The sequence below is a fragment of the Bubalus kerabau genome, chromosome 15 (genome assembly GCF_029407905.1).
Source record: "Bubalus kerabau isolate K-KA32 ecotype Philippines breed swamp buffalo chromosome 15, PCC_UOA_SB_1v2, whole genome shotgun sequence".
Lineage (NCBI taxonomy): Eukaryota > Metazoa > Chordata > Mammalia > Artiodactyla > Bovidae > Bubalus > Bubalus kerabau.
Window position 1 is genome coordinate 83309923 of NC_073638.1, and position 71917 is coordinate 83381839.

The following is a 71917-nucleotide window of genomic DNA, read 5'->3' on the forward strand; positions in this document are numbered from 1 at the left end:
TGTTTCCATTCCCGCCCTGTAAATAGGCTCATCTGTGGCACTTTTCTAGATTTCACAGGTATGCATTAATATACAATATCTGTTTTTCTCTTTCTGACTTACTTCACTCTGTATGACAGACTCTAACTAGGTCCATCCACCTCACCATAAATGACTCAGTTGTGTCCATTTTTATGGCTGAGTAATATTCTACTGCATACATGTACCCTATTAAAGTTCTGAAAACAAACGCTTACTATACATCCCAACTGGAGGAGGCCATGGCAACCCACTGCAGGATTCTTCCCAGGAAAATCCCATGGACGGAGGAGCCTGGTGGGCTACAGTCCATGAGGTCACAAAGAGTCGGACACGACCGAGCGACTGAGTACGAGCCTGCACTCCAAATGTGGTTTGAAGACGTTTCCAGTGAATCTCTTCTAACCGGCTTACCTCCTCCTAACTCCCCCCACCGATGCTCTGAGTTCCTGGGTCTGCTGGTCCTTACTGCCTGGGGCAACTGATGCTTCCTACCGAAAGCACCTGTCGCTCAGATTAAGGGCTTTCTTTGGTCAGAAGCATATCCAGCTTGTGTAGAGGGCAGGCCAGAGACAGCGGAGGTCGGGTGGGGGATTGGTTGTCATCTCATGTGGTCTAATAAACCCCAGAAGTCGTCGAGAGTTTTGAGCTCCGACTTTCCACCCTAGTAAGCTGTTTGTTAGTGCGTGTTAGTCCTGACTCACTTCCCTACTCTCCTGCCTGTACACCCACAAGGCTTCTAAATAAACTACTGCACACAAATCCTAGGCTCGGGCCCACTTCCAGGAGAACTGAAACTAAGAGGCCCTCCAGGCCGAGTCTGTGTAAGGGATTAGCTGCGTGCCGGGGCCCAGCCCCACTGCTGCCTCTTTTGCCCACAGAGAGTGCTATATGCCACCCTTCTTGTTTCCCCATGTTTCCTGGAAGCACCCCAATTTTCAACTTGTCCAATTCACACATTCACTTATAGAGCCCATAACTCCCTTCCCTTCTTTTTTCCCTTTCTCTTTCAAAAATTTCAGATTATTTTAGGAAAATATCTCTCCCTCTAAGCACCCCTTGCAGGCACACCTTAAGCACACCTTACTTCTGAGCTTCCAACATCTCTGAACTCGTATCTGAAAATGGAAGAGCAACCAGACGGGGAAAGTCATATTTTCCAAGTGTCATTGGACATAATGAAAACGTTCCCCCTCAACCTCCAAAATGTTAAAAAGCGTCCCTACAAGCTCCTCTCAGAATTACTATAAATATCTTCTTTCTCTTCCTCAACTCCTTCTAACCCAATTTTCTTCAAGTACCAGTTTTCAGAATAAAGGTAAATACAACAATTCTCTTACAATTTTCCAAATTGTCCTTCTTTTTTTTGCAAGTAAGACATCAAGTTTTTCGAACATTTTCTCACTACAAATGCACGTATCACAGTGACATTCAGGATTGAGCCACTTTCTACGGAGGCGCACCGGACAAAGCGGCACGTGCAGCAGGAATCGCGACTCGTGTGTTATTGCAGTGTGACTGCTCCAGTGTGTGGTGCGACTCTCTGTTGTACGATGACACCGTTGTGTGCATACATGTTTGGCCTCCCTCTTCGACCTTCCTCGCACCTCCCGAGGCCATCACAGAGCGCCGAGCTGAGCCCCCTGTGCTCTACAGAGGCTGTGTCTATTTCACACGTGGCGCTGTGTATACGTCAGCCCCACTCTCCCAACACATCCCACCCAGCCCTTCGCCCCCTGTGTCCACACGTGTCTGAGTCTCTACTCCTGCCCTGCAGATAGGTTCATCAGTACCATTTTTCTAGAGTGCACCTATATGTGTTAATACATGATATTTGTTTTTCTCCTCTGACTTACCTCACTCTGTATAGATTTGAGAATAGATTCGAGACACTGCTGTCTTCTGGCTAAGTTGTACATCTGTAACAAGCAAAGCTCAAGCTCCAGCACTGGTCTGAGGATTCTTTCCTCCTGATCCAGGGTCTCTCAGCAGATTTCCATTTCCCCTTTCACCTCTAGGTTCTCAGCACGTACAGGCTGCTCTGATGGAGAGTTTTATCTAATAACACTAACCTCACAGCATTTTGAGGGCAAGTAGTCACTTTCTCAGTCTCATATTTTAATGAATGCCACCTCTGTTCTTATTAAGGACCTGCTGACACCTAACGGGCTTCCTTTGTAGCTCAGAGAGTAACAAATCTGCTTGCCATGTAGGAGATCCGGGTTCGATCCCTAGGTTGGGAGGATCCAATTGAAAAGGGCATGGCAACCCTCTCCAAGTGTTCTTGCCTGGAGAATCCCATGGACAGAAGAGCCTGGCAGGCTACAGTCCATGGGGTCACAAAGAGTCAGACACATCTGAGTGACTAACAGACTCAGTATTCTTGCCTGAAAAACTCCCAGGACAGAGGAGACTGGTGAGTTACAGTCCACAGGGTTGCAGAGAGTCGGACAGGACTGAGCGACTGAACACACACACACATACACAGCTGCTACGCTTGCCCCTAAACACGGTCGTCACTGCTTACTTTTTTTTTTTTAATATTTTTATTATTTTTTTTTAATTTTATTTTATTTTTAAACTTTACATAATTGTATTAGTTTTGCCAAATATCAAAATGAATCCGCCACAGGTATACATGTGTTTCAGCTAGAAGATCTCCTTTCTCAGATTCTCAAACTGAAGCTGCTTTGGATATGTCTTAATGCTGTGCCCACCCCCACTTCCCACCCAGGCTCCAGGGAAGGTCAGTATCTGCCACGTGTTTCCGTCACATCCTCACTCCAGGCTCCCCTCCGCTTTTACACTCTGTGACGTTCTCGGGCACGTTCCCCCAGGGCACTGGAAAGATCTGCTTGGCTACCTTCTGTATTATCTTGAAACTCTTTTGCTCTTCAATGTATATACTCATACAGAGTCAAGATTCAGCGACCTCTTTTGGTCAGTCCCCAGAGTTTTTAAGTTTCCACATCTCCTGCACAGGGCCCTTGTGTTTTTAAAAACTTAGTTCTGACCCTAACTCTGGAAATGATCTAGTTTGGTTTAAGGCGGGCTGCATAGTACAATTCCCCCAGCAGAAGTCACTGGTGGGTATGCAGACTTCCCTGGTGGCTCAGACAATAAAGAATCTGAGAGTAACGTAGGAGACACGGGTTCAATCCCTGAGTTGGGAAGACCACCTCCCCCCCCGACCTACCCCCAAGCCCCGGAAAAGGGAAAGGCTACCCACTTGAGTATTCTTGCTTGGGAAATCTCATGGACAGAGGAGCCTGGCGGGCTACAGTCCTTGAGGTTGCAGAGTGGGACATGAGTGAGTGTTTTTTTTTCTTTTTTAATGTGATCCAAGCTAGTGCAGTTAGGATGAATCTCAGGACTTTCGCTTGCAAAGCTAGAGAAAAGCACTCTGTCTCCCTCTACCGCTCACAAACAGGGAGCTTATGCCCAGTAGCCATCCTACAAGGTTACATGCTAGAACTCGTATGGAAAAATGACTGTTGTCTTTGTCTAAGTATCACCATGGAGGACTCTATTCCAAAGGACCATTGGCCAAACTGAGTGATTCCTCCTTGAGAGTAGAGTTCTCAATCAATGGCACATTCTTCTATAAAAATATATATCCTCATGGGCAGGAAGAACTCTGTCTTTTGAGAGTAGGTTTTATTTTTTAAAAGCTATAAGGGGACTTCCTTGGAAGTGTAGTCGCTAAGACTCCATGCTTCCACTGCAGGAGGCACAGGTTCAATCCTTGGCCAGAAAACGAAGATCCTGCATGCTGCATAGCATGGCCAAAAAATAAAAACAAAATTTTGGAGACTTCCCTGGCAGTCTGGTGGTTAAGACTCTGCACTTTCACTGCAGGGGGCCTTGGGTTCTAATCCGTGGTTGGGGAACGAAGGTCCTGCAAGCCACGTGGCACAGCCAAAAAAAATTAATTAATAAAATTAATTAATAAAACCTATAAGTTATTCAGAACCAAGTAAACAGGTATATTATCAGTATGAGAAAAGTATTATTTTTTAAAAAAGGAGAACTTTTAACTTTTCAGTGGTTTCCTTGTTGCTGAAACACTAGTCCAGAAGACAGAATCCCCTTTTGGACAAATATAAAACCACTGTCCTTATGAAAATAAAAATTTTCACTTCTTAATTTTACCTTAGTAAACTGCGGTTTTTCTTTGACATTTTTGAATACATAGGTTCTTCTGAAATCTCAAAATAGCCAATCCTTAAAAAAAAAAAAAAAAAAAGTCACCACCTGAACGTTCTTTCTGGTTAAAACCCCAAGTTTCTTTTGTCAAATCCCAAACCAACCATGAACACCTGCAAACACCATCACAGAGTCATATGCAGTCAAGAGGATGTTTAGAAACGGAATATGTATTTTGCTTAGTCTGGTACTTGGCCAGCGGGATGAAAGGCCAACTGGCTCCCTGTCTCATCAGTCTCCCTCACAGCTCGGGTGCATTTGGAGTTCCTATTTTGTCGAATTTCACTGTTACCACTTCCTTTTAACCCTCAAATCCCCCTTACCATTCACTCCAATAAAGGGGGCCAACAGGATAAAGCTTGGCAAGAGTCATTTCATCCATTCCTGCCCTCCTAGAAGTTCTGTCCCCACACTAATAATCTAAAGACATCAGTCTATTTTAAAAATTCAGTCCTATTTTAAAAAATACCTCCAGGGAAGGGGATTTCCTCAGTGATTTAAAAAATTTTCATAACAAATAATCATATGGTTATTTTTAATATTATGGTAAGAGAGATACGTTACAGAGTATATCAAGATTTCTTTTGAGGAAGCATGACTCCCTTTAAAACTGACTTGAGATAGAACTTGAGAAAGTCAGACTCTTGAATAGTCTGACAAGCTTTTCTACAAGTTTACTCATAATATTTTTCAGAGGAACAAATACTTAGGTGGAGCTTTTTTTAGGAGGGGAGGGGGGTGGATTTCCTAATCCAAACTGGAAAATGGTGAAGTGAGGTTTAAAGCGTCCTTCTTCAGAGATGCTCTAAGAACAGCCATCCTGCATGTTTTCATGCGACCACTGTGAAGTTGAAGGAAAAGGCACATTCCACTTTTTAAAATAGCTTTATTGAGATATAGTTGATATACAAGAAAACTGGAAAAATACATACAACTTTATGAGTTTGGAGATATGCATCCATATGCAAATATGAATTTGCAACTGCCTAGTGGGAATTATTTTCCTCTGAAGGTAAACGAAGCAATGAAAAAATTTTTAAGAAGCTTTGCCATCTTTTAATCAATCACTTAAGTGCAAAAAAATAAAGTGAAAGCTACGGGCCCCAATTAAAAGTCAATGACTAGGAGTCCCTCCTTTTCATTTCTTCTGATGTAAACAAAAGGCCCGTTGTACAGAAGTAAACAAGAGGTATGATACAAACTTAATTGCTTATTGTGCCTAGCATACAACATGGGAAGCAGAAAATTTATTTACCAAACTAATATGACACTGAGTCATTAAAACCACAAGTTCCTTTATTTATCAGTGATGTCAGGAGTCGAAGTTTTCCAGTTATAATCTACGTTCTCTTGAAAAGGAGAAATACAACTGAAGGGAAATACAAGGAACTTAAGAGTGACACCGTGATTCCTAACAGCAAGAATAAAGCCCTGCAGCAGGGACCACCACAGTGCTGTAAAGCAATTATCCTCCTGTTAAAAACAAAACAAAACAAAAAAAAACCCAGGAACAGAGCCCACAGCAGGGATTGTGGGAAAGTCAGTCACAGGGAAATGGGGGTAGCTTAAAAGACCCAGTTCTAAGGCTAAACAGACAAGACCTATCTGTAGGACCATCAATAGAGGTGAAAGTGGAGAAAGCTGAGGAAGGCTGGAGTGGAACGAGTGTGTGCATGTGAAAATACACGTGCAGAGGCACTAGACAGCAGGTCCCAGATCAAAATTCAACTGTATTGTTAAAAAAAAAAAAACAAAAAAAAAAAACGGCTTGAGACCAAAACTTAAAGCCGGAAGCCTTCAGACATCACCTCTAGACGCTCCCTTCTTTGTCCATCACCTTTGCTTTCTCTCTAAGCCTACTGAGCAGAAGAAGGTCAGGAACTAGAAATGTACTCTTCCCTCTCTTGGCTTAAATTTTGCAGCAGATCAGAGGAGGGCACGTGTGGGCTCAGCTGAGGTTACACTGGGAAGAGCTTGTTGAAGCAGGGGTGGCAGTACGTCTTGTCATTCTGCTCCTTGAAGACCCCCTTGGACAGCTGCGTCAGGCAGAAAGTGCACACGAAGTGCTCGGGGTGGAACTTGTAGCCCATGGCGCTGATGCAGCGGCCGGTGATGGGCTGTCCGCACCCGTGGCAGAGGGTTCCTCGGCGCTGATGGTAGTGGAGCTCACAGAAGGGACGCCCGTCCAGTTCAAAGAAGGAGCCGGTAGAAAAACCACTAAAGCACTCCTGGGAGGTGGGGGGAAGAGAAAGACAAGGGGTGCAGATGTCAAGAAGTAAAGTATCAGCAAAATTTCAGCCTGGAAATCCCTGCTGGTTTCCGGCCAGTGGACACACAGAGGTTAGAATATCGCCCCTCTGCAAACCAGACGAGCAAATGCCCACATGGATGATGTGTCTCGTGTTTCTTTTTTTAAAGAAACTTTAAATTTTGTATTGGAGTATAGCCGATGAACAAGATGGTGATAGTGTCAGGTAGACGGCAGAGGAACTCAGCCATACATAAACACGTATCCATTTCCTCCCAAACTCCCCTCCCATCCAGGCTGCCACATAACACTGAGCAGAGTTCCCTGTGCTATTCGGTAGGTCCTTGCTGGTTATCCATTTTCAGCATAGCAGGGTGTACATATCCATCCCAGACTCCCTAACTTTCCCTCCTCCTCAGCCTCCCCGCCTCCTCGGGAAGCATAAATTCACTCTCGAAGTCTGTGAGTTTGCTTCTGCTTTGTAAATAAATTCATTTCTTCTGTTGCTGTTCAGTTGCTGAGTTGTGTCCGACTCTTTGTGACCCATGGACACAGCCTATTTCTTTTTAGATTCCGCATAGAAGGATGTCATACTGTATTTCTCCTTCTCTGTCTGACTTCACTCAGTAAGACAATCTCTAGGTCCACCCATGTGGCTGCAAATGGCATTATTTCATTCCTTCTAATGGCCGAGAAAAACTTGTATTTCTTTTACGAAGCCCATGTCAAATTCTCTTCCCGAGCTGTGAACCCTCTTACCAGCTGCGCCCCAGGAAGAAGAACCCTGCCTTTCCTGAAACCCAAAAGATAAGCGGGGATACCCACCCCGCACACGAAGCACTCTGGGTGCCAGACGGTGCTCATGGCCGAAAGGTAGTTTTCCAGCACTGGCCGGTTGCAGCCCCCACACCTGGGTGCGAACATGCCCAGGAAGTCCTTCCGGCAATACGGCTTCTTGTCCTTCTCATGAAAGCCTGGAGAGAGGGAAAGCAAGGGTTTGCTCTTGCGGTTTGAGACCTTAAACCAAGTTAGAGACGGAGAAGAGGGCAATGGCGTAAACTCTCCCACGTTGAAAATGCGCTAATAGACACCTACGTCGAGGGGCTGTTATAAGAAACGCGTGAGGCGGTGCAGCCACAGTGTTTCTGAATCGGGCCTGAGTCTTGCAATCCATGAGCTGTAGCCCACGAGGCTCCTCTGTCCATGGGATTTTCCAGGCGAGAATCCTGGAATGGGCTGCCATTTCCTTCTCCAGGGGATCTTCCCAACCCAGGGATCAAACCCATGTCTCCTCTTTACCACTCAGCCACCAGGGAAGCCTGTCTGATTTGCGCAAGCATTTAATAAGCGTTAAGGTCTATTCCTCCTCAATGCCTCTGCGCTAAGTATTCCGTCAGCCTCTGCATTCCCAGGCCTTGATATATGGCGAGCCCCGCCTCGTGTTTCAGAAATCAACTCAAATATCCTCTAATCAGAGAGAATCTCTGCAGCCTGTATCTATCTCTTCATCTCTTTTCCATTGCCTTTTCTCTCTCACTGGAATGTTTGCTCTGAAGGAAACTAAGTATTTTGGTCTGGTCACTTTATAATCCCCAGTATCTAAAACAGTGTCGGGGTGGGGCGGGGAGGGGGTTGGGAGAAAAGTGCCTAATATTTAAAAAGAAAGCAATATTAAATAATAATTTCCAAATTGATGCAGAAATCCAAATGTAATCATTCAAACCATACAAACACGTGAATTAGAAATGGATGGGGCTTCCTCGGTGGCTCAGCGGTAAAGACTCCACCTGCCAATGCAGGAGACGCGGTTAGACCCCTGATCTGGGAAGATCCCACGTGTCACAGAGCAACTAAGCCCGTGCTCCACAGCCACTGAGTCTGCGCTCTGGAGCCCGGGGCTGCAGCTCCTGAAGCCTCAGCGCCCTCGAGCCCGGCTTCCACAAGAGAAGCCCCTGCAGGGAGAAGCCCGCGCCCCACGGTTAGAGAGGAGCCCCGCCTGCCAAAGCTGCAGAGACGCCCTCGCAGTGAGGAAGACCCAGCACAGCCCTAAATAAACAAATACTGTGTTTTTTTTTTTAATGGATGGGTTCCTCTTTAACTGGGGAATAGAAAACTGTGATAAAATTGGCTCAAATTTCAAAAGGAAGTTAAAGATGAATAAATTTAGCTACATTAAAAAATATATAGGAATGACTTACGTATGGCCAAAAAAGATCATTAGCAAAGACAAAGACAAACGAGAAACTGAGGAAAATATTTGCTACCTATACATCAGAAAAATATAACTAAATCAAGGAGCTCCAAACCGGATATACGATTTCAATTATTGTTTTATAAAATGTAAAAAAAAAAAAAAATAGAAAAATCAATCTCTAAAATTTTAATCAAGTTTTAGCAAATTAACCATATATCAAATTGACAACATGACTAAAGAAGGCCACAATGCATTCAATGGCTCTAAAACACAGTATTTTGACTGTATAATTTATTTATACATAGGCTGTATTCTAAAAAGAGCTACAAAAATCTTTTAAACTTTTTTCAATAAGGTTATAAAAGCATTTATTCATGGTAAAACCATTTGTTCATAGTAAAACATTTTTTCAGTTTTCCTGTATGAGATGTATTTCAAGATAACTAAATAGTTAATGATGAAATGGTACTGTTTATACAATCCCATCTAATAAACGCTGAACGAGTGATGGGAAAGTCACCATGTCACAGCTGAGATCACTGGCGATAGGCAGTGATCATCAACGGGGAGCTTGCAAATGGGGGCGAGGCTGCCACCAGCGGCCAATCTTGGCACCAACAGAAGCAGGTCAGGCTTCCCTGGTGGCTCAGACGGTAAAGACTCCGCCTGCAATAAAGGAGACTTGGGTTTGATCCCTGGGTAGGGAAGATCCCCTGAAGGGAATGACAACCCACTCCAGTATTCTTGCCTGGAGAATTCCATGGTCAGAGGAGCTTAGCGGGCTACCCGCCATGGGGTAATAAAGAGTCAGACATGACTGAGCAAGTAACACTTTCATTTTTCAAAAGTAGGTCAACCAGTCATTACATACCTCTAGATATGACTCAATAAGAAGTACAAAGCAGCCAGTATCTATGACCTATTCTCCCCTAAATACTAAACCTAGACTGAATCAAGTCTCTAGATCTAAATTAACAATTTACAGAAAATACAGGAGAAGGCGGGGTAAGATGAAGATAGAGCAAATAAGGTAAACTTCATCATGAGGCAGCGGCCAGTCAAATCAAGACTATGGGACATTTTATAGAACATAGGTTCCAGTTTCTTAATGAATCAATGCTACAAAAAAGTGAGGAAGAGAGGATTGTTACAGAATTCAAAAATTTTGAGGGATAAAGCAGTCAAAGGCAGTACATAAAGGATCTTGCTTGGATCCTGATTCAAACAAAGCAACTGAATAACAGCATTTAGAAACTTGAGAAATTGGGATGTGGGTTTTAAATGAAAATAAGGAACTGTTAATTTTGTGAAGTATGAAGGGTGTTTGTTTATCAGTTGGAGATGATGTGTGCTGAAGTATTTAATGGTGAGATGATATGATTTTTAGGATTTGCTTTTAAATTATTCCCTCAAAAGAAAAGGCTAGGTGGTTTAGTAGTGGTTAGAAGAAATTTGTTTGGCAAAATGTTGGTATTTATTGAAATTTCCATAATAAAAAGCTTAAAAATAAACATGTTGAGGTGTAAGTGCTTTCGTTTTAATACTTGAAATGCTCACTGCCAGGTGCAGATTAGAAGACCCCTGGCTCTTAAAGGTCCTGTGTCCCTGTGATGCGAGGTAAGAAGCCCATGGCGCCTGCTTTTAAAAATCCTTGAAATAAGTCTGCTTCACAAACTGACAACTAGCCCAGAAAGAAATACTTTTAGGGGTACTGTGTTCAACATCATGATTAAGAATGAAACATAAAAGAAAGTATTGAAGTTCCAAGTTTTACTGATTAGTAGTTTAATTTCTAATTCGCCAAGTAGTAGAAACAGTGTTAAATAAATATATACGCAATGCTGCAAAACATATGGAGGTATTCATATATTTTTATATTCCTAGTGACAAAGATAAATGTTACTATTCCATTATTCTTTTAGGAAGTCATTTGATAATGTGTATCAATATTTTTAAAATATATAAATATCTTGATCCTAGAAATGAATCTACATAAATAATTCAATAGAAGAAAATTCTATGTTTAAAGATAGTCATTACAGCTCTCCTAAGACAACAGAAGCAATCTAAATATATTGTTACAAATACATTTAGTTGTTTTCAGTATTTGGAACTATAAATAATGCTTTAGTAAACATCTTCAGGCATAGAGTCTTTTAAAATTTGTCTACATGAAGCCCTGATGGAGCAACTGATATTATTAAAATTATTATAAAACTATTAAACAACATGGGAAAATGCTTAAGTGGAAAAAAAGAATTTCAGGTATACTGTAACTTTTATATATACACAAATATTAATAAATGGAGAAAAATATTGGTAGGACAAATTTTTTGTTGCACTAGGTTAAGAAGTTAATAGATTACAAATAAAATTTTATGCAAGGTTTTATTGTCTTCACATCACAAAAAAGAAAAATATAATAAACTGATTCATCCCCAAGCACTTATTCATGTAATATATTCCCTCTGCTTCAAAAATCATTTCCTAAGACACCCAGATGGTTTGGTTCTTCACTTAACTCAGGGGTCTGCTTAAGGGAACAACAGCTAGAGCACTTTATTTCAAGTAGAACCCTGTTACTCTCCCTCATCCCCTCTCCTAAGGTACAGAGTAAGTTAGTTAATCGGTTAGTTGGCTAGTTTGATTACCGTCTGACTTTCTCACTAGGACACACGCACCATGAATGCAGGGACTTTGTTTTTTGTCACTGTCTCCCTAGTTCCTAGAATAGGACCTGATACATATATAGAAGCTGCTCAAAAAACATGCACCGGATTAGCAGACCTGTGAACAGTACTACAACAGCAAGGTTGAGACCATCGGCTTCAGAAGAGGGTCGCCCCGCGTCAAGATTAACTGCAACATGTATAAACAGGTGAACTCTTCTAGAAGAAACTCTCCTTAGAGATTCCACCTAAAACAAAGAGGACCAGCAGCAACCCCGTTTTGGCAACACCTACTGTTTTACTGGTTCCAACTGAGGGCTCTCCCTGAAGGGCTAAATCGAAATTAGATTCTTCACGGCAACCCTCCCATTTTACAAGGGAGAAAAGGGAAGCTCGGCAAAATTACAAATACCCAGCTAGGCGGTGGAGGAACCGATTCAAATCTAGGCCTAGCTTCAAAGTCTAACTCGGACGCCACATCCCTGACCTTAAAGGCATTGTCACCTTGATCTCTCCGTGGGAACTGAGAGTATCAGCTGAGCTTAAATATCATAACCCAATAATTTGGTAAGTAGAAGAGTGCTCTAAATGTGCCCCACTCAAACAGCATGTAAGCAAAACACAAGAAACATTATTTCTAGAATATTATTTCTGCACTTTGACAGTAGCAACCGGATCCAAAAAAGGCAATAGGAGAAGCCAGAGGTTCAAGCCTAAATCGCGCAGCCGCAGTGGTCCATAACCTCAGGTCATTTTGTGATATGCCTTGCCTTGTTCAACTATGCTTTCTTTGAAAAGCAGATGATTTAATAGATTTCTGAGGCCTCTAGATCTAAGAATGTAAACCAATAATTTTTTTAGGCTGTCCTGTGTCCTTCTTTTCTGCCTCTGAGATAAAGAAGAGCTCAGTTGTTCTCTTTGTCAAAGAACGTCTAGAGTCTGATCAAGGACAGCTGAAAGTGGGCATCTAAGTCACTTCAGTCGTGCCCAACTCTTTGGGACCCTTTGGACTGTATCCCACCAGGCTCCTCTGTCCGTGGGATTTTGCAGGCAAGAATTCTGGAGTGGGGTGCCATTTCCTCCTCCAGGAGATCCTCCCGACCCAGGGATTGAACCCGTGTTTCCTGTGTCACCTGCATTGCAGACCGATTCTTTACCTGCTGAGCCATCAGGGGAAGCCAAGCAAACCAACACCCACAGCCATCCTTCTTGCTTCTGTGGCACACAGACTCTAGCACACATCAGTCACCCGGAGAATCGGTCAGCACGCTGACTGCGTGGCCCCACCCCACCCAGCACTTCTGATTCAGTAGGTCTGGGTTGGCGCTCGAAACTATGCATCCTTGACAAGCCCCCAAGCTGATGCTGATGTTTCGTAAAACAAATGGGGTAGAACTGAGCTTGCCTAGAAGTAGGTGTTACTTGAGAAAATTGTGAGACAGGCCGACTGCCCTAGGAATGACCCTCGTGTAGGCATTTACAGGGTAGCTGGTCTCAAGCGTGAGACAGTAGGGAAGTAACAGCCTCTGTTTCAGCTCAGGTGAGCCCCAGGAGAGGACTCAAAAGCAATCAGCCCAACTCGCTGTGATACCCCTGCAGTGAGTAATCCAACAAATTAAGAAAGTTTCGGCACTTAACTTTTTGGAGGCTCTCTCCGGGGCCAATTACTCTGGAGGACAGATAAGAAACACTAACAGTTTGCAAAAGTACCTTCGAGAGAAGAAGGGTGTTTGTACTCTGGTGAGGCTCACAGCCATGGGGGAAATTAGGGGGCACTGGCGTGGCCTGGATAATGAACAATTAAAGAGAAAGACACGGGCACTGGGGACCCGGTCCCTATGGGAGGATGCTAAGGGCTGGTGTGCTTAGCAACGTGAGCCTTAGAGAGGAATCCTCTGAACTGAAACAAAAATGCAGATGAATTTAATTTCCCAGGAGGCTCAGCGGTTGCGCTGTCATTACAGAAACTTCGTGCGTGACTATGTGACCCGGGGCCAGGCAGGATGCCACCTAATTAATGGACTAAGCATATGGCAGGAGGCACGTTTACAGAAAACAATCATGAAAGCAAGCATACAACCCAAGAGGAGCTTCTGCTTAGTAAAGGGCCTTTTTTGTCACTTGTCTCAATAAATATGCTTTAAGCGTGGCTTCATATCGATTATATAAAGTCATAAATGACCAGTTCAGCCTTGTCTAGTTAGAAGGGGGCCAAGCCAAAAACAATACGAACTAGCTACCTTCAAGGCATTTCCTGGTTATCCTATGGATTGGGGTATTTTTCTTTTGTATTTAACTTATGTCTCTTCTTAAAATATGTATGCACTGGTGTCTGCTCTCAGGCACCTTCCACATCATAATTATCCATGGGCAGTATTCACTTGCTGACTCTTTTACCCAACACACCCTCAGACTTCTATGGCAACCAGTGTAATATAAATTGACCATGACTTAGATTAAATCTCAATGAAAAATGCTGTTTAACTACAGTGCAATCTAAACATGAAAGACCTAATGATTTGTGAAAAGCACTGATCAAGCTTGAGTGAGCAAGCAAATTACTACAAAGCACTTTGCTAGTGGATTTTATCAGTCCTACTCTATCCAGGTCTGTCTTCAAATAAACTATCCCATGTCTATGCCAAGAAAGCAAAGAGACCCAACAGCAGAAGACAGATTAAGTCTCCATCAAGGGGCAGTTACAATGGTGCAGAAAAAAACATGGAACATGCAGAAATGAAACCTGAGTCTAAATTCCAGTTCTTTGATTTTCTAGCTGCATGACTTAAAAAAAAAAAGTGACTTTACCTCCCTGATGCTCAGTGCTTCCATCTAATACTTGGTAAAATTATTCTCCCAGAGTTGTGCTGGGGATTAAGTGAATAATAGTCGGGAATGTACATAGGGTTTCCCAGGTGCCACTGGTGGTAAAGAAGCTGCCTGCCAGTGCAGGAGGCATAAGGCGTGTGGCTTTCATCCCTGGGTCGGGTTCCATCCCTAGAAGAGGGCATAGCAACCCACTTCAGTATTCTCGCCTGGAGAATTCCATGAGCAGAGGAGCCTGGAGGGCTGGAGTCCACGGCATCACAAAGAGCTGGACCCGACTGAAGCAACTTAGCACACATACATGTTAACCTGCCTGATATTTAAGACCTGACCTCCAGGAGAACTAGCATAACATGGGGCTTATCTTCATACCCTTTATTTAAAACAGAAAGATTCATGGGAAAAAGGAGAAGAGGGAAGACCATGCCACAGGTGAAATATCAAAATAGTCTAAAATTTAAAGTAGGTGTTAGAGTGGCACCTAGCTGGGCAGAAACAAAACAAACAGCAACAACAAAAAACCTGAAACCTGATAATTAAAGAGGGAGATGCTGGTAAAACTGAAGCCATCCTGGGCTTCCTGGTGGTCCGGTGGTTAACACTCTGTGCTTCCACTGCAGGGGGCACGGGTCTGGGCCCTAGTCAGGGAACGAAAATCCCACATTCCTCATGCTGAGTAACATGGCCAAAAAAACCCTCAACCACCCTGAGCTCCAAAACATCAAAGGGGCTCAAGCTCAGATTATTTTAAATTCATGAAATAGTCTTCAAGGCTGGAAGCAGGATTGGTTGAAAGTCTGAAGAACTGTCAGAAAATCAGATTCCCCATCCAAACCACAGATGCAATGACTATTTCTGTAAATTTCAAGTCAGAGGGTCTCAGTGTTTAGGGATGCTGGACATTTGTTATAAGAAAAGAAGTCAAGCTTTCTACTAGAAGTGTTAGTCACTCAGCCGTGTCCAACTCTGCAACTCTATGGACGATAGCCCATCAGGCTCCTCCGTCCATGGATTTTCTTGGCAAGAACACTGGAGTGGGATGCCGGTCCCTTCTCCAGGGGATCTTCCTGACCCAGGGATCGAACCTGGGTCTCCTGCATTGCAGGCAGAGCCACAACCAGCTCAGAGCCTTTATCGTCTGAGCCGCCAGGGAGGCCTGACGGAATTAAAGTTCTACGTGTTTTAGTAAAAAATGGGAATTAAATAAAAGTTGGCATACTGAATGGTAAAAACCCCATCCCCTAATCCCTTTTACTATTTTTGTAAAGCTGACAGACAGCACAATTCTTTGGTAAAATTTATTCAAGACAGAAGACCTAAAATATTAATATGCAAGGGTCTGCATATTAATACTGCAGCGCCCTACCTGAGTACCAGCCCACCAGTCAGTGCGTTGTGCCTCACCCACAGAGCTTCTGGTTAGCATTAAAGTGTCTCATTCATTCTTAAATAAAGAATGGGCAAGCAAAGCTCAGCAGCACTTGGCAAAGACCAATGCAACAGGATAGAGGGCATCATGATGTGATAGATGTCAAAGTTCAAAGTGGGCGGCAAGACGTCCCTCAGAGTAGATAGTTATGGACTATCTGCACAAATCTTGGACTCTTCACTTACACCTAGGATATAAAACAGGTAAAGAGAAAGGATCTTTTCCCTGATGCTGGGAAAGACTGAAGGCAAGAGGAGAAGGGGAGACGAAGGATGAGATGGTTGGATGGCATCACCAACTCAATGTCCATGAGTCTGAGCAAATTCCAGGAGATGGTGAAGGACAGGGAAGCCTGGTGTGCTGCAGACCATGGGGTTGCGAAGACTGGGACATGACTGAGCCACTGAACAACAACAAAGAGAAAGGGAAGCTGAGACAGGGATTTCTTTGAGAAAGCTGTGCCAAGTGTGCTCCACCACCATCGCCAAGAGGCATGAGGTACGGTCCCGGGAACCTCAGGTCAAGAGAGGGACTGCAACAGGACCACTCTGAGGGCTGGGTATGGGTGCCCTGCCAGGCGTGGGGTACAGTTGATGGTATTTGACTCATCCCCAGAAAAGATCCACAGGTGAGAGTCTGGTTAAAGGGCCTACGGCCGCTGAATAGAGAGAGGCACCTGAAATTAAGTGCAGTCATTCTAGCCAGCTTCCCTGGTGGCTCAGATGATAAAGCGTCTGCCTGCAACGCAGGAGACCCGGGTTCAGTCCCTGGGTCGGGAAGATCCCCTGGAGAAGGAAATGCAACCCACTCCAGTACGCTTGCTTGGAGAATCTCACCGTCAGAGGAGCCTGGCAGGCTACAGTCCACGGGATCACAAAAGAGTCAGACACGACTTGGCAACTAAACAACAACAAAAAGAAAGTCAGAGTGAAATATACACCAAGCCCAGAGAGGTCAAAGCAAATTAGACAACTTAGAACCTTTCTGCCCTCCAGGCTAAACCCTTCCACCCCTGTTTCAACCCTGGAGGGATCAGCTATGGAGATTAGCAGTGGGTGTGAGAATAAAAGCAAGAAAGGACCCGTGACCGGCCACACCCCTCTTCCCTGGCCTCCTGCAGCTTAAAGGCCCCACCAGGGGAGAGAGTAGCTATCACTTTAGATAAGTTGGAGGCTTTAGTTATTATACAGAATGAATTACCTAAGGATTTAGACTTGTGTTTTGTGTCTTACTTTTCTATTTAGAGTAGTTCACTAAGAATAATCAAAAAAGACATAAGACTGCCTCAAATTTTTATTTAGAAGAAAACTTTCCCTGTGAATTAATTCTAAAAGTACAGGAAAAGAAAAAGAAGCTTTCTGATTTCATACATGAGTCATATTGGTTCAAAACAAACATAAAAAGAAGTCAGGAAAGAAAAATCAAGACAATGCAGAAAACAGAAGGGAGTAAAAAGCCTGCAAGGGGGGCAAAACAGGTCACACAGAAAGGGTCAGGAACAAGAACAAAATCTTAATAAAAAAACTTTCAGCCACGGAGGCAGGAAGACAGTGAAGCACTGTCTTCAGAATGATGAGGGAAATAGCTTCTACTTAGAATTCTATGTCCAGGACACTTAAGGCAGACAAGATATTTTCAGATGCTCAAGGTTTCAAAGTTTCTACCAGGAGCTACTGGCGGGTGTGCTCCACCAAAATAAAAGCAATAATACATATTCAAAGATGGAGGAAAGGATTTAGTACAAGGGATTCCCAAGATAAAGTATTGCTTCTCAGCAGGCAGGCTGGAGCAGAAGGATGAAAGTCTCCTGGACAGATATCTCCAAGAAAAAAAAAAAGAAACGAATGGAACTGACGTATTACCAGAAGTGATGACCATTTTGACAAGGATTCCGCAGCTGTGTCAGATAAATTAGTGATAATTACAATGAGAATTAAGCTAATGAAAAAAGGATCCAGATGTTAATTTCAGGAAATAACACATGTGTATGAAAAGGACACCATGATATTAATCGTCATCTTCGTCATCTTCATGTGCCAGGCACTGTTGCAAACGCTACATTGATATTGTCTCTTAAAATCCTCATAATGACCCTATACAGTAAGCATTATCATTTTTTCTTACTTAAAAAAAAATCTTTTTGGTCGTGCCACATGGCATGTGAGAGCTTAGATTCCCAACCAGGAATCAAACCCACGTTACTGCATAGGAAGCGCAGAGTCTTAACCACTGGACCACGAGGGAAGTCCTAAAGTAAGCATTAGTATTAGGTCCATTTTACTCATGAGGAAAGTGAGCTCCAAAGATCCCTTTAACATCGTATGGCTATAAATGCCACAGCCCAGATCTGAACCAGGCAGACGAACCCCAAATCCTCACTGTATATCACCGTGTGTTACATGACTCAGTGGTGAGCAATATTTATGCGACTGTCCACATGTCCACATTGAATACTGACCTGATTTATAATTATGACCTAATTATAACTGAGAGAATAAAGGAGGGGAATTATGTTGGGGGTGGGTGTAGGAGTAATAACATTTCTAAATCCTTATCTCTCTTGGTAGAAAGTTAACACGTAATGGCTAAAATTGGACAAAAAATCAATATAGAGGAATATACTGTCTAAAATATACAAGTAAATAATGTGCTGTGCTGTGCTTATTCGCTCAGTCATGTCCGGCTCTTTGCAACCCCACGGACTGTAGCCCGCCAGGCTCCTCTGTCCATGGGATTCTCCAGGCAAGAATACTGGAGTGGGGTGCCACGCCCTCCTCCAGGGGGTCTTCCCGATCCAGGGATGGAACCTTCATCTCGTTTACCACTAGTGCCACCTGGAAAGCCCCACAAGTAAATAATAGAAGAAGCTAAAATATTTAGAGAGGAGAACTGGCCTTGGGGGTGGAAAAAGGAAAAGCAGGGGAGTGTTCTTTTTTAATATTACTCTTGGCGTAGTATTTGCATTTTAAACTATGCATTTGTATGACTTTGATTTAAAATTTTCATTTAAGCAAAAGGTATCAATGTCAGATCAGGTAGGAAGGGATGGCGTTTGGTACCGAAATGGGCACCTGGGTGGTCGGGGCAGGAACCAAGACCAGCAGAGAAGATCAAGGAAAAGCCCTGCTGGTCCTCTTGTAACCACCCAGGCCGTACCTTCTTCACCGAACACCTCTCCACAGTGAGCGCAGAAGAAGTGCTCGGGGTGCCAGGTTTGGTTCATGGCCGTCAGCACTTTCTGGAAAAGCAACGGAGAACGATTAGGAAGCTGCAGAGCTGTAAAACACGAGCCGGGCTCTAACAAAAACTGTGCGAAGGCAGGGGCAGCAGGGCTCACTTACGTCCAGGATGGGGGCGGCACAGTACGCACAGCGCGGAGAGAAGAGATGGTGGTAGTCCTCAGCACAGTAGGCCAGGCCACTCCGCTCGAAGAAGGGACTGGAGCCAATCTCCCCTTTGCAGTGGGCGCACACGAAGTGCTCGGGATGCCACGCCTGCCCCAGAGCGTGGATCACCTGCAGGGTGAAGCAAAACTTGGCGTGGGGGCCCGGGCACTCGGGGGTCCGCAGTGTGCACGACTCTGGGGCGTGCTCTTTCAACAGCATCCATGGAAACGACATCCCCTGCAGTTACACCACACTGAGGCCAAGACCTTGGGTGCACTCACGCGGCCTGTGGTCCATGGGTATGTGTGTATGTATGAGTCGCTCAGTCGTGTCTGACTCTCTGTGATCCCATGGACTGCAGCCCGCCAGGCTCCTCTGTCCCTGGGATTCTCCAGGCAAGAGTACTGGAGTGGGCTGCCATTCCCTTCTCCACCTGTGGTCCATACTTCAAAGATAATGGCATGGTGTCCGCATTCCCAACTTAATAAATGCTCATTCTGCTATACTGCCCCAGAAAATTACAGACACGAAATAGAGCACAGTGGTGACAGACGACATGCTTGGCCTGGAAGGGATCCCGGAAACAGGAGACCAATGACAGTTTTTATTCCTCTGATCTGGACACCTCATCTCACACCCTGTGAAAAGTCAGGTCTTGATGCCCTTTATAATGCCTTAGATGAAGGATGGTGCCCAAGCAGGAATTTGTGGTCATGCTATGATGCTGGGAGCGGCTGAAAGTCATAATCAGTCCCTTTGCGCTGGAAAGATTTGAACCAAGGGAGCAGAGGGACAATTATTCTCCATAAGGCAGTAGAGGAAAACGGTTATGAGCTTGAACTCTCAAGCCAGAGTCTCCTGAATTTGGATCTTACATCCACCTCTTACTAGACCTTGGACATGTCAGTTAATGACCCTGGGCCCTCAGTTTCCTCATCTTTACAAAGAGCTTGCAACCATTGAAGGGCTGGGTGTATGCGTGTGTGCGCTCAGTCACTCAGTCGTGTCTGACTCTCTGTGACCCGTCCACGGGATTCTTCAGGCAAGAACACTGGAGTGGGCTGCCATGCCCTCCTCCAGGGGCTCTTCCCGATTCAGGATTGAAGGGATAATGCAACCATTAGATAAAAGAAGACTTGTACGGTGCTTAGTCCCACACCCGGAGCACTGTGAAGGATTTGTAAGTATTACTACATTGTCTTAGGTCATAAGAAGAAAGAGCAGTCTTTGGAGGGTAGAGACCGACACACACAGACGTGGATGGCCGTAGCATCAGTGTCTTGGCCCGCCCCACCTTTCCAGCGATCGGTTTCTGGCAGGAGGCACAGTGCCCCTTGGGTACTGTGGCAATTCCCAGGTTCTGCAAGTCCTGCTCCAAGCCCCCCAGCATGGAGTCCAGGGAGGCCTTGTGATCCTGCTTGTCGGATACGGGTTTCTTGCTGGCATCTGCTTTCGCTGTAACCTGTACCAAGAAGAGAACCACAAAGAGAGTCATCCTCATTGGCATTTTCTGCACTATCTCTTAGTCTTTCCCTGAACTTCCTCCAAGGCGCTGGAAGAATCTAACATTGCAACACCAAAAAAAAAAAAAAAGCTTTCATCTCCCTTTCACTCTAAGTTCCTCAGGCTGAATGAACTCTGACTAGTCTTCCTGTTTGCAAATCTCTTCTGGCAGTAGGAAATTGAACGTACTAAGAGGATACCTTATCTCTTGTGATGACTGCAAGTCAACAATTCATCTCTTTATGCATTTATGTTGCAGTGTTGATTGGGCAGCTAGTTTCTGCCACTCACTGTTCTAGGCTCGTGGTGCAGAGCAATTCTCAAGACTAACCAAGTGTCTGCCCTCATGGAATTTATTTTCTCTGAGTAACAGACAGTAAGCAATTAAAGAAATAACAGATGATATGATGTCAGGTTAGAAATATGAATTATATATTGAGACAAAAGAGAGTGGGATGGTGAAGAAGAATGGATTCAGATGAGGGCAATCGGAGAAGGCTAAGGAGCTGATACCTGAGCAGATATTTGAGTGATTTACTGAGACACAGAAATATTGATAATTGTGAGAACAGCATTCTAGAGGGAAGGAAGGCCCAGAGGGATGAGATAGTCTGATACATAAAAAGTAAAAAGAGGTCAGGAGAGCTAGAACAGAGGAAGTGAGGATGAGTGAGGCAGGAGAAAACAATGGAAAAAGAGGCAATGATCACACAGAGCCCGCAGGACAAAGCTTCGGTTTTATTAATAAAAATAAATAATTGTTATTACTTAATAAAGCTCCGGTTTTATTCCAAGGGTGATGGAACCATTAGGGCACTTCAAGCATGAGAGGGAAAGAATCTGATTCACAAGATCCCTGCCCTAGCTGAGTGAGGAATTAGGTGTGGACAAAGCAAGAGGAATCAGAGGCGCTCATTAGGCAGGAGACTTTCAACACAGCTGGGATCAGAGATGACTTGGGCCAGTGACGGTGGAGAAGGTGGTGAGAGGTGGTCAGATAAAACTTGGTGGCAGGTTGGATTTATTAAAGAGAAACTCCAGTGCAGCTGTGATAAAACATTCAACGGGAAAACTTCAAGTGACAGAACCGTTGCCCAGCTCGTCTCTCTCAACTCCCAGTTTCCACAGGACCGCGCCTTCCGGACCAGGGGGCCGCAGTGCTTCTCCACGGCCCCTGGCGCTGAAGTCGGAGCATCTCCCGCCCACTGCCCCCACTTCACCTTTCCCATTTCATCTTTGATTACTCAGTAAAAAGCCCCCATGTGTAAAGCCAGCCAGGCTCCCAGCAGTCTCCTGAAAGTGATCCGTTACCCTTTGCCTTCAGGCCTCTGCCTGGGACAACCTCCCACTATCTCTCTAAGCCAAAATGCTCATTTCCCTTCGAGAAACTTATCATTTGACACACTTCCTTCCTCTCCTATTATATAATGTTAGTTCATGCTCAAGAGATTCGTGTTCTAAAGGTTAACATCGAAAAGGCCTGAAAATAACTAAGTAAAAACACAGCAGTGTGTCTGTGTCTATATATACAATTACATCTATTTGCTGGTATATTTCAGAGTGCTTCTGAAAGGATTATGTGAAAAATAGAAAATACTGAATACCTCCAGGGGGCAGAACTGGATGGCTGGGAACACTTCACTGTACACTGTTGTACTCTGGATTTTTGTATAGTGTAAAGGTATGGCTATGCCAAAGCCTTTGACTGTGTGGATCACAATAAACTGTGGAATATTCTGAAAGAGATGGGAATACCAGACCACCTGATCCGTCTCTTGAGAAACCTATATGCAGGTCAGGAAGCAACAGTTAGAACTGGACATGGAAGAACAGACTGGTTCCAAATAGGAAAAGGAGTACATCAAGGCTGTATATTGTTACCCTGCTTATTTAACTTATATGCAGAGTACATCGTGAGAAACGCTGAGCTGGAAGAAGCAAAAGCTGGAATCAAGATTGCTAGAAGAAATATCAATAACCTCAGATATGCAGATGACATCACCCTTATGGCAGAAAGTGAAGAGGAACTCAAAAGCCTCTTGATGAAAGTGAAAGTGGAGAGTGAAAAAGTTGGCTTAAACCTCAACATTCAGAAAACGAATATCATGGCATCCGGTCCCATCACTTCATGGGAAATAGATGGGGCAACAGTGGAAACAGTGTCAGACTTTATTTTTTGAGGCCCCAAAATCACTGCAGATGGTGACTGCAGCCATGAAATTAAAAGACGCTTACTCCTTGGAAGGAAATTTATGACCAACCTAGATAGCATATTGAAAAGCAGAGACATTACTTTGCCAAAAAAGGTCTGTCTAGTCAAGGCTATGGTTTTTCCAGTGGTCATGTATGGGTGTGAGAGTTGGACTGTGAAGAAAGCTGAGCACCAAAGAATTGATGCTTTTGAACTGTGGTGTTGGAGAAGACTCTTGAGAGTCCCTTGGACTGCAAGGAGATCCAACTAGTCCATCCTAAAGGAGACCAGTCCTGGGTGTTCTTTGGAAAGAATGATGCTAAAGCTGAAACTCCAGTACTTTGGCCACTTCATGCGAAGAGTTGACTCAATGGAAAAGACTGTGATGCTGGGAGGGAGGGATTGGGGGCAGGAGGAGAAGGGGACACCAGAGGATGAGATGGCTGGATGGCATCACCGACTCAATGGACGTGAGTCTGAGTGAACTCCGGGAGTTGGTGATGGACAGGGAGGCCTGGCGTGCTGCGATTCATGGGGTTGCAAAGAGTCGGACACAACTGAGCAACTGAACTAAACTGAAAGATATGGCTAATTCAAAAAATAAACATAAATTTTTAAATGTAAATAAACTAAGACACACATTAAATCAATTTTAAAACATCACACAATTAAAACTGCTAATGTAGATTTTTTTTTCTAGTATTTTCAGATATGGGGTTCCCTGGTGGCTCAGTGGTAAAGAATCTGCCTGCCACTTCAGGAGATGCAGGTTCCATTCTGGAATCGGAATGATCCTCTGGAGAAGGAAATGGCAACGCACTCCAGTATTCTTGCCTGGGAAATCCCAAGGACAAAGGCTCCTGGTGGGCTATAGTCCATGGGGTTGTAAAATAGTTGGCACGATTTAGCAACTAAACAACAATTTTCAGATATCCAGTGTGATGAGGAATGCACTCAGCTTTATTGTAAATATTAAAAAAAAAAAAAAAACTTGTTTCTAATATTTATTCATTGTCTCTCTAATAATATGCATTAGCCATAATGCATCAGAAACAGCACTGGAAAGCCAAAGGTGAGCCACAGAGATAAGATTCCTGCCCTTCAAACCACACACATTTTTATACACTGCCTTGAAATTACTTCATAGTCACTTCAAGGGTGCATATCAAATACCCCAACCAATTCAGAATGGTTGGATTCTCTACCTTAAGAATTGTAGCTCAATAACCTAAACGGGAAAAGCATTTGAAAAAGGGTCCGTGTGTACGTAAGTGAATCACTTTGCTGGGCACCTGAAATTAGCACACTGCTGGCCAACTGCGGCCGTGGAGCTGGTGTAGTTGCTCCGTCGTGTCCCGCTCTTGTGACCCCGTGGACTGTAGCCTCCAGGCTCCTCTGTCCATGGGATTCTCCAGGCAAGAATACTGGAGTGGGTTGCCATTTCCTTCTCCAGGAGATCTTCTTGATCGAGGGATCAAACCCGGGTCTCCCGCATTGCAGGCATATCTTTACCAACTGAGCCACCAGGGAAGCCCAGAGACTAGACCAAGAGGGGTGGATTTCCTGTCAGTAAGAGTTTAGGACTCATCCTTCCTTTCAAAGCCACGCTTGCACTGCCTTGCTATGCTCCAGCTTGCCATGGGCGTCCTCTATCTAACTCAGGGAGGTCTCTTTAACAGCCCTTCCACACTTTATCCAGCTTTAGTGGCAAACAGTCTGTCTTTTAGTCTAATAAATGTCACCTCGTCTTATGTCTCATTTTATTAAGCACACTCCAAACCCCTTGAAATCAGAACCTGTATCACAGAGTCTTTTATATCCAGATAAGACATCTAAAAAAAACCCAGCACAAATAAACTTATATACAAAACAGAAATAAACCCATAGACTAAAAAAAAAAAATTATGGTTACCAAGCAGGTAAAAGGCTTCCCAGGTGATGCTAATGACAAAGAACTGCCTGCCAATGCAGGAAATGTAAGAGACGAGGGTTGATCCCTGGGTCGGGAAGATCCCTGGAAGAGGAAATGACAACCACTCCAGTCTTCTGGCCTGGAGAATCTCATGGACAGAGGAGCCTGGTGGGCTACGGTCCATGGGGTCACAGAGAGTCGGACATGACTGAAGCTGCTTAGCACATTTGAGGATAAAGGGTGGGAGGGATAAATTAGGAGTTTGGGATTACCATGGACACATTCCTATGTATAAAACAGAAAACCAACAAGGACCTACCCCTGTACAGCACAGGGAACTGTGCTCAATATTTTGTAATAACCTCTAACAGGAAAAAGTCAGATAGAGATATAGACGGAGATACAGAACTGAATCGTTCTGCTGAACACCGCAAACAAATACAACACGCTGTAAATCAGCTACACTTCACTGAGCTCATCCACTGAGTTAAACTGAGTCCTGAAGAATCAGTAAGGACTTGGGGGAGTTTCTGAAGCGGGAGGCAGGGCGGAGGTCTGCAGAGAGAAGCCCTGCGGGCTGTGTCACAGGACAGTGCTCACCTGCTGCTGCAGCTCACACAGATGCGCCATCAGCTCATCCAACTGTGCGGCTGCTGAGGTTTTAGAAGCTGGTGGCGATTCCTTTGGCTCTTGAATCTCACTGTAAGGAGGAAAGAAAAAAATCAAACTAACACACCAAAACTCAAATAAGCGTTAGACCGTGCCTAAAATACCAGAAAATGCAGTTTTAACTATTAGCCCTTTGCATGCATGCTAAGTCGCTTCAGTCATCTCCACCTCTTTGTGACCCTGTGGACTGTAGCCCGCCAGGCTCCTCTGTCCATGGGATTCTCCAGGCAAGAACACTGGAGTGGGTTGCCATTTCCTTTTCCAAGGGATCTTCCTGACCCAGGGATTGAACCTGCATCTCTTACGTCTCCTGCATTGGCAGGTGGGTTCTTTCACACTGTGCCACCTGGTTAGACCCACTAACCCCTTAGATAGGACTAAAACTAGACCAATTCAGCAGTTTTACTTCCGAGACTCTATCCTACAGAAAAATTGGACATATCTATAAAGATACATACACAAAGACATTCCTTGAAACACAGAAGCAGTATAGTTTTATGAGCAAATTAAAACTAAATGGAGATACAGTCACATAAATTATGGTCCACCCACACTATAAAATACCCTGTGGCTAAAAAAAATCTGTCAACAGATTTATATGAACTAAGGAAGACTTCTAATTTATACTGCTAACTTAAAAAACCAAGGCCCAGAACAATATGAAAACTCTCCTTCCATCGACACCATTTCAGAAACACGGATGCATAAGTCTGGAGCTGCACACACAGATCTGTAAGAAGACAGGCCTGAAAGCAGTTACCTGTTGAGCTGGTAATTAGGTGGTGGGAGGAGGGACGCTGCTGGTGGCGGTCTCGCAGCTCACCCTGGATATTTCCGGTTTGCCTGACTTTTTTGGTTTGCGTTTGGCTGTGCTGCGAGCCTTGTGGAATCTTACTTCTCTGACCAGGGACTGAAGCTGGGCCCGGCAGTGAAAGCGCAAGTCCTAAGCACTGAACAGCCAGGTGGACAGCCAGGGAATTCTCTGCTCTGGTTTTTTTTCTTTTTAAAGACTATTTTTCAGAGCAGTTTTAGGTTTATACGCAATAGTGAGCAGAAGATACCTCTTTGACATTTTACATACGTGAGTTCATAAACTAATTGTGTGTGTGAAGTTATATTTTCAAAAAAAGGTCAGCTATCCTAGGAAAGAGACACTGAGAGAAGCCGCTGAGACGCCAGGAGCGGCAGGCTGGGTGTCAGCAGCGCGATTCTCACGCGCGTGTGTAGCATAGATGCACACGCGCATTCACCAGCTACGATTCCACTAAGTAACTTTTGGTATACTACGTTAATATAGTCACAATGTTGCAAGTCCTATGAAAAATTATGTTCATATAAAATGAGTAATGTTAAATGTAGAACATTTTAAAACTGCAGAGGAATACAAAGAAAAAAATAAAAGCACATATTCTCCTCCTTTTGAGAGGCACTGAACACCCTAGATACGATGCCTTATGTTTTTACACTCTTCTATGATTGTGTATGATTTTAAGAAATTTGAATATTACTGGTTTTCTTCATGTTTTCAAGTTAACATTTTCCCATCCCCTAATTCACATCCTTATCTATCCTTTGCAACCATAATAGTTAACAATTATTGAGTGTGTATATAACACTGCTGCTGCTGCTGCTAAGTCACTTCAGTTGTGTCCGACTCGGTGCGACCCCATAGACGGCAGCCCACCAGGCTCCCCTGTAACCTGGGATTCTCCAGGCAAGAACACTGGAGTGGGCTGCCATTTCCTTCTCCAATGCATGAAAGTAAAAAGTGAAAGGGAAGTCGCTCAGTCATGTCTGACTCTTAGCAACCCCATGGACTGCAGCCCACCAGGCTCCTCCGTCCATGGATTTTCCAGGCACGAGTACTGGAGTGGGGTGCCATTGCCTTCTCCAGTATATAACACTAGGCCCCCTGTAAAGGGTTTTACATGGGCTCTCTTTAAATCCTCATAAAAACAATAAGAGGTAAGTAGTACTACCCCCAGACAAGGCGATGGCACCCCACTCCAGTACTCTTGCCTGGAAAATCCCGTGGACGAAGGAGCCTGGTAGGCTGTAATCCATGGGGTCGCGAAGAGTCAGACATGACTGAGCGACTTCCCTTTCACTTTTCACTTTCATGCATTGGAGAAGGAAATGGCAACCCACTCCAGTGTTCTTGCCTGCAGAAATCCCAGGAACGGCGTGGCCTGGTGGGCTGCCGTCTATGAGGTCGCACCGAGTCGGGCACGACTGAAGCGACTTAGCAGCAGCAGCAGCAGCAGTACTACCCCCAGATGAACAAACTGGGGCCTAGGGACGTTAAAACCTTTGCTCTACCCTATACAAAAGGCAAACAACAGAGTTTGGGCCTGCAGACTGCTCAGCTGGTGTTCTCTATCACTAAATTATCTTCTGAAAGATGTATAAAGGCAATACAGTGTGTGCTATAGTCTATTGAGCTGATCATTTATTGTTAGATACCTAGATTGTTCCTGATTTTCACTGTTGTAGTCAACACTGCTAAATAAGCGTTTGATACCTTCACTTGCACAGAGTGCACCCTGAGAAGTGGAATCACTGCGGTATACAAGTAACGGAAGCTGGACTAGTGTTTGTCATCAAGTTAATCAAGAAGCTTAGCTGACAACCCACCAAACTATGTGTGTGTGTATGAGAGAGAGAGACACACACACACACACATAAAGCCATAAATAAAGTCAAATATTCTAAAGCATTCACTAAATGCGTTTTCATACATGACAACAAAAATCTTACTATTTTACTTATTTTATATATTTATCAACTAGGGAAAAAGCAGAAGAAAGATGGACATCTTCCTCTCTTAACAAAAAAAGACCGTCTCTTGGGTGCAATATGTGCTACTGGCTCACGTACATTGAAACATGTAAAATATCATGTATGAAACGAGTCGCCAGTCCACGTTCGATGCACGATACTGGATGCTTGGGGCTGGTGCACTGGGACGACCCAGAGGGATGGTATGGGGAGGGAGGAGGGAGGAGGGTTCAGGATGGGGAACACATGTATACCTGTGGTGGATTCATTTCGATATTTGGAAAAACTAACACAATATTGTAAAGTTTAAAAATAGAATAAAATGTAAAAAAAAAAGTTCAGATTAAAAAAATTAATAAAAAAAAAAAAAACAAAAAACAAAACACCTAACAGCAAGGGCAATGTTGGAGGAAAGCGGATCTTTTCCATCTTAAAGGGCTTTGTTCTTTAGGTACGATATAGCTTCCTGCCAGACACAAGTTTGGGGTTTTTTTTCTTTTTTTCGAAGAACAAAAATGGTCAGGTATGCAAGTGACGGATTTAGTCTTTGGAGGTTTCCAAGGACAAAGTGCAAAGGAGCTCTCTCTCTCCTACAACTCTTTTCAGTCTTAATCCCTCAGGAACTGCTGCCTCAGGCACGTGTCTTAGGAGTACAATAGGTGGCAGGACTGAACACCTCTCTCCTGTGTCTTCTCACCCCGACCTGTATAATCCAAAACCTGTTCATCCCGCAGATGGGCATCCTTGTTCTTAGTGAAAGGACTCTCGCTGGTTAGTTCCCCCCATTTTTTTGTTTTTTTTTTTTTGGCTGTGCTGTGTGGCATGCAGAGTCCTAGGCCCCCAGACGGGGATCAGCCCCGCGCCTCCTGAACTGGGAGTGCAAGCCCTCAACTGCCGCCTGCCAGGGGAGTCCCTCTCTCTAGCTGCTAACTAGACGCCTTGTGCAGTGTAGAAAGAAAGAGAGATCATTGTCATAATACCCTAGGAGTAACTGAGTCGACAGTATCAACTTCTAAATAAGAAAGGAAAGACCTCTTGAAGTGTCAATGATGACTTCACTACAGGAAACGCTCCTGAAAAGAGAGAAACCCTCAAATCAGAGCTCCTTTGATTTCTCCCTCCATCTCTAAGATGATGCGTGCTTGCTAAGTCGCTTCTGTCGTGTCTGACTCTCTGTGATCCCCTGGACTGTAGCGCCCCACCCCCCATCCAGGCTCCTCTGTTCATGGGATTCTCCAGGCAAGAGTACTGGAGTGGGCGGCCAAGCCCTTCTCCAGGGGATCTTCCCAACCCAGGGATTGAACCTGTATCTCTTAGTCTCCTGCACTGGCAGGCAGGTTCTTTACCATGGACGCCACGTGATAAAGCACATAAGTATGCCATTAGTAACAACTTCATTATGCAAAGGTCTTAATAATACCAACAGCGGTGTCAGGATGGCCGAGGGGTCTAAGGTACCAGATTTGCTGTATAGCACAGGGAGCTCAGCTCAGTGCTCTGTGATGACCGAGAGCGGCGGGCTGGAGTGGGGAAGGGTCCAGAGGGAGGAGACATATGTATACTTAGAGCCAACTCACGTTGTTGTTCAGCAGAAACAAACACAACTTTGTAAAGCAAGTATCCTCCAATTAAGAAAAAAATCCTATGATAAACCATAAAAAAAATACAAATATAAAAGTTGAGTTCAAGACTTATCAAGTGAAGGGCTTTATTTTTTCCCCTATTTATTCCTCTGCAATATGTTTATGAAATGTCCCTCCCTATTCTTAACTAAAATTATTTTGGGTCATATAAAAGATATATTTCTAAAAATCATCATATTGTTATATCCACATCTGGTATTGAACATACTTTCAAGGTTGAAAGTAATGTTTGAAAAAAAAAAAAGAAAGTAATGTTTGGTTAATTTAAGTAAGTCAGAGGGAATGCTGGAAACAGCAAGCAGGAATCTTGCTTCTGTGTCTCATGCTTAATCTGCACACAGAAGCCTTGTGGGCTCTGAATTTTATCAGCCTCGGGTTTGGATCAGCCCGTTACATATTGACTAGGTCACCTGCATTTCATATCACTCTCCTACACAGATTGACACGGTGAGTATCGTTCAGTAGTGGTATTTGCATCGATTGAGATCTGCTCAGGAAAATTCAAAGACTGAGAGTAAGCAGAAGGAATTTAATTCAGCAATTTAACCACACGGGTGATGGAGAGCTCAGAAGCAGACAGGAAATACCGAGGGAACTCAGAGATCAGGTTCAGCAAGGAGCCATTAGGTCAAAGGCACAAAACGAAGAGGCAAAGTTACCAGACCCCAGGAGCCCAGGTTCCCAGGCAGAGGAGGGAATCAGAAGCCATAAAAGGAGATACAACTGCTGTCAGAGACACTGTGGAGAGAGAGAGACTGGGCGAGCCCACGCCCTAAACGGCCTTGCCTTGCACCCCTCTCCCCCCAGCACCCTCACCTGCCCGGCCCAGTCTCTGCACAGCGCCTTCCATTGTTTGCAGCCGGTGGGAGCCTACTGAGCTGGAGCTGGTAAAACCCCACCCGCAGGGGTCAGCTCTCCTGGCCCAAAGATCTGTGTGTGTGTGTGAGTAACTCAGTCTTGTCCAACTCTTTGTGACCCCATGGACTGTGGCCCTTCAGGCTCCTCTGCCCATGGAATTTTCCAGGCAAGAACACTGGAGTGGGCTGCCATTTCCTTCTCCCCAAAGATCTGTACTTAGAGGAAAGGCGCCGGGATCAGTGGGTCACGAGGCCAGATACACGGCAAAGTGGCTGCAGGTCGGGCTGGGTTTCATACTAGATATCCCTGTGTTTACTAGCGTTTCCATTCAAGTCTTGGTTTCTTCAATATAAAAAAATATTAAATGAGAAGCTACAGTGTCAGATCAGATCAGATCAGTCGATCAGTCGTGTCCGACTCTTTGCAACCCCATGAATCGAAGCACGCCAGGCCTCCCTGTCCATCACCAACTCCCGAAGTTCACTCAGACTCACGTCCATCGAGTCAGTGATGCCATCCAGCCATCTCATCCTCTGTCGTCCCCTTCTCCTCCTGCCCCCAATCCCTCCCAGCATCAGAGTCTTTTCCAATGAGTCAACTCTTCGCATGACGTGGCCAAAGTACTGGAGTTTCAGCTTTAGCATCATTCCTTCCAAAGAAATCCCAGGGCTGATCTCCTTCAGAATGGACTGGCTGGATCTCCTTGCAGTCCAAGGGACTCTCAAGAGTCTTCTCCAGCACCACAGTTCAAAAGCATCAATTCTTCGGTGCTCAGCCTTCTTCACAGTCCAACTCTCACATCCATACAGGACCACAGGAAAAACCATAGCCTTGACTAGACGGACCTTTGTTGGCAAAGTAATGTCTCTCCTTTTGAATATGCTATCTAGGTTGGTCATAACTTTCCTTCCAAGGAGTAAGCGTCTTTTAATTTCATGGCTGCAGTCACCATCTGCAGCGATTTTGGGGCCCAGAAAAATAAAGTCTGACACTGTTTCCACTGTTTCCCCATCTATTTCCCATGAAGTGGTGGGACCGGATGCCATGATCTTCGTTTTCTGAATGTTGAGCTTTAAGCCAACTTTTTCACTCTCCACTTTCACTTTCATCAAGAGGCTTTTTAGTTCCTCTTCACTTTCTGCCATAAGGGTGGTGTCATCTGCATATCTGAGGTTATTGATATTTCTCCTGGCAATCTTGATTCCAGCTTGTGTTTCTTGCAGTCCAGCATTTCTCATGATGTACTCTGCATATAAGTTAAATAAACAGAGTGACAATATACAGCCTTGACTTACTCCTTTTCCTATTTGGAACCAGTCTGTTGTTCCATGTCCTGTTCTAACTGTTGCTTCCTGACCTGCATACAAATTTCTCAAGAGGCAGATCAGGTGGCCTGGTATTCCCATCTCTTTCAGAATTTTCCACAGTTGATTGTGATCCACACAGTCAAAGGCTTTGGCATAGTCAATAAAGCAGAAATAGATGTTTTTCTGGAACTCTCTTGCTTTTTCCATGATCCAGCGGATATTGGCAATTTTATCTCTGGTTCCTCTGCCTTTTCTAAAGCCAGCTTGAACATCAGTGTACCACGTACTTAATGTTTTGCCTTTTTTTTTTTCTTTTTACAAAGGAAAGAGATGGGAAGGCCTAAGGGGCACACCCAGCAGGCAGCTTCCTAGGACTGGAATAAGCTGGCAATACATATTAGTAAGTTGGCTTCACTCTGACATGAACAGAAAGCCCCCTAAGATGGGAAGTCGTGCCAAGGCTTCAGAAGAGAGCACAGGCCCTCCTTGTATCTTTGTGCCATGTGTGAGTTACTGGTTGCAATTCTGAAACCACGCTCATGTGGTGTATTTCTCTTCACCAAGCGTGAAGCTTTAGCATTTACATTTTAAACCCTTTGATTTGTTTCCCAGAATGCTGTCTAATTTTTTTTTTTTAAATTTCAAGCTATAACTGAAGAGAGAACAGAAACAGTGGCCCCTTAATTTTTTAGATCGTCAAACTCTGCCTTGGCCAGAAAAAATCATTTAGTAAGTAGAATCTGCAGCAATATGTAACTTTTATTAAAAGGAAATCCCTCCACCGCTAAATAAATGTTGAGTAACCCTGAAAATTCATTGGAAGGATTGCTACTGAAGCTGAAGCTCCAATACTTTGGCCACCTGATGCAAGGAGTTGGCTCATTGGAAAAGACCCTGATGCTGAGAAAGATTGAAGGCAAAGGAGAAGGGGGCGACAGAGGATGAGATGGTTGGATGGCATCACTGACTCAATGGACATGAATTTGAGCAAATTCCGGGAGACAGTAAAGGACAGAGGAGCCTGGCATGCTGCAGTCCATGGGGTTGCAGAGAGTCAGACACGACTTAGCAACAGAACAAAACCCACATATATTCATCAATCTGCCATGGAAACCCACTGTCTTAGTTCGGCCCTGATCCTAGCTCTGATTTTGTCAGCGTCTTGCTGACTTTCTTTGGCTGTTTTCTCTTTAGTGAACAGAAGCTCGGTGTCTGGAACAGCTGGGTCGCAGCACCTGTGCTGACTCGGGCTGTTTACATTTTGTCAGGAGGTAAAGGAAACAACAGCGCCCACCCGCGCGGAGGAGAAGATGACCCGTCTGGAAGCCAGGCTCCCTGAGAACCTGGAACGTGTCAGCGGGCAGAACTCTACCACTGCTCACAGACCGTGGAATGAGGGAAGGGAAATAGGAACGCTACTAACAAACACTTGAGAAAGCAAATGATGGCCCAAACATAGGTTGGTAACAATTCTCTAGTAGCCTTCATGTTTAAAATATTTAATTAAAAAGAAAAATACCTGTAGACATTGGGTCCCTGGATTTCGGTAGTATACACAAGCTGCACCTAAGACATGCAAGTGACAGAGAAGAAGTAAGAATGAATTTCTCATTATTTGCATGTTGGATACACAACAAAGTCCCACGGTAAAGCACAGGGAGCTATATTCAGTATCCTGTGATAAACCATCATGGCAAAGAATATGAAAAACAGATAATACATACATACATGTGTGTAGATGATAACTGAATCCCGTTGCTGCACATCAGGAAGTAACATAACATTGTAGATCAACTACGCTTCAATAAAAATTTTTAATAAAAGATAAATTTAAAAAGAATCCTAGTACTTACCCACAGCCAGAGTTAGAAGATGTTTGGAGCTTCTAAAGGGGACTGATGACTAGCATATGTCAAATCTTTCACAAGGCAGAGGAGTAGCAGCCATCCCATAGAGAAAGGCCAAATTCTCAGCACAGCAGCTGCCTTGTGAACAAATACAGGGACCACCCAACCCACCCCGCCCTCAAAGCACTGAAACAGGGACGTCACCCCTCGCAGAAAAGAACCACAAAACAACATGAGTCAGGGAGAAGCCCCTTGAACTATACAGGACGGAGTCGGGGAAGAGTACAACGCAGTTCAATTTAACACACGGGAAAAAATAAGGAGTGACTCTAAAGGGTAGCTGACCCGTAGTTTATTTCATGAGCATATATTTATTAAGTGCCTGTCAGGTGTGAGGGCTAGGGGATGCAGGAGTCAAAAAATAAAACAAAAGAATAGAAATTGTTCCTGAGCCTTACATTATGGTGGTGAGAGACAGATGATTAATATGTAAAAAAATAATAAACATTAATGATGGGTAGGAGATAAGAAAGGGCCTTCCCTGGTGGTTCACTGCTAAAGAATCACCTGCCAACACAGGACATGCAGGTTTGATCCCCAGGTCAGGAAGTTCCCCTGGAGAAGGAAATGGCCACCCGTGCCAGTATTCTTGCCTGGGAGACCCCATGGATGGAGAAGCCTGGGGGGAGCCTATAATCCATGGGGTCACAGAGAGTCAGACGCTCCTTAGAGACCAAACAACAACAAGGGAGATGAGGAAAGGGGGAGGGATGGCGTCCACCGATATACTGGTTGGGAAGGAGCGCTTGGGCAGGGCCTTAAGGGAAGGACACTGTGCAGATGTCACGGGCACCGCGGTCGAGCACCTACGTGGCCTGAGTAGAGTGCGCCAATGAGACAAGAAGAGTCAGGGCCCAGTTCATGCAGCTCGGTGAGCACATACTTTATTATTCAGACTGGGACACCTTTGAGAGTGACGTGAGGTGGAAGTCGCTCAGTCCTGTCCGGCTCTTTGTGACCCCGTGGACTATACAGTCCATGGAATTGTCCAGACCAGAACGCTGGAGTGGGCAGCCATTCCCTTCTCCAGGGGATCTTCCCAACCCAGGGATCCAACCCAGGACTCCGGCATTACAGGCGGATTCTTTACCAGCGAGCCACCAGGGAAGTCCTTGCAAGTGAAAGAGAGTACTAAAAATAACTAATATTACATTAATTTTTAAAATGTGTATTTATAGGCCAATATTTTTATTTTATCATATTGGTAGACCTATCAACTAATTCTACTCAAAATAAAATTTTCTAGAACATTTTAAAATGACACATAGCTATGAACATGAAAGCAAAAATTTTTTTTAAACTTTTTATATTGATTACTTGAGCATTTTAAAATGGCACAAGTAAACATTTTTGAGATATATGTATGCATATCTTAATTGGCTACTTAGCCATTGTTGTCTTTAACATCAGGATGCTAAAATTTTTCTGAAAAAATGCCTTTTTTCAACATGATCTTATTTATTTTTACCCTTTTTATTAAATTTCAGTCTTCTTTGAAGCTGTGTTTTATGGTTAATATATCTGAAATTGTTGACACTGTTTCTCCATAGCCCATAATAATTTTAATTGAGAAGATACTCCCTGTCTAGATGGTGATGAACCTTTAAGTTTGGAGCAGATTCTGCTGAGTGGAAGATATCCTCAATCCTATTTTTTGTATTAAAATGTGCAAATATTTCAGCTCCAATATTTTCACACGTGCAGTATTTCTGCCTCCATTCAGCACAACTTTCTTCGATATTTTTACAAGACAGAGGTCTTAAATGATGCCTTCTAACGTTTCATCAAATGTAGATACTGCAAAATCATAGGCCTTCACAATTTCAACCCATTCTGATGGGAATATAAATTTATTCAACTAAAATCAGGAGGTCCATCAAAGTTGAGATGTTTCCAAAACATGATTTTCAAATTAGGTCATGAAAATGTTTGAGGGCTCATCTTTTGATTGGTTCATTTCCTCCCAGGCTTTTGTAAGGAGAAATCTGAGCTACTTCCTTTTTGCAAACTTTGTTGCACATAATTGCAACTTGTTTAAAAACTTCAAAAGCTGAATTTTCATGCTACATGCATTAAATAATCTGATTAAATATTTCCAACTGATTTTGCCCATAACATGGCCTCTATTGAGGTTGCTTTACAAAGTGACTTTTCAAAGGCTCAGACATTTATAAAACCCAGTTGATGGCAGGCAATGAATAGAGAAAATATATACAGCCATGCTAATATATATTTTTAGATTCAACAACAGCTTCTGTCACAAAAGTTTTGTAGATGAGATACACACACACACACACACCCTGATTTTGTGTGTGTGTGTGTGTGAGTGTGTGTGTGCACATGTGATAAGTTGCTCAGGCATGTCTAACTCTTTTTGACCCCACGGACTGTAGCTCACCAGGCTCCTCTGTCCTTGGGATTTCTCAGGCGAGAATACTGAAGTGGGTTGCCATTTCCTTCTCCACTGATTGTGTGTAAATATATATAGAGAGAGACTTTGTAAATTTTAAGAACCACAGTTTCTATTCTGATTGGTAGAATACAGAAGCTTATTTGGATGCAGTCATGAATTTTATGCACATCACGACCAGTTCCAACTACCTATCCGCTCCACAGGCTTTCAAGTATGAAAAAAACATTGATTTTACCATTAGGCTGTGCTCCATCAAAATTTGTATCAGCATTATCACCCCCTCAAAACAACATTGATCTCCATTGTTGAACCTTTCAACTAAATTTACAATGGCATTAGCAATATCAGATGTTTCATTTTAGACAGAAGAATAAACTTCTAAGTACTTTTCTGTGGTCCTTTGAATGAGCTGTAACAATTAAACCAATTTGGAACTGAAGTTTCTAATTGAGGCCTCTAACTGATTTAATCTGACATTATCTGGTGGCTTGCAAAAGGAGTCAATTAATTATCACTAGTTCACTTTAGTTACAAGCACAAGAAAACTTAGAATTGAAAATGAGCAAAATTAATTGAGGAGAGTCATTTGGTCCTATGGCAGGTGTGTATCACAAGGGCATGTAAACACACCTCCTGCAGCTTCACATACTGAATCATCACCTGGCACGTTCTTCTTAAGTATTAACTTCTCAAAACCAAAACTACACGTTTAATTGTCTTAAGAAAGTTGATGATCGGACTCCTCTGGTGATCCAGTGGTTAAGAATCTGCCTGCCAAGCAGGGAACACAGGTTCAATCCTTGGACAAATGCTGAGCCCAGGTGCCCCAGTCTTGAAGCCTGCACTCCCTACAGTCCTTGACGAGAGAAGGCCCACCGAAACTAGAGAAAAACCAGCAGCAATGAAGACCCAGCACAACCGATGAATACATCATAAAGCTTTTTTAAAAAGAAGAGATGATGATGAGTGTGTATTCTGCACAAAGTATTTGTTCAACTTTGTTAATATTTACCATCCAACATGGGGCAGCAGGGAGTAGAAATATCATTGTCGGTTCAAAAACCAGAAGACACAAATATTATGAAGAAGCATCAAGATCTACTTCAAAAGTTAAGCATAAATAGATTCCACTTAGGGGGTAGATGCTTAAGCACTGGACCACCAGAGGAGTCCCAAACATCAACTTTATTGAGACAGTTAAACGTGTAGTTTTGGTTTTGGTTTGGATTTGGGCCAAATGCTGCTGGAAGTGTTCATTACAGAATTTAAAAACATTACCAAATAATAAAATTAACATCTTTAATATACAATCAGTGACAAAACTGCTTTAACTAGAACACTGGATCATGGAAAAAGCAAGAGAGTTCCAGAAAAACATCTATCTCTGCTTTATTGACTATACCAAAGCCTTTGACTGTGTGGATCACAATAAACTGTGGAAAATTCTTCAAGAGATGGGAATACCAGACCACCTGATCTGCCTCTTGAGAAATTTGTATGCAGGTCAGGAAGCAACAGTTAGAACAGGACATGGAACAACAGACTGGTTCCAAATAGGAAAAGGAGTAAGTCAAGGCTGTATATTGTCACCCTGCTTATTTAACATATGCAGAGTACATCATGAGAAATGCTGGACTGGAAGAAACACAAGCTGGAATCAAGATTGCCAGGAGAAATATCAATAACCTCACATATGCAGATGACACCACCCTTATGGCAGAAAGTGAAGAGGAACTAAAAAGCCTCTTGATGAAAGTGAAAGAGGAGAGTGAAAATGTTGGCTTAAAGCTCAACATTCAGAAAACGAAGATCATGGCACCCGGTCCCATCACTTCATGGAAAATAGATGGGGAAACAGTGGAAACAGCGTCAGACTTTATTTTTCTGGGCTCCAAAATCACTGCAGATGGTGACTGCAGCCATGAAATTAAAAGACGCTTACTCCTTGGAAGGAAAGTTATGACCAACCTAGATAGCATATTCAAAAGGAGAGACATTACTTTGCCAACAAAGGTTCATCTAGTCAAGGCTATGAGTTGGACTGTGAAGAAGGCTGAGCACTGAAGAATTGATGCTTTTGAACTGTGGTGTTGGAGAAGACTCTTGAGAGTCCCTTGGACTGCAAGGAGATCCAGCCAGTCCATTCTGAAGGAGATCAGCCCTGTGATTTCTTTGGAAGGAATGATGCTAAAGCTGAAACTCCAGTACTTTGGCCACCTCATGTGAAGAGTTGACTCATTAGAAAAGACTCTGATGCTGGGAGGGATTGGGGGCAAGAGGAGAAGGGGACGACAGAGGATGAGATGGCTGGATGGCATCACTGACTCTATGGACATGAGTCTGAGTGAACTCTGGGAGTTGGTGATGGACAGGGAGGCCTGGTGTGCTGCGATTCATGGGGTCGCAAAGAGTCGGACACAACTGAGCGACTGATCTGATCTGTACTCTATGGCAAGAGTGCTCAGCCTCTGTTTCTTCAGCAAGATGTGTATGACGTTAAGCCACAGTTTCCTGTATTTCTCTCTGACCCTGAGGAGACTCTCTGAATCTCACAGATTATCTCACAGACCACAGCAGGGCACAAGCAGTGCTATGACAAGCGGCCAGCAGGGGAAAAAATACCTCCTCATTTTTCTTGCCACCACTTAAACCCAGAGGAGTCAGCACCACTGACTGCTGTGCTTGAGCTCTGGCTGTAACAGCAGCACCATGAGCATCACCCTCCAAAGGGTGCTGCCAGTTAGATTTTGTCTTAACAGGATCAGGAAATGAGAGACTAGTCATTGTCATTAGTCGTCTCTTAGATCCTAGACCTCGCTTGTAGCTCAGTTGGCAAAGAATTCACCTACAATGCAGAAGACCCAAGCTCCATCCCTGTGTGGCAAAGATCCCCTGGAGGAGGAAATGGCAACCCACTCCAGTGTTCTTTCCTGGAGAATCCCATGGACAGAGGAGCCTGGTGGATTACAGTCCATGGGGTCACCAAGAGTCGATCATGACTTAGCGACTAAACCACATCTATTAGATCCAGCTATAATTAAAACTGAACATTCAAAAAACAAAGATCATGGCATCTGGTCCCATCATTTCATGGCAAATAGATGGGGAAAAAATGGAAACAGTGACAGATTTTGTTTTCTTGGGCTCCAAAATCACTGTGGACGGTGACTGCAGCCATGAAATTAAGAGATCCTTGCTCCTTGGAAGAAAAGCTATGACAAACCTAAACAGTGTATTAAAAAGCAGAGACATCGTTTTGCTGATAAAGGTCCATAGAGTCAAAGTTATGGTTTTTCCCGTAGTCATGTATGGATGTGAGAGGTGGACCATAAAGAAGGCTGAGCACAAAGAATTGAGGCTTTTGAACTGTGGTGTTGGAGAAGACTCTTGAGAGTCCCTTGGACTGCAAGGAGATCCGACCAGTCCATCCTAAAGGAAATCAGTCTTGAATATTCATTGGAAGGACTAATGCTGAAGCTGAAACTTCAATACTTTGGCCACCTGATTCGAAGAGCTGACTCATTTGAAAAGACCCTGATTCAGGGAAAGATTGAGGGCAGGAGGAGAAGGGGCTGAAAGAGGATGAGATGGCTGGATGGCATCACCGACTCGATGGACACGGGTATGAGCAAGCTCCAGGAGAGCGTGAACAGGGAAGCCAGGCGTGCTGCAGTTCATGGGGCTGCAAAGGGTCAGACAGGACTCAGTGACTGAACAACAGCAATAATAAAATAAGGACTCCGCTCACGGCACATGTGTTTTATATACTCCCACAGGAGACTGTGAGAGAAGCCAGAAGAACCAAATGGGGGTTTATAATCCATGCTGGCTTACTTTAAAGCTAATACTAATCTTTAAAATTTCACAAAAATATGGAAAATCTGGGGTAAAAGGTAAAGTCAATAAGAGGATGTCAAGAAAATAAGCAAAAACCCAGGTTCTTCCAAGTGAACCAAGACATATGGTCACCCATGAATCAGGTCGGTGTGAAGACTGTGGCTTTTTACTGCAAATGAGACGAGAATTCATCGCGGGGTTCTGAGTAGGAGAATGAGGTGATTTGATTTAAGTGTTACAGGATTACCCTGACTGCAATTTGGAGAAGAAATTGCAGGGGGTCAGGTGAGGGGGCCAGTTAGGAGTCTATGGCTATACCTCACAGTGAGAACAGAGACAATGGCTCCCCAGAAGAGAGAAATGCGTGTCCTGAAAACTGTACCGGCATAGCTGGAAGGAAGAGCGGTTAAAGAGGAAGCCTTCCCACAGGCCCGGATTTCAAGTCTGCGCTACTGGTGACCATACGGTGTGCAAGGATGGGTCAGCATACCGTAGTTCAGGGGCTTCCCTGTGCTACAGTGCTTAAGACTCCGCTCTTCCAGTGCAGGACGCACAGGTTCAAACCCTGGCCGGGAAACTAAGATCCCACGTACAGAACAGTGTGGCCCAAAAGAAAACAAATCATCGTTCAGAAACACCAGATATGAAAAGCATCTTCTTGATTCCTCCTGTAGTAACCCATTCTCACCAAGTAAGCTTCTAATTATAAAGTAGATGCATGTAGACTTATCCATAGGGAAGGATATATATCAACATGTATCAACAAATGTTATTCGTATCTGCTCTACTTGATCCTTTAAATTCTAACCAGAAGTTAATAAATTGGATTTCCGGGGAGGTTAATTCATAATCTTTCCTGAGCGTAGTTTTTTTGTGTTGGTTCCCTAGAGCTTCCTCACCTCTGGATATACAAATAATTGAATTTCCTAATATATTCAGCAGAAAAGAAGAGCCAGAAAGTGAATACCCTAAAAAAGCCATCCTGACAAGATTTAGCTAAACTGTCACCTGGCCTTGCCCAAGTGATCTCTGGCCTTACTGAGTGACATTCCAATCAAACTGCAACATGCATGTCTGATACCCAAATGGTGATATCAGAATATCCCAAGTGAATTACACAATACTCTGCCAGCTCCAGGCTCTAATAAGAAAAAAAAAGTTTCCAAAGACTTACTCTTCCAAGATACTTTTCTCAGAGCTCCTCCTCTTTCCAAAAACAACCACCTTTATCATTTAAAAAAAATTTTTTTTTAATTTTTAAGGAGAAGGTTTTTTCTGTCTCTTGGATATGTGATTCTCCTTTTTGCATAATTTTATTTGAGATACAATTAATTTTCAGAAATGCACTCAAATATGTATATTCAAGATACTTCAATAAATGAAAACTTACTGGAAAGGGATTCGTGTCATCAGGAATGGAAGGGACCTTTGAAGTCTCATCAAGGTTACTGTCCTTTCTGGAATGCTGATCCATGGGAGGAGAAGCTGCCTTGGAGTATTCATCACTTTCCTGGAAGGTAGAGTATTCCAGTTCCTCCAACAAGGCATCTATATCAAAAGATACAAGGGAATCATGATATGGACTATGCACATCTTCTAGAATAATTATCCTCTCGAGTACCCCTGCTACGCCGCCATTTATCTCCCTTTTCTCTTAGGTTAAGAGTTAAATCTAAACTCAAACATCCTCCCTTACTCCTTATTTGACTTCAAGAATATGGTCTGTTTTACCAGGAGATGTTTAATGCCCTCTGCATACTGTAGCCTATCTCTTATTTCCGACAGCTGCGTTCAATCACATAGTCTCACTCTACAGTTTGACTTTCTATCAGATCAGTCGCTCAGTTGTGTCCGACTCTTTGCCACCCCATGAATTGCAGCACGCCAGGCCTCCCTGTCCATCACCAACTCCCAGAGTTCACTCAGACTCACGTCCATCGAGTCAGTGATGCCATCCAGCCATCTCATCCTCTGTCGTCCCCTTCTCCTCCTGCCCCCAATCCCTCCCAGCATCAGAGTCTTTTCCAATGAGTCAACTCTTCCATGAGGTGGCCAAAGTACTGGAGTTTCAGCTTTAGCATCAGTCCTTCCAAAGAAATCCCAGGGCTGATCTCCTTCAGAATGGACTGGCTGGATCTCCTTGCAGTCCAAGGGACTCTCAAGAGCCTTCTCCAACACCACACTTCAAAAGCATCAATTCTTCAGTGCTCAGCCTTCTTCACAGTCCAACTCTCACATCCATACATGACCACAGGAAAAACCATAGCCTTGACTAGACGAACCTTTGTTGGCAAAGTAATGTCTCTGCTTTTGAATATGCTATCTAGGTTGGTCATAACTTTCCTTCCAAGGAGTAAGCGTCTTTTAATTTCATGGCTGCAGTCACCATCTGCAGTGATTTTGGAGCCCAGAGAAATAAAGTCTGACACTGTTTCCACTGTTTCCCCATCTATTTCCCATGAAGTGGTGGGACCGGATGCCATGATCTTCGTTTTCTGAATGTTGAGCTTTAAACCAACTTTTTCACTCTCCACTTTCACTTTCATCAAGAGGCTTTTGAGTTCCTCTTCACTTTGACTTTCTATATTGCCCTGTATTCATTTTTATCATTGAGAGTCGATCACCCACGAAGATCTCCAATTAGAGAAATGTAAACAGGGGCGTCCCTGGGGGTCCAGTGGCTAAGAGCCCGCACTCCCAATGCAGGGGGCCTGGTTTCAACCCCTGGTCGGGGAACTAGATCCCACACGCCGCACTGAAGAGCAAAGCTTCCACGTGTGCAACTAAGACCTGGCACAGCCAAGGAAATGAGTACATTTAAAATATATTTTTAAATTACTTTTGATTGGAGGATAATTGCTTTACAATATTGTGTTGGTTTCTGCCATATAGCAACATGAATCAGCCATAGGTATACACATGGCCCCCCTCTGGAACCTCCTTCCCACCTCCCTCCCCACCCCACCCCACTAGGCTGTCTCAGGGCAATGGATTTGAGCTCCCTGCGTCATACGGTGAATTTCCGCCAGCCGTCTAATTTCATATACACTAATGTATATGCTTGCATGCCACTCTCAGTTTTTCCCAACATCTCCAGCCCCCGCTGTGTCCACAAGCATGTTCTCTACGTCTGCATCTCCTGCTGCCCTGCAAACAGGTTCATCAGTGCCATCTTTCTAGATTCCGTATATATGCGTTCATATTTAATGTTTATCTTTCTCTTTCTGACTTACTTCTCTCTGTATAATAGACTCTAGGTGTAAATGCTACCTGTTTTCCTATCAGAAAAATATAAGCAATTATTTTACAGTTTTCCCAAACATACCAGTACAGTAAAACTGATTCTTAATCCTGATGTTTTTTTTTTTTTCCTTAATATCCCCAGCATGTAACAAAATTCTCAAGGTATTGGTACTCTGTCTTTTAAATTGTGGGGAGAAAAATGGATTGATTGGAAACATACAGCAAAATCGAACAAGATGCTTCAGTCCAAACAGTTGAAATTTGTTTCTCTTGTAGTTTTCTTAGGAGAAACCAACGGACTTTCTTGTATGAGTATTACACTATCAACTTTCTCTTTTCAGGAAATTAATAATTAATAAAATCAACACAGGACATATATTTATTTACATTATTCATATAAATATAAATTAAATATAATATGAATATATTGTATGATATATATAATAGTGATATATTTATGTATTAGCCATCCTAATACTTTGAGTCAAGTGATAGTATTGTCCTTATTTTGTAGATTAAGAAAGAGAAAAATATCTTGTGTAAGGTCACACTGCTCCTGAGTGCCAGCTGATGGCTCAGAGGGCAAAGAGTCCTCCTGCCAACGCAGGACATGCAAGGAGATGCAGCTTCAATCCCTGGATCGGGAAAATCCCCTGGAGGAGGAAATGGCAACCCAGTCCAATATTCTTGCCTGGAGAATCCCATGGACACAGGAGCCTGGTGGGCTACAGTCCACAGGTTTGCAAAGGGTCAGATATGAGCGACTAAGCACAGTCTACTGAATGCAGAACCTGGCTGATCCTGAACTATCTGATCCCTGACGTCTGCAAGTCAGAAATGCCAGACCTCTTTTCCATGTGGATTCTCTGGGTCATCTTTCCATGACATGTGCTTCTCTGAGGCTGTTTTCTCATCCACATAATGAAGCAATTGTATCACAATAGTAGTTTTTAAATTGCAGATCCACACCCAGGAGTGAACCTCCAGTGAATTTCTTATCAGAGACTGTAGCGTTTTAAACTTTACAAAACACTGGATTATATTATTCCTAAAGGATCTACCTATTGGAGAAGGAAACGGCAACCCATTCCAGTGTTCTTGCCTGGAGAATCCCAGGGACAGCGGAGCCTGGTGGGCTGCCGTCTATGGGGTTGTGCAGAGTTGGACATGACTGAAGCTCTACCTAGCTCTAAAGTCTTCAGATGGGGAAAATGAACTTTACAGGTCATTAAAAAATGATTTCATTTCCGATGTTGGGGGATGGGTATCTCTTAATGGCATAAGAAAAGATCTGACCATTTTTTTTACAAATGAAATCTTCTACAGATCTTTCTCAAGCATCTGTCTCACAAATATGTTGAATTGTATGCACCATTTTGGACATAAACAAACTGAGCTAAACTCTTCAGGGCTAATGATCCTTCAACAAATAAACTTTAGTGGAAAAGAAGAGACAGAGGAGGACCAATAGTTAAAAAAGATTCAAGAAATTTATAACTGAGTACTACTGCCTGGAAAATCCCATGGACAGAGGAGCCTGGTAGGCTGCAGTCCATGGGGTCGCAAAGAGTCAGACACGACTGAGCGACGTCCCTTTCACTTTCACACATTGGAGAAGGAAATGGCAACCCACTCCAGTGTTCTTGCCTGAGAATCCCAGGGACAGGCGAGCCTGGTGGGCTGCAGTCTATGGGGTCTCACAGAGTTGGACACGACTGAAGTGACTTAGCAGTAGCAGCAGTGGATGAATCTTAAATAAACAAGCAAGAACCAAAGAAGTAAGAATTAGAAATAGTGACTAATTTCAGTGACTGAAAATTCAATAAGTAGTAAGCACTGTTAATGTATTTCAGGTGTGACAAGGATATTTGATAATATTGTAGTTTCTGTTAATATTTTAGGTGTGATAATGGTCACTCATGACATTCAGTTCAGTTCAGTTCAGTTCAGTCGCTCAGTCGTGTCTGACTCTTTGCGACCCCATGAATTGCAGCAGGCCAGGCCTCCCTGTCCATCCAGAATTACTATTAAGAATTTTATGGATATGATATTAGGGTTACTTGCATAATTATATATATATGTTTATAGATGAAATCATACAATGCCTGAAATTACTTTAAAATAATCTAGGAGTAGAAGGAATGGGTGGATGTATAAATGAAGTAAGATTGACCAAGAGTTGTTAACTGTTTAAGGTGACTTAGGGGTACATCAGATTTAAGTATTTTTTTTCCTCTTGTAAATTTTAAAATTCTCTATAATAAAAGGTTTTTTCTTAATTTTTTAAAGAAAACTAAGATAGAAATAGAAAACAAAACTTTTTCTCTCAGACTGAATGCCAAATTTCTGAGTTCCATATTTTTATTCTGTAGCCCTCTATTAAGATACAGCTTCTTTCTTTTCTATTTCCTAAGCTTTACTGCAAACAGAAGTCATGGTTCCTCTTGGATTCAAAATAAAAAGGCATTTACAATAAAGATGAGGGGAGACAGAGGGGGGTTCAGGATGGGGAACACATGTACACCCATGGGTGATTCATGTCAATGTATGGCAGAAACCACTACAATATTGTACAGTAATTAGCCTCCAATTAAATAAATTTTAAAAAAAGATGAGGGGAGAGGGAAGACCCTCTACAAGAGAAGCAAGCCATCTTCCTAAAAGTAGGTTACCCTTTCAAGCACCAGCTAACCAGAGTTACTAAAACTCCTTTCAGTCATGAGTTAACAGCCCTTTCTCTTCCTGTTTCCTATGCGTATACATATCACCAACACTCTGAGATTATCTTGCCTTTTGGCCAGATTATGTAATTTGAAGATGACTAATTTCAGAGGATGAAATGGTTGGATGGCATCACTGACTTGATGGACATGAGTTTGAGCAAACTCCGGGAGTTAGTGATGGACAGGGAGGCCTGGCGTGCTGCAGTCCTTGGGGTCGCAACAAGTTGGACCCGACTGAGTGACTGAACTGAACTGAACTGAATTTCAAATGTATGACAAATAAGAGATTACTGCTGCAGGGTTGGGTGTATCAGACTGAAAACTCTACCATCCATTTTTATAGCCCTTTGTCTGAGGAAATCCAGCAATGTCAACATTCACAGGAAAAGAATTAAGGGAGGTCTCTTGAGTGTCTCGGTGGATTGTAATGACTTCGTTCAGAGCTACAGTTTGCTCCTGGTTCGGGTTTGGGTGAGATCTCCTGAGCGGACATAAACTGCCCACAGTGGGGGCAGTGCCGCCAAGAGGAAATACTGGCCTGCTGGGCTGACTGTCCTCCCCACTGCCTCCCCACGTGGGAGAAGGCAGACCCACCCGAGCCTTTCTGCTGGACGTTGAGCTGCCGACCGTCTGGAGGAGTGGCTGAGGCGCGGTTGTTAATGGCCTGGTGAGGTCCGGCCGCCTGGCTGGCACGCGTGAGCGCTGCCTCCAGGCCACCTGGTACTTTCTGTATTTCGGGACCAAACTCCTCTGCCATTCATCCTGCTGAGGAAATGTGAAACTGCACCAATCTATCTTTTTTTAATCTTTTAATTATCTGGGTTGTCATATTGGCTGGAACACCAGGGCCAACAGACTTCTAAAGGAACACCTTGTCACTTAATCAGGCTTTGGTTTAGTCATTTAGTCAGGTGTTCCTACCGGTGACGCTGAACAAGTTATTTTGGCTTTTTGATTCCTTATTTGAAAAAAAAGACGTGGATACTTCGTATTTCAGAGGATTGTTTGGAACACTAATGTGATTAACATATATAAAAATGTAGAGTTTCAGCTTAAGTCACTGAATAAGGATTAGTTCCCTTTCCAATTACGACATGAAAGCCATCTTTCTCTTTAGTCGGTCAGTCGTGTCTGACTCTTGCCACCCCGTGGACTGTAGCCCGCCAGGCTCCTCTGTCCATGGGATTCTCCAGGCAAGAATACTGGAGTGGGTTCCCATTTTCTTCTCCATGAAAGCCATGCTGCTAAGTCGCTTCAGTCGTGTCCGACTCTGTGCGACCCCATAGACAGCAGCCCATCAGGCTTCCCCGTCCCCGGGATTCTCTAGGCAAGAACACTGGAGTGGTTTGCCATTTCCTTCTCCAATGCATGAAAGTGAAAAGGGAAAGTGAAGTCGCTCAGTCGTGTCCGACTCTTAGCGACCCCATGGACTGCAGCCCACCAGGCTCCTCCATCCATGGGATTTTCCAGGCAAGAGTGCTGGAGTGGGTTGCCATTGCCTTCTCCTTGAAAGCCATGACATATCCCTAAAAAAGCAGAGCTGGATTTGGGTGGAACTCAGCCAAAAACATGAATCTCTCCAACCCTCACACAGGATAAGAATTGGGATTCTACGCCAAGTTCAAAATATATTCTACTCCACGTATTAAAATAGACTTTACTTCCAAAACAGTTCACATTTTAATATTAAATACCCTTTTCCTTTTCATTAACATCTCTTCCCTTCTGTAATTTGCCTTTCTTCCTTCCTCTACTCCTCTAACTCTCAAAACACGTTTTTAAAAAAAGACAATATGCAAGATTTTTTTTGTTGCTGCCATTTGCACTTTTGACATACAACCACCCAAGACACCATGGAATTATACAGCTTGGACGCTGGGTAAAGTTTAGTGACTCAGCGTTTGTAAGCATGATGGCAACAAAAATTGGCAAAGGATATGGCACGAATCCCGAGAATGACAAGCCTGACGGCACGCCCAAGGTCTGAAATCAGGGATCTCTCTGAGCAATGCGGCCCACGGTTTCAGTGCTGGTTTCAGTTGCTTTGGAGTGGAAGGAGGTATCATATTTGCAGGCCGTGGTCATCTGTTCCTTCAGAGCTGCTCTCAATAAAAAGCTTAGCAATGAAGGCGCTGGAGTAACAGTGCTGTGTCTTCTTGATTTAATGCTCAACGATGGAACAGATGAAAAACTCTGGCCTTTCTCCACCCTTTGCGGATCCCTCATTCTCACACTTCTAGTCCATTTATTCTCCTTGTAACAACCCTTTACCCAGTCCCCCCTATTTCTTCCCCCCGCAAATCACATTTCTGAACTTACCGACTCTGTAGCCCCACTATGATCTCCTCGCAGCCCCCCAAGGAGCTAAAACGCTCCTAACAAAATCACAATTTCAAGCACAATTCAGTTTGAAAATATTTGTGCAGAGTTTACTCTGTGGTTAGTACCAAATTCTTTGCCTATTGTGCCTCTAAAAACAGCAAACCCATAGTTCCCCAAAATAACATAGTTCCTCATGCTTCACTCTTGGTTGGCCTGAGGTCAGGAAAGCAGTGAAAAGAAAATCTTCCAACACTATCCTCCATCTGGCTAGAAGTCCACCCCACCACACATGGAGATGGCAGCCGAGTCTTCAATCCCTTCGAGTTGCTCCTCCAAGAAGCTCCTCACTCACCCAGTTCCTCCATTGCCTCACAGCCGAGATGCCCTGGTCCCGCACACAGGTTGTAGAGCACTGTGTTGGCATGTGCTGGAGAAGAGGACCACAAAGGGACTGAATGAGCCAGCGTGAAGCAGCCTTTATAACCCTTTTTTGGTTCCTTTATTTGCTTAGCACTTCCTCTCTTTAACCTCTGAGCTTCTTCCCTGGTAGTTCAGAGGTTAAAGCATCTGCCTGCAATGCAGGAGACCTGGGTTTGATCCCTGGGTCGGGAAGATCCCCTGGAGAAGGAAATGGCAACCCATTCCAGTATTCTTGCCTGGAGAATCCCATGGACAGAGGAGCCTGGTGGGCTACAGTCCACGGGGTCACAAAGAGTGGGACACGACTGAACGACTTCACTTTCCTCTCTTTTGATGAGATTTTTTTTTTCTTTTTTCTAAGTCAGAGTTTTAAAAACTGAGACATAGAAAGATGGGTTGTTGGATTTGAGTTCTGGTTGTGCATTGGCCAAGGTGATAAAGAAGCAAAATTAATTTTGAAAAATTTGAGAACTTACTATGCGCCTGGATTTATCTTGAATTCATGGGAATGGCAGATTTGTATTTGTGTTTCTTTCCCAGAGTGGGTAGGGTAGCCTGCTGTGAAAGATTCTGAATTTTTTTTTCTATGATGCTGAAAGACCATGGAAGCATAATCTCCTTCATAAAATTTCCATCAGAGTTAACTAGCACTCAATTCATTTTGCTGTCTTTATTTACCCAATTATTCATAAATTATACTTATTTGCTTTTCTAAATAGATCATCAACCCATTAAAGGCAGAACAGGATTCTCTGGACCAGGCTTACAGTTGGATTCTCCGGCCAGGTTTATTTCAGTGGTTTAAAATGCAATCATCTAGCGGTGTCATAAAGAAGAAAACTAGAAGATTTGACACCAGGTTCTTAGGGGCAGATGTTTCAGTCATGCACACTTGCTGTCTAGTTAAATGGCCTTAATTTCTCTCAAAAGTGACACTGGGGTCAACTTTCCCTGTTTTTTGGCTACTGGGATTTTATTCACCTTGAATAAAATAAAGCAATTTCAAAAGGTCTGCTATAAGGTGGCAGTACATAAAGAAGTAAAACTATGGTCTTGTTAAATAGATATTATCCCCATTTTTACCAGTAGTGAAATAGAAATTTGCTAAAGTTAACAGAATTAGTAAGTAGCAAAGCTACTTACTATAATATATAAAATAGATTTAATGTCAAAGCCTGTATTCTTTCCTCTACAACCCAGTGGTCTTTTTTTACGGTTAACTGAAAGGAATCACTCATTCTCCCTTCCTTTGTGACTCTTAAAAACTTTTTTATTTTTTAACGTAAAGGAGAGCCCACCTCTGCATTACTTTTCGCAGCCATTGGATGTCAGCGTCATTCCAAAAGTCTGCTCACTGCAAACACAGCTTTGAAAAACTCCCACCCACACTATGCCAGTTTTTACAACTGAAATGCCTTTAGCCCCATCAAAGTGCACAACACTCCACAGAGAAGATGAACATTTGCCCAATCTGAAGTGGTAACTGAGCCAAAGCACTGGAAGGAAAAAGGCTCTTCAGCACTTGGCTTGCAAAGTATTGGACTCCATCTGCAGTTTAACTAAATGATTCATGTGAAATGTAGAATTGGATTCTGAGAGCTCGTTTCCAGCCACTCACTTGGGAGATTTTTAACCCTGGGTGCTTTCGTTTCCGGGACTGAGAAGCATTCCTGCAGATCGCTCCTTCATTATAATGGAGGAAAGGAAAAAAAAAAAAAGGGGGGGGGGGGAAGCAATGCAAGAAGTTCAGAGCCATCACCGAAGGCAACTCGGTAGATGAGCAAATGGAAACTCCCGTTTGATGCACTAGTCATTGAGTTGCACACGCTGGTGGAAAAAGAAATTCTTACAAAGCTGCTGTTCTGACCGTGCTTCCTGTGTAGCAGCGACATTTAAAAACCGCAGAAGCAGATGGTTTCGGGGTGGGGAGTGGCGGGAGGTGGTGGTGGGAAGCCTTCAGATGTCTGGGGAGGTCACAAGAGTCACGCTAACAATGCTTCACCACTCTTCCTTCCAACCCAGGGGGCACGGGCAAGCCTAAGCAGCGGGTGCCAGTCCTCAGCCCTGATATCCAGGGGGAAAAAAGCAATTCCACAAGTCATTCCACAAACTTTTATTAAGGATCGGATGAGGGGCAGGAATTGTGCCAGACCCACTAGGAGCCGACGGGACCAGTCAACTCCTGACCTCCAGACGCGCACAGAAGATGGGATAATGCAGGAGATGTATGTGAATGCTAGCCGGTCCCCGCGGCGGTGCCGTCTAACTAGAGGTGAGGGCTACTGCGTGGCCACCCTGACATGGTTCGCCAACACCGAGCGAAAAGTTACGGGAAACTCTGCCAGGCGACTCCAACCAGCGACTGGCTCGGTAGGCGTACCCGGATGCGGGCGGGCGCTCAGGCTCCACCCGGAAACGCCGCCTCCCGGAAGAGCGAATTCGAATTAACGGGACAGTCGACTACCTCTCCCAGCGCGCAACGGTCAAAGCCTCCCAGCATCCTCTCCGCCTCGGGGTTCCCATCTGTCTTCCGAAGGCTCAGGGGGAAGCGGAACTTCACTTCCCAGGATGCCTCGGAGCGAGCCGACCAGGCGCATGCGCCAGAAGGCGGGTCCTCCTTGCCCTCACGACCCCGCCTCTGTTCCACCGCCGCCATTTTTTCAGAGACTTTCATCCGGCGGCCGACGGGGCTTTTTTTCTTAAAGGAGAAGCAACAGCTCAAAAAAAAAAAAATTCCCCCCCTTCTTCCCCGCAAGACCTCGCGGCGCTGGGGACAGAAAAGCCACAGACAGGAAAGTGGGGCCGGGGTGGAGGCGGAAGGACGCCGAGGCTCCCTCCGCGGCTTAAGGGAGAAGGATAGAAAGCCCTTGTGGCGTTAGCGGCTCCTTAGGGCGGCAGGTGCGCGCGCAGCCAGCCCAGGGTGCGCGCGAGGCGGGGAAGGAGGTGCGTTTCCCACCCGCCCCCTCGCGAGGCCTGCCCCTCCCACTGTCCCGGGCGCGCGTTGAGCTCCGGAGGTGGGGGGGGAGTAAAAAAGGTCACTTTGGGATTGTCGCGAGACGCAGCCGTTTAACGGTGAGAACGGGTGCGCGGGGAAGGAAACCTCGCGCGCTCCCTTGGAGCCGTTTCCTGATTGGTGGAAGGCTGGGGTGGGGGTGGGCGGAAGCCCGGGACGCCGCGACGTGAAAACCCGCGAGGGGCGGGGCCAAGGAGCCGCTCCTTCCCCCTGATTGGCCCGCTGCGAGTCTGTGGCGGGCGCGCGCGCGCGCCGCCAGCGCTACCGGCCCTTGAGTGGCAGGGGGCGGGGGGGGCGCCCTCGGAGCCGGGCGGAGGGGAGGGGGGAGAGAGGCGCGCAGAGTGAGTGAGCCGGCCGCTCCGGGGGGCGGGGGGAGCAGCGCCGCGGCCGCCGCCTCCGCCGCCGGGACCAGGGGGTGGGGGGGCGGACGTGTCCCGATGCCGGGGGAGACGGAAGAGCCGCGACCCCCGGAGCGGCAGGACCACGGAGGGGGGCCGGCGGCGGCCGAGCCCCAGCCACAGCCCCCTGAGGCGGCGACGGCGCCTCCCGCGGGGCCCCCCAGCAGCCGCGTGCTAAGGGGAGGCCGGGACCGGGGCCGCGCGGCCGCCGCCGCCGCCGCCGCCGCCGCCGCCGTGTCCCGTCGGAGGAAGGCCGAATACCCGCGCCGGCGGAGGAGCAGCCCCAGCGCCAGGCCCGCCGACGCCCCGGGGCAGCCGGCCCAGGCCGCGAAGCCGCCGTCCCCGGCCCAGGGCAAGAGGAGCCCGCGCCTGCTGTGAGTAACGCCGTCTCTGCGGCGGTGGGAGCGACCCCCCTCCGCCCGCGCAGCCCTCGCGGCTCCCGTAGCGGCCGCCCCACGTGACGCGCCGCCGCTCTGCCCCCTGCCGGCCGGCTCGGCGCCCAGCCGCCCGGCCCCCGCCGCCGGCCCGCCCGCGCCCCGCCGCCCGCTCCCGCCTCAGCGGCCCCCGCGGGGCGCGCCTCTGCCGCCGGGCCCCGCCGGCCCGGGCTGTCCGCGCGCCCTCTGACCGCCTGCCCCTTCCCCCGCGCGGCGGCCTGCGCTGTTACGGGGCGTCCGGGCTGGGAAACCGGCGGCGGGGGCTTCGCTCTCAGCGCGCAGGATGAGGTCGTTCCCCCACCCTTCCCTCCTGATCAATCTCAGTTGTACTAGGATCGTTATGCAGTTTGTTTGTTTTTTAACGTACTAAATTTTCACATTCCTTTTCACTGGTTTTCTTAAAAAAAAAAAAAAAAAAAACTTATTAGTAGGATAAAAACGTGGCTTGCCAATTTAAAGTGTAGACTCTGAAATGCGTGTTTTATTTTTTTGACGACTGTCAAAAACTTTCAAGATTTCCTACGTCTCATGCTTTGTATTAAGTGCTGCACTTTAAGTCTCACAAACTCATGTCATTGAGCTTAACATTATCTCCTATAGATAAAACTGAGGCGCACACACAAGTGTGTGTTTTTGGATATGTTTTAATATAGGGATTTCGTCCTTAAAATTTTGAATAATATGAAAGGAATTCTTCCCGAGAGGTCGTACAGGAACCAAGATGACCAGGAATCTACATATTTTTTAAGTGGTTCATTAAAATGTTTCTATGCCTAAAGTAGTGAAGCACACGTGTTTGTAAATTGTACAAATGAAGAACATTAGGCATGGAATTAGTTGCTGAAGACTTTTGTGTCTTTTTGAGTTTCAAGTGAAAAATTTTAAGTAAAAGCAGGAAAAACTGAAGGTGAGGGGAGAAATCAATTTTAAATGCCCCGGCCGCCGCCGCCACACTACCTCCCCAGTAGAGATCCTGACAATATTTGGCTTACCCAGGCCCGGTCAATTTAAAATTTGAAACACACCTACTCCACAATTAAGAGTGAAGTCTGTGACCGTGGCGTACTTGTCTTGGAAGACTCTCAGAAAGAAGTAACATTCAAAGGTATAATGTGTTTTAGATGTGCTTTCAAATTATTGGATGTTATTTGATTAACATGTGGCTCAGCTGGTAAAGTGGAGAAGGAGATAGCAGCCCACTCCCGTATTCTTGCCTGAAAATCCCATGGACAGAGGAGCCTGGTGGACTACAGTCCATGGGGTTGCAAAAAGTCGGACGCGACTGGGCGACTTCACTTTCTTTCAGCTGGTAAAGAATCCGCCCGCATTGCGGGAGACCTGGTTTGATCCCTGGGTTGGGAAGATCCCCTGGAGAAGGGAAAGGCTACCCACTCCTGTATTCTGGCCTGGAGGATTCCATGGACTGCATAGTCCATGGTGTCATAAGGAGTCGGACAGTTGAGCGACTTTCACCAATTAACATAATTTAGAGAATTGTGTAAATTAAATTTCTGTGGACACAAAAATTTGTACTTATAAATGATTGAGCTGCAGTTGGGATTCGATTAATAATTGTTGTAAATAAATTTCATAGACAAAAAATTTAAAGTTTTTACTATCAGATTTTGAAAAGATGTCATTGGCCTTATTTGGATATAAATTCCTTGGACAGGTTAAACTGCTTGTGCCTCAGTTTTATTATCTATAGGAGATAATGTTAAGCTCAATGAGATGAGTTTGTGAGACTTAAGTGCAGCACTTAATACGAAGCATGGTAAGTAGGAAATATTGAAAGTGTTTGTTTTGAGCAGTGATACGTTGCCTGTTATATACCTCTACTGTATGTAGTTACGGAGTAGTCAAACCTCTACTGGAGTTACATAGTTGGAGAAGGAAATGGCAACCCACTCCAGTGTTCTTGCCTGGAGAATCCCAGGGACAGAGGAGCCTGTTATATAGTAGAGGTATAACTACTGTGTAGTGGAGTTTTTCATGTAAATTCTGCCAAATTGGATTTTTAATTTTTTCTATAACCATACACAGGAAGGTTAATAACTTAATCTTTTAAAATTTCCTTCCATTTTCACCTACCCATTTGAAAGTTATATATGGCTATATCTCCTTAGCACCTTTCCCTCCCACTGATTCATCAGTTTTACTTAGAGAAAATCTTAAGTGTTAGTTTTACCAGCTCTCATGGTTTATTAATGTTCCCTAACTTCTGTCAAAAAAGTACGGAGTACTTTTATTTCCACAATGTAAACGTTACAACAGTTGAAGTTGGATAAGGATGACTTAATTAAATCCCTTCAGTTTTTTTCTCGGCAGTATTCCTTGTGGGGAGGAAAGAAAAGTCTTAATTCTTAAAAGTCCATCTCTCTCTCATCCAGTGTCATAAAAAATCATAGTGTTCTTTAAGCCTCAGAACTATTTCTTAACTGTATATTTTAAATTATAGAGTTTTGATTGGATTGTTTGATAAATTTTCACTTTAATTTTTTTGTTACACGTTTTCAATTTACTACATACCCTGGAAATCGAAGAACTCCTACAGCATTTCAGCTCTGTAAACCTTGATTTAGCAAATAATTGGGTCTGGTAGTGCGCTGAGCCAGGATTTATAAAGAAAAATGAGACATGGGTTTCAATAAAGGGGGATGATGCATGAATTAGTGGAGGTTTGTCAGATGTATGCACGGTTTACAGATTTTCAGAGTGATACATTTTAAAAAGAATTGAGAAACTTCATCCTTTAAGACATTTCAAGTTTTGAAGCGTGTGCTCACTGAGCCCTGGTCAAGCGCCTTCTGACCTTGATTTCAGCTGTTTTCCAGATAACGTTTCTCCCAATAAATTCCCAGTAATCAACTGTTTAACCTACCTTTGCTTTTCTTGATCAAGGAAACAGCAAAGTGACTTGTACAGTAGCTTCAAGTGTCAGTAAATAGACTTGGATTGATTGTAATCGCTTCCTCTTACAAGGCAAAATAGAAAAAAAGCATTGCTTTTTACTGCTTACTAAGTGACCTTGGGCAAATCACTTAATCTCCTTGAATATGCTTCTTCATCTTTAGCTGATAATTTATGATTTGTGGAATGAGCTTTACAGTTAGATGGCAATTACTGTCTTTATAAACTTTCCTAATCTTATAACAATTTTTCTATTTGCATTGATATACTCAGGAATTAATGAAAAGAATAGAACTCTTTGTGAAGGGGAATAAAAAGAATTTTTCAGTGAATGTGCTTAAGCAAAAGGCATTAAGTTAAATCTACAATCATTTTAAATTAAAAGCTTAAAGGCTAATAGTAAGGAAAGATAAACCAAATTTGAAGAAAGGTTATATATTAGTACTAAGACTTAGGCTCTTTATTTGCTGTATTTTAGCCAATAAATTCCACAGTTAAGATTGTTATGCTTCAAATGCAGATGTTTATAGGTATCTGTGTATGCGTATATACAGGTATATACAGGTATCTGTGTATACATACACACACTCCAGCTTATTTCTGATTTAGAAGTTAAAACATCCATTCTCTACTAATAGGGAAACACTGTAATTGTTAAAGTAAGATTACCTTAAATGCAGAAGACTTATTTTCTTCCTGCTGTGTGATAATAAGTCCTTTGATTGTCTGATGCATTTCAGAATTCAATACTTAAATACTTTTTTTTTTTTTAATTTCTCACTTAGCTGTTGAGAAAAGCTGTTCTTTCCTCACCATAAGGAATATAGGAATATAGGCTAGAACAGTATTCCTAGTGGTAAACCTACAGGTTCAGATGGGTTACAAATGAAACAAATACTGCACTGTTTTCCAGTATATGGAATTCCATTTGCGGTTTGTTTTCTTGCAGAAAGTAAAATGGTAGTAAGCCTTTGCTTCACACTTTCTTTCTGTAAGGAGAAGGTGATGGTCATGATAGTGAAAGATGATGGTCGTGATAGTGAGAATGAAGAGGCAGTAATACTCTGAATTGGAAAAAATTCTGGATTCTGTGGCTCTTTAGAGAAGGCTTCAATTGTATAAGCCCGAAATCCTGAGTTTTCCTTTTGCAGTGATCTTGGTAAAGGACACACAGAACCATTCCCATAGGCTTTCAGAAAGTTTATTGCATAGTGTTTCAACATCTAACAATGATTTATGTAACTTTTCATTTAGAGCTAGGATGATGAGCAATATTCCTGTGTTAGTTGTTAATTGGGACATTAAAAATATAATGAATTATAATACCAAGCTTTAAAAAAAATGAATGAGATGAGAAAAATGATATCTAGTCTCTCTAAAGAGAACAGAATTTGTATTATGCTGTGGCTTCAGTATGTGCTTCGATATTCTTTGTAAGAGTCTTCGTTTGTATTAGGTTTATTTTCAAAAAAGAAAAAAAAGGAGAAAACTTTATACTGCTCAGAGATGCTGTTTGGCGTCTTGGGAAAGATCCAAGACAGGTCAACTTTGAATTTGGGTAAGGGCTGTAGAGGAGAGTCATCATCCTGTACTCAGCAGTTAACATTTGATAGAAATTTCCCCGAATTAAAAACATGTGAATGACTTTTTTTTTAACTGCCAGTTTATTACACACAAGACTCTTTACTCTTCCCATCTAATTTGTAAAGTTCAAGTTACATTTATTTCTAGGTCCAGTCTGCTGCCATTTTAAAAATAGATTTTGACTTTAGTTTAACAAATGAATAATTTTAGGATTTTCTCTTAGGTTCGTTAAATTTTTACTATGAGAATTGTCAAAATGTATCCAAAGTAGAGATAATGAACCCTCAGTATTTATCACCTGGATTTAACAGTTCCCGAGGTTTTGCCATTCTTACTACCTTTATCCTTGTTCCCTGTTTTTCTTTTGGCAGAAGTATTTTAGAGGATATCTCAAATATTTCATTGTACCACTAGTTACTGCATTTGTGTAAAATAAAGACATTTTTCTTCTATCACCATTTAATGCAACAAAATTAGCCGTAGTTTCTTTGTATCGATATTTTTTTTACAGTTAAAAACAACTATTTTGAATGATACTCTAGTTACGTGCTATCAAATATGATAGCTGCTTGTGGCTATTTAAATGATATTAATCAAAACTGAAAATTCAGTTCCTCAACTACATAGCTATTTCAGTCGCTCAGGAGACTACCATATTGGACAGTACAGATGTTGAATATTTTTTATCATTGCAGAAAGTTTAGCTGGACAGTGCTGCTCTAGATGTATCACTCTGGAGATGAACCTGAAAAGGATAAATGTTTGTATTTTAAGAAAATGTGCAAGATTATTCATTTACCATTTGATTCTCTTTTCTTTCAGATGCATAGAAAAAGTATCAACTGAGAAAGGTAAGATGGGTCCTTCTTAGCACTCAAACCTTACGTGACTACTTTATAATCTGATAGAAAATAGAATGAGCTTCAACCTGATCAATCAAATTGTTCCAATTTAAAAGTGACTTATTTAGTAATGAACTGTTGGAATAGATAGGCCATATTTAAGTAGTGGCAGGTTTGGGCAAGTGGAACATTTTAGTATTATTTAAAAACCTAATAATTGGAAATCAGATTAGTTGATGTCACTTTATTGTAATTTTTAAAGTTACTTGGTTTTTCAGTAAAATACCAGAGCAGAATGATACACGGTATACAGAGTACAGTATAGATTCTTGTGGAGAGTCATAAATGCATTTTGAAGAATGCAGAAAGAAAAGTGTTCTAAGATTGCAGCCTGGTGAATAATTAAATGGGCTCATTAGGTTATTTCAAATAGCAAACCAGATATATGTATTAAAAGTATTCTTATCTGGATTATGAAGGGAAGCTAATGTTCAGTTTTTTTTTTTTAACACTTTTTTAAAAAGACTGTTCTGGCTTTGCAGATTGGATTATTAAAATTGCCCATACCATGTTGAGCCAGTTGCTCATTTATTAAATTTTTTTCCTAGTTATTGACTTTGTTCCTTAATACTGCGTTCAAATACATCGCATCCTTCTTAAAACTAAAACAAAGATACATTTAAGCATATTTAATTTACTTTGTCTAATCTTGGTCCAGTCCTAAAGTATTAATCAGTTAATTTATTATGTATATATGTAATATGAATATATATTATCCTCAATGTGGACTTTTCTCTTTTAAAGAATGCTTTGCAGTATGCATGTACAGGTCCAGTGTAAAACCTGAATTTATGCCATTTAGAAGAATGGTAGTATGGTTAGGAACCAGTAACTTGATTACTCTGTGAGTAATTAGGTATCAGTGACCAGGTTTCTTTTTTTCCTCTGAATTTTATAATCTGCTAGTATTTCATTTCATAGTATACCAGGCAGAAGTATTTCATACTAGGCAGGTTTTTGTGTAGAAGGCTTTGCATGACTGTTTTGTTTAGGAAGTTTTGGGTTTTGTTGCTGTTGATACTTGGAAATTAGAATATGTCTGCCAAGAATGGAAGCTCTTGTGTTCCTTATTCAGAGATCATTTTGGAAATTTTAGGATGTGGGGGGAATGTTGTGACAGGTGACAAGTAACAGCAACTTCTATTAAGACAAAAGCCACAACCTGCATCTGTCAGCTAGAATATCTCCTGAGTCTAAAGACATTATTTTGGGTTGCCTTGCAGTGAACTCACAGAATGTGGTGGAAATTAAGAACTCTGTTGTAGATGACTTTTTAATTGATCTTTTGCGTCGATTTCTTAAACCAGAAGTTGGCATGTTATGTAAAGTTTTGCATTGAGGAGAGATTAAAACTGCATTATGGGTAATTTAGTCTCAGTCAGTACCACTTTAATCCACTTGTTAAATGCCCTGGATTTAGAGTTAGAGCTCAGAGTTTGAATTCAATTTCTGTCTTTTATTGCAAATAAACTCTGCACAGCAACTATTAGAGTTGATAAATTGAGCAAGGTAGTGGGATACAAGAGTAACATACAGAAACCTGTTGTACTAACAGATTTCTTTATGTTAACATTGAAATATCAGAAAGAGAAAGTAAAAAGAAAAAAAATTCCCTCTTAAAATTGCCTCCGAAAGATAAAATATCCAGGAAAAACCCTGACCAAGGAGGTAAAAGACTTAAATGTGGAGAACTGTAAAACGTTGATAAAGGAAATTGAAGGTGAATCAAAGAAATAAATATGGAACCACAAAAGATTCAGAATTACCAGATCAATTCTGAGAGAAAAGAACAAAGCTGGAAGCATAACCCTCCCATACTTTAGACTGTACTACAAAGCTACAGTCAAAACAGTGGTATTGACCCAAAAACACACATGAATCAATAGAGCAGAATAGAGAGCCCAGAAATAAACACATACACCTGTGGTCAGTTAATCTTCAGCAAAGAGGCAGGAATATCCAGTGAGGAAAAGACAGTCTCTGCAGCAAGTGGGGTTGGGAAAGCTGGGCAGCTGCATGTATATCAGTGAAGTTAGAGCACTTCTTCACACTATCAGATCAGATCAGTCGCTCAGTCGTGTCTGACTCTTTGCGACCCCATGAATCGCAGCACGCCAGGCCTCCCTGTCCATCACTAACACCCGGAGTTTCCTCAGACTCACATCCATCGAGTCAGTGATGCCATTCAGCCATCTCATCCTCTGGCATCCCCTTCTCTTCCTGCCTCCAATCCTTCCCAGCATCAGAGTCTTTTCCACTGAGTCAACACTTCTCATGAGGTGGCCAAAGTACTGGAGTTTCAGCTTCAGCATCATTCCTTCCAAAGAATATCCAGGGCTGATCTCCTTCAGAATGGACTGGTTGGATCTCCTTGCAGTCCAAGGGACTCTCAAGAGTCTTCTCCAACACCACAGTTCAAAGGCATCAATTCTTCGGCTCTCAGACTTCTTCACAGTCCAACTCTCACATCCATACATGACCACAGGAAAAACCATAGCCTTGACTAGACGGACCTTTGTTGGCAAAGTAATGTCTCTGCTTTTGAATATGCTACCTAGGTTGGTCATAACTTTCCTTCCAAGGATTAAGTGTCTTTTAATTTCATGGCTGCAATCACCATCTGCAGTGATTTTGGAGCCCAGAAAAATAAAGTCTGACACTGTTTCTACTGTTTCCCCATATATTTGCCATGAAATGATGGGACCAGATGCCATGATCTTCGTTTTCTGAATGTTGAGCTTTAAGCCAACTTTTTCACTCTCCACTTTCACTTTCATCAAGAGGCTTTTGAGTTCCTCTTCACTTTCTGCCATAAGGGTGGTGTCATCTGCATATCTGAGGTTATTGATATTTCTCCCAGCAATCTTGATTCCAGCTTGTGCTTCTTCCAGTCCAGCGTTTCTCGTGATGTACTCTGCATATAAGTTAAATAAACAGGGTGACAATATACAGCCTCAATGTACTCCTTTTCCTATTTGGAACCAGTCTGTTGTTCCATGTCCAGTTCTAACTGTTGCTTCCTGACCTGCATACAGATTTCTCAAGAGGCAGGTCAGGTGGTCTGGTATTCCCATCTCTTTCAGGATTTTCCACAGTTTATTGTGATCCACACAGTCAAAGGCTTTGGCATAGTCAGTCAAGCAGAAATAGATGTTTTTCTGGAATTCTCTTGCTTTTTCCATGATCCAGAAGATGTTGGCAATTTGATCTCTGGTTCCTCTTCCCTTTCTAAAACCAGCTTGAACATCTGGAAGTTCTTGGTTCACGTATTGCTGAAGCCTGGCTTGGAGAATTTTGAGCGTTACTTTACTAGCGTGTGAGATGAGTGCAATTGTGTGGTAGTTTGAGCATTCTTTGGCATCGCCTTTCTTTGGGATTGGAATGAAAACTGACCTTTTCCAGTCCTGTGGCCACTGCTGAGTTTTCCAAATTTGCTGGCATATTGAGTGCAGCACTTTCACAGCATCATCTTTCAGGATTTGGACTAGCTCAACTGGAATTCTATCACCTCCACTAGCTTTGTTCGTAGTGATGCTTTCTAAGGCCCACTTGACTTCACATTCCAGGATGTCTGGCTCTAGGTTAGTGATCACACCATCGTGATTATCTGGGTCATGAAGATCTTTTTTGTACAGTTCTTTTGTGTATTCTTGCCATCTCTTCTTAATATCTTCTGCTTCTGTTAGGTCCATACCATTTCTGTCCTTTATTGAGCCCATCTTTGCATGAAATGTTCCTTTGATATCTCTGATTTTCTTGAAGAGATCTCTAGTCTTTCCCGTTCTGTTGTTTTCCTCTATTTCTTTGCATTGATCGCTGAAGAAGGCTTTCTTATCTCTTCTTGCTATTCTTTGGACTCTGCATTCAGATGTTTATATCTTTCCTTTTCTCCTTTGCTTTTCTCTTCTCTTCTTTTCACAGCTATTTGTAAGGCCTCCCCAGACAGCCATTTTGCTTTTTTGCATTTCTTTTCCATGGGGATGGTCTTGATCCCTGTCTGCTGTACAGTGTCACGAACCTCATTCCATAGTTCATCAGGCACTCTATCTGTCAGATCTAGGCCCTTAAATCTATTTCTCACTTCCACTGTATAATTATAAGGGATTTGATTTAGGTCATACCTGAATGGTCTAGTGGTTTTCCCTACTTTCTTCAATTTAAGTCTGAATTTGGCAATAAGGAGTTCATGGTCTGAGCCACAGTCAGCTCCTGGTCTTGTTTTTGCTGACTGTATAGAGCTTCTCCATCTTTGGCTGCAAAGAACATAGTCAATCTGATTTCTGTGTTGACCATCTGGTGATGTCCATGTATAGAGTCTTCTCTTGTGTTGTTGGAAGAGGGTGTTTGTTATGACCAGTGCATTTTCTTGGCAAAACTCTATTAAGTCTTTGCCCTGTTTCATTCCGTATTCCAAGGCCAAATTTGCCTGTTACTCCAGGTGTTTCTTGACTTCCTACTTTTGCATTCCAGTCCCCTATAATGAAAAGGACATCTTTTGTGGGTGTTAGTTCTAAAAGGTCTTGTAGGTCTTCATAGAACCGTTCAACATCAGCTTCTTCAGCGTTACTGGTTGGGGCATATACTTGGATTACTGTGATACTTAATGGTTTGCCTTGGAAACGAACAGAGATCATTCTGTCGTTTTTGAGATTGCATCCAAGTACTGCATTTTGGACTCTTTTGTTGACCATGATGGCTAATAATCCATTTCTTCTGAGGGATTCCTGCCCATAGTAGTAGATATAATTGTTATATATAATAGTTATATTGAGATCCTTTTTCCTCCACAACCAGTTGAGAGTTGCAACAGAACACCCTGGCAGAAGAGGCCCAGGGTCCTGAGTGGGCAGACCTCCACTCAGCAGATAAGATTCGGAAACCCCTAAGAGATACTCGTCTCGACCTGTGGACATAATCTTATCCTTACACCGAGATTGTGGGTGGGCAAGATCCTCTGACACAAAGAAATTAGCTCTGAGTTAATGACCCCTTATCTTTTCAGTCCCAAGAAGGATCAAGCTCCTCTGAATTAAAACTAGCCAGGTTGATCTAACTGTTAATATACCCAGGCAAGTAGTCCCTTTAGCTTTAGTACAGTTAATTCCCTACTGAGAATTCCTGAGAGTCTGTCCTTTGCTTATATATCTCCTTAAATGTGACTGGCTTGTTTGATCCTAGACTCCCAATATCCTATCTTCTTATTGACTGATTCTGTTTGTAACTTTAACTCTGAGAATTTCTAAACCCCATTTTCTTTACTGAGACTCTCACTATAAACTTTTGTGTCAGTTATATATTGTATAACAAACCATCCAAAAGCTTAGTGGTTTAAAAGACAATAGTTTGTTATTTCTCATTTGGGCCATTCTCATCAGTGGTCTTCCAGTTCAGACATTTTCATGTCGTGTGGTCTCAGGACAGTGGTCCAAAAGCTGCAAGGCCTCTTGAAGTCATCCCACGGAAAACAAGATCAGCATACAAAAATCAGTTGTATTTGTGTGTAAATATTGCTTACGATAGTACCAGAAGTATGAATTACTTAGGGAGAAATGTGACAGAAGATGTCAAGTATACACTGAAAAGTACGAAACACTGCTGAGGGAGTTATTAATAAAACCTAAGTTGCTGGGAGGGACTGGAGGCAGGAGGAGAAGGGGACGACAGAGGATGAGATGGCCGGGTGGCATCACCGACTCGATGCACATGATGAATTTGGGTGAACTCCGGGAGTTGGTGAGGGACAGGGAGGCCTGGCGTGCTGCAATTCACGGGGTCGCAAAGAGTCAGACATGGCTGAGCGACTGAACTGAACTGAAAAAGCGGTGTGCCTTGTTCATGAGTTGGAAGATTCATTTTTAAGATTTTATTTCTCCCCATATTGATCTGTAAGTGCAGTATAATCAAAATCCCAACAGGTTTTTTGGTGACCAGTTTTGACTTTGAAAACTTCTTGAAAGAGTATTGGGGACCCATAGGAGTTTGCAAACTACACTGTGAAAACCTTAGTTTCCACTCAAATCCCAACATGTTTTTAGCAGTGGGATTGATTCTCTAAGAGAAAGAGAAAGAGATGGGTGACTTCATGGGCTTCCAGCTGTGACTGCCACACGTAGGTGTTCCGTGTTTATTTAACTGTTACTTGATTGAAGGACGTTTGGAGGACGTTTGGTATTTCTCAGGTTCTCCCCCAACCCCCGGGGGCGAGGGAAGGTAGATTACAGGTAATTTTTTTTTTTTTTAAGAGATTATTAAGATACACCATACATATATAAAAGCACACTTACGGAAGTGTACAGCATTGTATATCCACAAAGCAAGTCCAGTCTCGTAAACATTCCCCATCAAGAAACAGCACAGTCAGCCATCCCTGAGTGTGACCACTGTTGTTACTTTGAACAGCACAAAGTAGTTTTGCCAATTTTTGAGTTCTGTGTAAGTGGAGTAATTCGTTTTGTACTCTGTGTAGGGCCTCTTTTGCTCCCCATTATGTGACATTCTTCTGTGTTGGATTTGTTATGGACTGTTTATTTTCATTGCTATGTACTGTTCCATTGTGGGAATATATCACAGTTTATCTATTTTTACTACTGGTGGGCGTTTGGGTAGTTTGAGTTACTGGCCTTTATGACTCCGTGCTGCAATACCTATTTTATTAACACAGTTTTATTGAGGCACAGTTTACATATCGATAGTTTAAAATACACATGTTTTTAAGTGTGTAATTCTGTCTGTGTAGATATGTCTTTTCTGACATGTTGTATACAGACTTGTACTTACAATATGTGAGGTTTTCTGTTTTGAGTCTGACTTCTTTCACTTAGCACAAAATTTTTTGGGTTACTCCATGTTGTAGCATGTATAAATATTTTCATTCCTTTGTGTGAAAATACTCCATTTGATCTAAACAGATTGTTCATCACTTGATCTGCTTTTTAAATAGCTACTGTGAATAATGATGGTGTGAATGTTCGCTGCAGTTTTAGATTAAGAATTCACTTTCTTGAAATAATAATTCTTGTGGTCTTTTAGTATCTTACATAAATGAGCTGCTTTTTTGGCACTTGAACCTTCGAGACTTGGTGGAAATGAACCAGCTCTCAAATCTGAATTAAGCTTTTGGACTGGCACTTTCCCATTTCTTTTTTATATGATAGGTGTGGTGTAGTGGAATGTAGACTTTGGACTTAGATATATCTGGGTTCCAGTCTTAGCTCCACCATTTAATATGTGAGCTTGCGAAAGTCAGTTACTTGTTTTCCTCAACTATTAAAAAAAAATATTATCTGGCAAGATTATGAGGACTAAGTTTAGAAAAAGGGAGAAAATATTAGGCACTTAACAAGTATTTAAGGTTTGTTAGTTTTCCTCCAAAAATGTAAATATTTAATTAGAGATAAGACTTACACTCTAATTTGTTCCAGCCTGTTAACGAGCCATTCCCTGTTAACTCTGTAATCTTGGATAAGTTGTTTAATTTCTCTCAGCCTCAATTAGAAAAGTGAGGAGCCAGTCTGAAGGAGGACCAGATCATATTAGGGTAAAACTTAGAACTTGAAGTGTTTTATCGTGATGAAATGGCTGTCGCCTTTTGGATTTGATGTTAGATTGTTTTAAAAGGATTGTCAGCTGCTCTCAGATTGAGAAAATTCACTTTATGTTTCATCTTGGTACCTAGAAGAATTGGGAGATGCATGCCTGCCAGCAGCACCAGTGTCTTTTTGTCTCAGTTCCTAGCATCCCCCGCTCTCGGTTTGCCCACTCTTCCTCGTCCCACCGTGTGGTATTCACGGCACTCACAGTGGCTGCCTGGTACCTTACTCGTGGAACAGAGTGAACCATCCTGAAACATAGAATTCAGTGCCATTTAGTCCATTGACAGTGCTGTGCTCCCAACACCTCGATCTGCAGAGGCCCTGTACCCATTAAAGGGAGTCATTTCCCACCCAGCCCCTTTCCAGCCTCTAACAAACACTAACTTAGTTTTATTTGTTATATAGGAGTACTGTTTAACAATATTATGTTCGTTTCAGGTGTACAGCAAAGTGATTCAGTTATACATGTATCAGTGATTCAGTTATACATGTATCCTTCTCATTCGCATTTAGATTGTTACAGAATACTGACCAGAGTTCCTGTACTATACAGTAGGTCCTTGTTCGTTATCTGTTTTAAACATAATGGTGTGTATCTGTCAGTCCCAAAGGTGCTTGAGTCCTCCTTATGAGTAATACTGCGTTTTGTTTGTCCATTCAGTGTTGGACAGCTGTCTTGGTTGTTTGCACATTTGTGGATTGTACTTTACAGAGATCCATGTACAAGTATTTGAATACCTGTTTTCAACTTTGAGGATATATATGTAGGAGTGGAGTTGACAGGTACTTTGGCCGCCTGATGCAAAGACCTGACTCATTAGAAAAGACCCTGGTACTGGGAAAGACTGAGGGCAAGAGGAGAAGGGAGCGACAGGACGAGATGGTTGGATGGCATCATCGACTCAATCAATGATCATGAATTTGAGCAATCTTAGGGAGATAATGAAGGATGGGAAAGCCTGGCGTGCTGCAGTTCTTGGGGGTTGCAAAAAGTCGGGCATGACTTAGCAGCTGAACAACAACCAATGGTAATTTTGTTTTTGTTTTTTTGAGGAACTGCGAAATATTTTCCACAGTGGCTGCATCATTTTACATTCCCACTAGCAGTGTACAAAGAGTTCCAGTTTCTCTACATTCTGATACTTGTTATTTCCCATTTTTAAAATTGCTATGGTTGTAGGCATTGTAGTGTGTATGAAGTAGTAGTCTCATTGTGGTTGTGATTTACATTTCACTGATGACTTATAGTGAGCGTCTTTTTGTGTGATTTTTGAGCATTTGTCTGTCTTTGGATAAATATCTGTTCCAGCCCTTTGCCCATTTTTTAACTGGATGGTTTGTCTTTTGTTGTTAAATTGAGTTTTTTAATATTCTGGATATTAGACTCCTATAAGATATGTGACTTGTAAATATTTTCTTCCATTCTATAGACTTCACTTCTAAGTTATTTAGTGCTAGCTCTTCACATTTAGGTCTCTGATCCATTTTGAGTTAATCTTTGTGTATGGTATAAAGTAAGGGTCTGGCTTCATTCATTGTATGTATCTCCATTTGTTGAAGAAGCTATTCTTTCCCCACAAATGGTCTCGGCAATCTTGTCAAATTATTTGACCATAGGTGTTTGGGTTTTGGGGGCTTTCCCAGTGGTTGGGTGGTAAAGTATCCCCCACAGTGTGAGAGCCACATTAGATGCAAGTTCCATCCCTGTTTGGGAAGATCCCGTGGAGGAGGTAAAGCATCCCAGTTGGGTGTTCTTGCTGGGACAATCCCGTGGACAGAGGAACCCTGGCGGGCGACAGTCCACGTGGTCACAAAGACACACGACGGCGCTCACAGAGAGCACGGGCGCGCATCTGGACGTCCGCGTGGCTCCCTGGCTGTGACTCTCCACCCTGTTCCAGGTCCACACTGTACTATAGCTTTGTAGTAAGTTTTGAGATTGGACAGAGTACTCCAAATTCACTTTCAAGATTGTTTTGACTAAAGTAGGCTGCTTGCATTTTCATATGAATTTTAGGATCACACTGTCAATTTCTACCAAAAAGGAAGCTGTAATTTCTGATAGGGATTCTATTTAATCTGTAGATCTTTTGGGGGAGTATTGCCATTTTAGCAGTATTTAAGTATGTTTTTCTTTTTGATTGAATTGTAAGTGGAATCATTTTCTTAATTCTCCTTTTTGGATTGCTCATTGCTGGTATAGTTTAAAAAATTAATTTTTGCCTGTTGATCTTGTATTCTGCAACTCTGCTAAATTTTTGTTACCTTTAATAGTTCTTCTTTGCAGATTCTTTAGAAATACGGTCATTTTATTTGCAGATAGATTTAGCTTTACTCGCTCCTGTTTGTGTGCCTTTCTTCTCGCCTAAGGCTCTGGTAGAGAGTTAAATCCATGAGGAGGAAAAGGCATCGATGCTTTGTTTCTGATTTTAGGAAAGGAGCTTTTGCCAGTAAGTATCTTAGCTCTGGGGTTTTGATAAATGTCCTTGACCAGGCAGAGGAAGTTTCTATTGTGTGTTCTTATCTTGAAAGTTTGTTGATTTTGTCAAATGCTTTTAAACTACATCAATTGGGATTGATTTTTGTGTGTTGAACCACCCTCCTGATCCTTGGATCACTTGGTCATAGTTTTAATGTGCTGCACTGTCTCGATATGCTGCTGAATTTGGTTTGCAGGAATATTGATCCATAGTTTTCTTGTATCTTTGTCTGGCTTTGATATCAGTTATGCTGTCCTTATGGAATGAGTTGGGGAGTTGGGAGGTTCCTTCTAGGCTTTTTTCTTTATCACTGTGAGGTTTCTGATTACCAACTCAGTGTCTTCAGTTGTTATTAAGTGTGTTCAGATTTTTGGTAGTTCGAGCCTCCTTTTTTCCCCCTCAGTCTAACTAGAGGCTTGTTGATTTTGTTGATCTTTTCACAGAACTAACTTGCTTTCATCTTTTTCTCTGTTGTCCTACTGTTTTCTTATTTATCTCTACTTTTTATTCCTTTGTTTTGCTAGTTTTGGGTTTGGTTTGCGTTCCCCGCCCCTTTTTTCTTTAAGGTGTAAAGTTCAGTTCAGTTGCTCAGTCATGTCCCATTCTTTGCTGCCCCATGGACTGCAGCATACCAGGCCTTCCCTGTCCATCACCAATTCCCAGAGTTTACCCAAACCCATGTCCATCGCGATGGTGATGCCATCCAGCCATCTCATCCTCTGTCGGCCCCTTCTCCTCCCAGCTTCAATCTTTCCCAGCGTCAGGGTCTTTTCAAATGAGTCAGCTCTTCGCATCAAGTGGCCAAAGTATTGGAGTTTCAGCTTCGGCATCAGGCCTTCCAATGAACACTCAGGACTGATCTCCTTTAGGATAGACTGGTTAGGTCTCCTTGCAGTCCAAAGAGACTCTCAAGCGTCTTCTCCGACACCACAGTTCAAAGGCATCAATTCTTTGGGGCTCAGCTTTCTTTATAGTCCAACTCTCACATCCATACATGACCACTGGAAAAACCGTAGCCTTGACTAAATAGACTGTTGTTGGCAAAGTAATGTCTCTGCTTTTTAATATGCTGTCTAGGTTGGTCATAACTGCTTCCAAGGAGTAAGCGTCTTTTAATTTCATGGCTACAATCACCATCTGCCGTGATTCTGGAGCCCCCAAAAATAAAGTCAGCCACTGTTTCCCCATCTATTTCCCATGAAGTGATGGGACCGGATGCCATGATCTTCGTTTTCTGAATGTTGAGCTTTAAGCCAACTTTTTCACTCTCCTCTTTCACTTTCATCAAGAGGGTCAATTTTGAATTCCTCTTCATTTTCTGCCATAAGGGTGGTGTCTTCTGCATATCTGAGGTTATTGATATTTCTCCTGGCAGTCTTGATTCCAGCTTGTGTTTCTTCCAGTCCAGCGTTTCTCATGATGCTCTGCATATAAGTTAAATAAGCAGGGTGACAATATACAGCCTTGACGTACTCCTTTTCCTATTTGGAACCAGTCTGTTGTTCCATGTCCAGTTCTAACTGTTGCTTCCTGACCTGCATACAGGTTTCTCAAGAGGCAGATCAGGTAGTCTGGTATTCCCATTCTTTCAGAATTTTCCACAGTTTATTGTGATCCACACAGTCAAAGGCTTTGGCATAGTCAATCAAGCAGAAATAGATGTTTTTCTGGAACTCTCTTAATTTTTTGACTATCCAACGGATATTGGCAATTTGATCTCTGGTTCCTCGGCCTTTTCTAAAACCAGCTTGAACATCAGGAAGTTCATGGTTCACATATTGCTGAATCCTGGCTTGGAGAATTTTAAGCATTACTTTACTAGCGTGTGAGATGAGTGCAATTGTGTGGTAGTTTGAGCATTCTTTGGCATTGCCTTTCTTTGGGATTGGAATGAAAACCCTAACTTTCAAGATAAGAACACACAATAGGAACTTCTTCTGCCTGGTAAAGGACATTTATCAAAACCCCAGAGCTAAGTGATGGGACCAGATGCCATGATCTTTGTTTTCCAGATGTTGAGCTTTAAGCCAACTTTTGCACTCTCCTCTTCCACTTTCATCAAGAGGCTCTTTAGTTCTTCACTTTCTGCCTTAAGGGTGGTGTCATCTGCATATCTGAGGTTATTGATATTTCTCCCAGCAATCTTGATTCCAGCTTGTGTTTCCTCCAGCCCAGCATTTCTCATGATGTACTCTGCATATAAGTTAAGTAAGCAGGGTGACAATATACAGCCTTGATGTGCTCCTTTTCCTATTTGGAACCAGTCTGTTGTTCCATGTCCAGTTCTAACTGTTGCTTCCTGACCTGGTATAAAGTTAGGTTATTGATTAGACATGTGTTTGTTTGTTTGTGTTTTAATGTAGCCGCTTATGCCACTCTGCTGCTTTTGCTGCAGTCCATGTTTTGTGATATGTTGTGGCCTTTGTTGGGTGAGTGCTGTTGCCTCTGTAGGTGCAAACCCAGAACACCAGAGAATTCACTCAATCTTTTTAAATATCTTAAGTGGCCTAATATATGGTCTTTTCTGGATAATCTTCTGTGTGTACTTGAGAAAATTGTATATTCTGTTGTTTTTGTATCTGTTAGGTTTTTTTTTTTTTTTTTTTTTTCCTGTTTTAATTATTTTAAATACTGTTGTGCAGGTCCTCTATTTCCTAGTTGAATTTCTGAGTAGTCATTTTATCCATTACTGGAAGTAAGATACTGAAGTTTCTAACTTAATAACACCTGTTTTCCCCTTCAAATCTGTCGTTTTTACTTCATGTATCACATATGTATAGATTTGTAATTTACATTGTTTTGATTGACTTTTAATATACAGTGTCTAACTTTGTGTCCTTACAGCAGTTTTTGACTTGAAGTCTATTTTGTCTGATACTTGTAGAGCCATTTTCTGTTGATTGGATTGTTTGCTCTCAAAAGATGTTGAGAACCTGTGAATATAAGATTGTTTGGATAGGATCATGGAGCTTCATGTTTGCATGGGTTTGTGTCTTAGACTTGGTTGGGGGTGTTTTGTCCTTTATTTCTCTGAGTATTCTTTGTGCTACAGTTACTGAAAACTAACCAAACAGATCACATGGATCAGTCTAAGTCAATGAAACTATGAGCCATGCCATGTGGGGCCACCTAAGGTGCACGGGTCATGGTAGAGAGTTCTGACAAAACATGGTCCACTGGTGAAGGGAATGGCAGGTCACTTCAGCATTCCTACCTTGAGAACCCCATGAACAGTATGAAAAGGGAAGAAATACGACACTGAAAAATGAACTCCCGTGGTTGGTAGGTGCCAAATATACTACTGGAGAAGAGTGGAGAAATAACTCCAGAAAGAATGAAGAGATGGAGCCAAAGGGAAAACAACACCCAGCTGTAGATTTGACTGGTGATGGAAGTCAAGTCTGATGCTGTAAAGAATGATATTGCATAGGAGCCTGGAATGTGAAGTCCATGAATCAAGATAAATTGGAAGTGGTCAACAGGAAATGGCAAGAGTAAACATCGACATTCTAGGAATCAGTGAACTAAAGTGGACTGGAATGGGTGAATTTAACTCAGATGACCATCATATCTACTACTGTGGGCAAGAATACCTTTGAAGAAATAGAGTAGCCATCATAGACAACGAAAGAGTCTGAAATGCAGTACTTAGGTGCAATCTCAAAAACCACAGAATGATCTCTGTTCGTTTCCAAGGCAAATGATTCAGTATCACAGTAATCCAAGTCTATGCCCTGACCAGTAATGCAGAAGAAGCTGAGGTTGAATGGTTCTGTGATGACCTACAAGACCTTCTAGAACTAACACCCAAAAAAGATGTCCTTTTCATCATAGGGGACTGGAATGCAAAAGTAGGAAGTCAAGAGATCCCTGGAGTAACAGGCAAGTTTGGCCTTAGACTA

At 43.1% G+C, this 71917-nt stretch overlaps 2 protein-coding genes across 4 annotated transcripts in view; one reads left to right on the plus strand and one right to left on the minus strand.

Annotated features, from left to right (window-relative positions):
• Window positions 1-5502: 5502 nt before the first annotated feature.
• On the minus strand, window positions 5503-48729 carry LPXN (leupaxin). Of its 2 annotated transcripts, XM_055547212.1 has the most exons (9): window positions 48635-48729; window positions 41385-41542; window positions 33357-33403; window positions 25183-25282; window positions 20271-20438; window positions 18932-19105; window positions 18747-18828; window positions 7298-7446; window positions 5503-6452 (listed from the first exon to the last, which is right to left on the minus strand). In XM_055547212.1, the coding sequence occupies exons 1-9, from the start codon at window positions 48645-48647 to the stop codon at window positions 6183-6185; spliced, it is 1161 nt and encodes a 386-aa protein (XP_055403187.1). In that variant the 5' UTR covers window positions 48648-48729; the 3' UTR covers window positions 5503-6182. The 2 variants fall into 2 exon arrangements, with proteins under 2 accessions (XP_055403187.1, XP_055403188.1); XM_055547213.1 differs by lacking the exons at window positions 33357-33403; window positions 48635-48729.
• A 3408-nt stretch (window positions 48730-52137) lies between these two features.
• The window catches only part of ZFP91 (ZFP91 zinc finger protein, atypical E3 ubiquitin ligase), a 35172-nt gene continuing 15392 nt past the window's right edge, over window positions 52138-71917 (plus strand). For both annotated transcript variants that reach the window (XM_055547210.1, XM_055547211.1), the window contains exons 1-2: window positions 52138-52487; window positions 57864-57892. In XM_055547210.1, coding sequence (XP_055403185.1) covers window positions 52153-52487; window positions 57864-57892 — 364 coding nt within the window. In that variant the 5' untranslated portion in view covers window positions 52138-52152. The remainder of the gene's footprint in view (window positions 52488-57863; window positions 57893-71917) is intronic.

Excerpts from the sequence above, each read along its gene's own strand:
- LPXN (XM_055547212.1), bottom strand. Across the intron at positions 18,829-18,931 it reads GTGCCGCCCCCATCCTGGAC|AAAGTGCTGACGGCCATGAA; the intron begins GTAAGTGAGCCC and ends TTGCTTTTCCAG. Across the intron at positions 7,447-18,746 it reads AGAGGTGTTCGGTGAAGAAG|GCTTTCATGAGAAGGACAAG; the intron begins GTACGGCCTGGG and ends CCCTCTCTCCAG.